The sequence below is a fragment of the Adiantum capillus-veneris genome, chromosome 14 (assembly GCF_014529385.1).
Source record: "Adiantum capillus-veneris isolate H3 chromosome 14, ASM1452938v2, whole genome shotgun sequence".
NCBI lineage: Eukaryota > Viridiplantae > Streptophyta > Polypodiopsida > Polypodiales > Pteridaceae > Adiantum > Adiantum capillus-veneris.
The window spans coordinates 130,871,823-130,943,911 of record NC_140944.1 but is presented as its reverse complement, the minus strand read 5'-3'; the positions used below and the strand labels follow the sequence as shown (position 1 = coordinate 130,943,911).

The following is a 72,089-nucleotide window of genomic DNA, read 5'->3' as shown; positions in this document are numbered from 1 at the left end:
AAACAACTTTGCCATAAGAGACCCAATCATTATAGTCCGGTAGTTGCTTACATTCTTTACATCCCCTCCTTTATGCAAAGGCTTAACCCAATTAGTACTCCAATCATAAGGCATACCATGTTGAAGTGCAAGGTTGAACATATCACACATCCACTCATGGGTAAAATCTCCCGTCCATTTGATCATCTCCGGCTTGATACCTTGAAGATCTCCCACTTTGCGAGTGGCCAACTTTTCAAGCCCACCGCATACATCCTCAATAGTAAAAAAAGACGGCATACATGGGAGTGAACCATAAAATGGCATTTTTTCAGTATTTGCTTGCTCATATAATTGCCTACAATGTGTGTACATATCCACTAGACTCAAGTTACCAAAATTCTCAACCCGCTTGCCTCTCAAGTTTCTCCAAAATCTTCCATATGCATGTGCCTTTTCTTGGACTTGAAATTCTTGTAGCTTTACTTCCCATCTTCTTCTCTTCTTTTGAATCAATGCCTTATATGTATGCAAATGACTTTGATAGTTGTCTTTGTCCATAGTTGTATCAAGCTTTATCAAGGACTTTCGAGCATCTTGACATTCTTTATCAAACCACCTTTTGCGTGATCTATCTTTGTTGATACCATGGAGATGCTTTATGGCAAAGCATTCTTCCGCACAAGAACAAATAGCTTTCTTGAAAGCTTCCCATTTAGTTTCCAATGGTGCATCACATTGAAGCTTTGTCATCCATAATTTTTGCTCAACCATTTCAATGTACATTGGTGCCCGTTTGAAATCCATACATAGTGATAACTTCTCTTTCCTTTGGCTGAGATTATCATGCTTAGTTGCTTCTCCACATGAAAGGTCAATACATAAGGTGCGATGGTCGGATTCCGGGGTCCATTGACCAAACATAAAACTCTTTATGCGATACATGATGGCTTCAGAGGGTAGCATATAGTCAATCACACTATCCCCATTATGTCTCCTACATGTAAATCCATTGGTTCCACTCCACAAAGATACACCATTGGCAATGAGCATACCCGTGCTATTACACATGTGTAAAAGTAACTTTCCATAGTGATCCGGCTCTTTCTCATCCATTGAAGTACGATCATACAAGTGAACTTCCTCCAACTCCCTTGAAATGTATGGCATATCAAATTGTTGAGTATCATGTTGCAATGCTTTTGTGCGAGCATTCATATCCCCAAATACAATAACATCACCTTCACCTTTGAAATAAGCAATGTCCTCTTCCAAATCAGAAAATGGTTGATCTCTATCCATGCAAGCATAAAAGGGAGAATCATGATGAGGAATGTAGAAACCGGCTACAAAAATGGGTGCTCTTTTTGGTGTCATAATTTTCAGCCATACATAACGTTTGTACTTGTCATCTTTCACAATTGATACAAAATCTTCCAATCCTTTCTTAACCATACATGCTAACCCTCCTTGTCCTCTTCGTTGCTTGAGATTCTTTGACCACATCAATGAATGTACATTGTAATCCTCCAAGCCGTTAATCCTTTGTGTATCATGCTCCCAAGTTTCAACAAGAAGTACAACATCGGCTTTGCTTGTTAGTTCATCAATGCCAACCCCCGCATTCCATGGGTATCCATTACAATTCCAAAAGCATATTTTCAATTGTAACTCAGTCTCATAGGTCACGCATCCCTATTTGCTTGAGAGACTTGCCTCCTCCTTGGGCACATTTTCTTCATGAGAGATCTCCTTGTTTTTATTATTCTTTTCCTCATATGCCTTGCGACGCATATTTTGTTGCTTAATAGTGCGGTCTTCACATACAAAACATTTTGTATCCCTCGAATAGATCCAACTATTATTAAGGATAATCTTTCGCTTGGTCTCATCCGGCATGGTGCATACAATTGGCCATTCTCCCGAGCGAGGAGCTCCTTGCTTCCCCACTCTATGTGCTCCATAGACCATAACTCCGGACATGCCAAAGTGGGTTTTGAAGAAATCTTCAATAACAATGGCAAGAGAAGGAGGTGTCTCTAACTTCTCTTCGGGAATTCCACGAATAACAATGTTCTTGGAACGTCGCTCCCGTTCCTTCAACTCCTCCACATCCACATTCTCAACATTCTTTGTTTGAACCATAGCTTGCATGAGTGAGGAATTAGAAACCACATTGCTACCACATAAATCAGCCCAAGACTTGTTTGTGCATACATTTTTCATGTCGCATACATCCCGGCTCATAGTGTCAAATTTCTCCTCTTTCAATACATGGTCATGCTCTACTTTGCTCATCCGCTCCTTCAAAGCATTCAAGTCCACAAGAGAGCGTTTACATTCCTTGACTTCCTCTTCGAGTTGCATCAAACGTGTTGTTTGCATCTCAAGTGTCCTCTTGAGATTCTCATTCTCAACCACAAGTACCCTTAGTGTGCCATTCTCCATTGCAAGTGCTCGTAAGTCTTCGCCTTGTTTGTTTACGGTCTCTTGCAATGATACCAAGTACGCCATGATCATGGTTTCCAATGTCGTTGGTTGGGTGGTTGTGTTGCTATCTCCACACTTAGGAGATTTTGGATCATTTTCCACAATGGTTGTGGAACTTGTTGAAGAAGAAGAACCCTTGCGAGTGCCGGAAAACATTGTATGTAAAATAGGAGATGAGAATCAATTTTGTTGAACCTGTTCACTTCGGAAATGCTGCTACAAAAACACCTTCCATAATTCTGAAAATTTCTGTCTTTACATCAATGCGTAGAGGACTTCGTGCTCTTTGATTGAGACTATAGATCACCCAAATCGGAGTTCGGATGAAGAAGTTATGATCAAAAGAGTGGACTGCTGTCTACTAGGTCAAAAAACGGCTGCGTTTTTTGAGAGAGAGAGAGAGAGAGAGAGAGAGAGAGAGAGAGAGAGAGAGAGAGAGGTGAGTGCAGATAATTTGAATTCAGTGGATTGATACAGATGGATGGAAGAGAGCAAAGCCAGGTGTTTGATCGAGGAGGTCAGACTATGTAGGGTGTGGGGCAGCTGACTTGAGGATTGGCGACAATAAGCAGGAATAAGGGTTTGTACATACCCATAGCATTTTTTTGGTTTGCTCACAATGTTCTCTAGTTTTGCAGTTTCTAGGCGAATAAAGATGTTTCTTGGTTGAATATGAATGTTCAACAAGGGGGTTGGGCAATGATGGTGCAATCAAAGTTGCTTGATACTACAAAGAGTGCAAAGCAGGGTTGTGTGGGCTCTCAAGGGCATGCTACTGGAAAGATCAAGAGCAGGCAAAGGGCAGCGGATATGTATGATATATGTGGTTTTCAAGGTTTGCTATGTTCTTGTCAGAGGTGGATGGTTAAGGTGTGCAAAGTATAGAAATGGGAGTGCCAAAGGTGGCCCTCAATAAAGTCTATAGGCTGGTCCAAACAGTTCCTCAAACAAAGCTACGAAAGTGGAAATTATGGCAACTTGAAGGTCAAAGTGGTTTGTAGATTTGTACTAGATTGGACAACTGTAGATGATGGAAGATAGTTCAGAAGGAACTGCATAAGTGGGACACCAAGCTTCAGACAACATTATGGGAATATCAAACTGCCTACAACGTCACTACTAGCATGACACCTTCCAGAATGGTGTATGGCACAGAGGTAGTAGTACCAATGGCATTTGCTATTCCCAATTTGAGAATGGCAGTAGAATATGGAATGGCCTTTAATCAATGCTTTCCTCCTATTCAGGGACCAGTGATCTGGAAGTTTTCCCAGTTGAAGAAAATCATAAATATCCTACCATTATGGGTCTAGATTTTCTCCAGCTGTAGTTTGGAATAATTCAGCATCTACTGACTCATCTCTTTTGTGCTTCTGGAAAAGAAGTCTGCTCCATATTGTGTTTTTCCGGGCTTATGAAAAATCTTCAATTTGAACTCCATTAAAAACATCATCCACTTGATGAGCCTTTTTTGTATTATAGCTTTGTTGATTAGAAACAATAGGGCTTGATGATCTACATAGAATGGAACAACTTGCCCAGTAGATAATGTATGAATTTTGTAGCACTGAATACCATCCCCAATACTTCTCTTTTAGTAATTGAATACCCCTATTCAGTTGTACTGAACATGTGACTAGAAAAGTAGATCAGATAGTCCATCTTCCCATTAGGCTGGGCTAATATAGCTCCCATTGCCATGCCAAAAGCATCTACATGTACATGGAAGTACTGGCTTCTTGCTGATCGCATCCTTTAAGCACTAGAACTCCGTTCACATTCTTCACTCCAAATAAATTTGCTCCCTTTCAGTTCATATAAAGGTAATGGCTTAGCTACAAACACATGAACAAATCTTGTGTAGAAGTTTATGTATCCCAAAAATGAACTTAACTCAGACATAGTGGTTGGCGCTCTAGCTTCTTGAATGAACTTAATCTTATTGCCATTTCAATTCCATTTCTAAACACTATATGTCCTAGAATTTGTCCCTTCCAGACCATGAATACTAACTTGAAGGGGTTGAGGCATATCCTCTTTTCTTTGAACCTTTCAATAACCATTTCAAGAAACAATAAGTGCATCCCTTCAGTGGAGAAGACCATAAATTCATTCACAAAGATGACCAAAAACTTATGTAAACATTTGCTGAAAATTTCCATCATACATTGCTGAAAAGTGCATAGCCCAAATGGCATCACCAAATACATGATGCTCCCCATTCAATGATAAATGTTGTTTTGGCCCGATCCTCATGTGCTATCTTTAATTGATTGTAGCCACTATAGACATCCATAAAGCTATACAGTTCATGGCCTGCAATCTCATCTAGCATCATATCTGTAAATGGTAATGAAAAAGCATCCTTGATGGTCTAGGAATCAGCTTCTTGTAGTCTACACACACTCTCAATTTTCCATTCTTCTTAGAGACTATCACTATAGGAAACAACCAGTTACTACTTGCTACCTCTATGATGAACCCTGCTTTGAGAAGATTATCAATCTCCTCCTTGACCTTCGTAGCATAGTTAAGTTTCATTCTGTACCTTTGCAACCTAACTGGTTTGGCATCTGACTTTCGATGTTGGCACACTTCTGGATCTACGAATACATCCTTGTACTTCTAGATAGTGACTTTGCCTTTTCTTTGATCTCCGGCTTCAGATTATTGTTGATCTTGATCATTCTAGGATTTTATTCTAAGCCGAGTTTCCACTTCTCCACCTCTTGATCATCTGGGAGTAACCAGTTTGTCCTTCCTCCATTTTGTTTGGCCATTGACTTTGCTTCCTTCTCAGTTCAAATGCCAGCAACATAATCATTGAAAAGATTAATTACTTCTAGTAGATCATTCTGAATTTTTGGTGCCAGTGCTACTGGATAGTTCATCAGTGTTTTCTAAACTGGTTTCCCTTTTTGGCATGAAATCAAACTTATATGATGTTGGATGTTCTAGAAAACGCCCATCTAGATGAATTGGTCGAACTCTAGAGTTCAGCTCAGTGAACTACTCGGGATCTTGTTGCTTCTGTCTTTTAATTTGCTCTTTATCCATAAGCACATAACTTATATCAATTTCTATCAAGGGAAAGACATTCATAGAGGCAAGCATCCTTTCGATTTTATTTGTCCCATACTTCTTGCATAAGTCTTTAGGCCTCAGAGCCTTTTTCTAGCTTCTGGTATTATTCATCTTGATCTGAATTCTTCTGCTAGAGCCCTAAATAGTAAAATTCTCGTTTGATAATCATGAATAGCACCAGAAATCCTAAGCCAAGGCCTTCCTAACAGCATTCCATAAGCTCCTTGCACATCCAATACTGAAAAACTAGTTTTGAACTTCTCCTTTCCTACCCTGATTTGCATATTCTTAATGAGTCCAACAACTTGGACTACTCTGTGGTTAGCCATTCTCAGTCTGAATGGGACTGGTTTCATTTCACTTATCCCCAAATTCTGCCTCAGATGCTCCCCGAGGATGTTTACTCCAGCTCCCCCATCCAGGGTCACTCCAAATAGTGGTTCTCATTGCTTCCTAAGTTTGTAGTCTATCTGAATTACTGAAACCTCATCATCCCGAATGGCGACCACATCCACTGTTTTGGCTTCAGCTTCAGCTTTTCTCTTCTATTTGATAAACTTTGCAACTGCTGAAAATGTTTGTCTGATATCATCTAACTCGACTGTTAACTTCTATATCCCTTCACAGACTAATGTAAATCTCATCTTGCTCATTACTTGAAGTGTTGTCTGAACTGGAATATTTTTCCTCATTATCTTCACAATTCCATTTTGCTTCTTGAGTGGCCACTGGCTGAACTTGAGATGAACCCTATGGTTGACCCTCCTTCATATTAATTGACCCAGCTTTAGAAAATTCTGCCCTGACTTGCTGTACCTCATTGGCCAGGCTTTGCACTGTAGCTATCATAGACTCGTCTAGTCCAAATATTGCCTTCTCTTTTTGGACCTCTAAAAATTGGGGTGATAGTTTGTGAATCGTCCGAGCTTCAAAACAATCTGACTATTCTGGAAACTTCTTAGCCAAGTTTTTGGTGATTTTTGCTGCAGCTGCCTTTGCTCCTGCCATTCATCCACTACCTTCTCCTTGCACTTAGCCTTCTAGACTGACTGCTCTTTGTTGCTCCTACTTCTTGGTCTTAGCAATCTGTTTGTCCTCCTTTTCATCCTGGGATCTCTTCAATGACTATCCCTTTACTTCTGGTTACCACCTTGACTAGCACTGGTTTTGGTGCATTTTGGTTAGTAGTTTCTGGCTTCAAACCTTTAGGGCACTGGGCAACAAAGTATCCATACTTGCTGCAATCATAAAAATTTAGGTTTTGTTTTTCATAATTTCCTCGTCCTTTGCCCCTACCAGTGTCTCCCTAATATCTGCCTCTGCCAATACCAGTACTTGTACTGGCTTCCATTATCCTTGGACCCACTGGTCCCATCTGCCTTGGGTGCTTCAAGGTTGGTTAGTGCCATCATTGATAAGTACTTACCTTTCTTGAAGTGATGAATTGTTACTCCGTAGTTATGCCATACGTTACCATAGGTTTTGAAGTAAGTGCAATAGGAACATTCATCAGTTCTACGATCCTTGGATCTGCAATTCGAGCACCAAATTTTTGTCTTCTTGACTGAAGGTCTTGTCTTTGCGATTTCAACAATTTGCTTTCACAATTCCTCCAGTCTCCAGGTCCATGACCCTTTCTTATTTCCCTCCCCCTTAGTGTTTGATTTACTTTCTAATGAGGTTGAGATGGAGCTTGAACTAGAAGCCTCTTCTGTAGAAGACTCACCCTCACTAGCGTGCCTTCTCTTATGCCAATTTTCTTCCTTCGCTTGCTACTCCAGTTTCAAAGTTCTTTGCACCAAATCGTTGAACTTCTTTGTTGGTGTTGGTGCTTCCTACTCCCTTAATTTCTTGCTTCTGAAGCCGTTAGGAACCAGGCTTTCATCTTTTCTCAGAAGGGGGTTCCTGTAACTGTCTAGTTAGTTTGTTAATTTTTTCAATGTAGCTTTTAATATACAACTTCCCTTGCTTGATTTTATCAAGCTCACACACAATATCCTCATCTCCCCTATTGTGTGAGTATTCTAGCTAAAAGCCTTAATAAGCTTGCTATAAGATCTAAGTTGGAAAGCTGGATAATGGAAATACCATTTTCATGTTGCCTTCTTTAATGTTTGTGGAAAATACTCCCCCCATTCATCTTCATCAATATCTTTAAGTTCTGCATATTGTTCAAAGGCGTGAATATGCACATCGTAATCATCTTTTTTTCCACCTTTAAACACTAGGAAGGAAATCTTCATATTAATGGAGTGTTCAACAACTTGACTGGTTTTGACTTTATGTGATGGATTTCTATTCTGGGTTTTCTCTTACTGTAATGATCAGTGTCAACATTTGAGTCCTTATCTGTTTTTGTTTTCGATACAGTGTCCTCAACTTTCTTCTTGGTTGGCTTATGTGTTGAATTGTGACTTCATTTTCCATTTGCACTTTCCTCAGTATTGAAGTGTGAGAGTGAGAGCATGTGAGAAGAGAGGAGAAGAGGAGACCTTGTGTTTGTAGGGGCTAAAACTCGCTCTCTACATGTGAGCCCCCTTATTCTATTATGTACATAATGAATAAGTATAGTGGGCGGGCACCTGGCCTAACCGGCCACATGGGGCTTTATCCCAACAACCTCCATGTAAAGGCCAATGTGGCAGTGAGAGAGAAAAGAAAACCATACAAAACCTATACAAGGCCATGACAAGTATGACCTCAGCCAACGCCCATTGGCTCACTGAATCTGTGTGCATCCAACTCTAATCGTAGGGAAAGTATATAGCGATCGACACCATACTCCTCACCAAAGCCGCCCACATCTTGCAGGTATCTCACCATACGCTGCAAAGTGACCCTATGCTCAAGGACAACATCAATCATTACACGACTAACTGCTCCCACTACAAATGCACCTACCACAAATGCAATCTCGGGTCTCGAGATGAGTATCTCGTACATGAGACTCCCGAATACTGATGCAATCCTAGAAAATCTGCCAATTTGACCATCTCAGTCAAAATTGGCTCAGAACTCCACTCATGAAAATCACCCTGACACCCAAACTCCGATCCCTAGAATCCATCCTCGTGTCCATCGCATGTCACATGCGCACCAAGAGCATCTGTCTGTCTTGAACCCTGTGTGGTAAGAGCAATGCCTAGCTCTAACTCACACACATCAACCTCTGTCCTAAGCATATCCATGAATGACTGAATCACGGTTGAATCCTCAACACTCAAGTCATCCATATCCGTCATCATATCCATGAATGACATGCCCTATGGCACAACTGTCTACACAACTGGCTCAACATGCTCACAAATTGGAACATCATACAGCCTATCCGCAAAGGAGACATGCCTCATCTCTTTGCATGGTTGCGTACTCACAAAGACTGTGCCGTCTTGTACGTGACGTACTCACATCGCATGAATTGTGCCAACACTAGCACCTCTCACCATGACTAGCTGTCCACGATGCAATCTGAAACTATGCTCATCCAATACTACCTAGCATCCGCTGTCTCGTAATAACTGACTCAAAGAGATCAAGCTCTACGTCAAACCTAGCACATGGCGTACATCTTGCAACACATATGATGCACCACTCAGCAACAATAGTCTGACATCTCCTGCACCAACTATATCATGCACTGAATCATCAGCTAGACACACACGTCCAAGCATACCACTAGCATATGTGCTAAACCACTCACGACTCGGCATGACATGAAATTTAGCACTCAAATCTAGTATCCAATGCGAAGGTAATGTGTCGTCAAAAACCGACATAAGAAAGCGAAGAGTAAACATGGAAGAAAAGGCGACATCTCTGTCATGTGTAGCCACATACACTACATCTACTCCCACATCATCCAAAGTGATAGCATCCCTCTTGTGTTGTCTCCTGCGCTGTCTCATCCTCCAAGAACAACGCCTACGTACATGTCTTGTATGACCACAATGCCAACACACAACATCTCTATGTCTGCGAGACTGTCCTTTAATTGTAGGCATCTCTCTAGACTCATTTGTGCCAAAAGCATTGCACAATCTTTGCATAACTCTCTAGTTGTACATGCATCAAAACCAATGTGATAGACAGAATCACCAAGGTGTAACATGATCATCGAGCGTGCAATCTTATCCAAGTCCTCCCACTCATCGTCAGTCTCTGGCCTAGCATCCATGCCCTGTAGTGGCAACACTTGGCCCAATTGAGTCAATGCATCATGCATACATGCCAAATTCCTGACAATGATGTACATGCCAAATCCATGGCGATAACCTGTGACAAGACCAAGCACAACTCGATCAACTGACAATAGCCAAATCCTGGCTAACTCATACACCAAGTACTGTCAAAATACAACATAAGCTGGCATAAGCTTTCTAAGAGAAGTATCAGCAAATATGGCGATCAATGTAACAACAAAATGAGCAAAATCGCTCAAATGATTCCAAAAAAACCCGCTCTAATCCAAGAGCACTATGTGGTAATCGATGAAACTATCATCAACAATCTCCCTCCTGAAGAGATTATCACATGTATGTCAAATGACGGTGAGCAAACACTCTCACAATGTGATGCCAAAACACTATGGCAAATCAACCAATGAGTGCCAAATGAAATCAAAACACGATTGCAAACCATGCGCATAAACAAATAAACTGGCAAGAAAATCCTGCAGAGTTTCGACAGTATTTGGCTATCTAACCATAATAACCATACATGCCATAAACATGCTCAAAACCAGGAGCAAATCATACGCAAAATCTGTACTCGAGTATACATGAGCTGCCCCCAAAGTCTCAACTCTTTAAACTTTGAAAACAATCCTGTAATCCGAAACACAAAGTGTATCAACCGACTCTACAAGCGAGGCATATACTAGCATAAACTTGGATGCAAACCAACCAAAATATGGCATAAATTGATGCTCAAAACAGCTGAAAATCTACCCACATATGCCATTGCAAGGCAAAGAATACCATATGTCGAAAAGCACACATCATGTGCATCCACATGGCAATATAAACGAGCATCAAGCATGTACCAAATGTGTAGCGAATGAGCATCCAAATCAGCTGAAAATTCAGCTCACAATCATGCTAGAAATGCTTGCAAAACTCTCTGAAAATATGTGCACCACACTTTCCAAAATCTGCTCAATCGCATAAGTTAATGCACATAACCTGTGATGAATCCACTCTCGAACCTGAGAGTCCACAAGAATGCATACATCCACGAAGTGTTCTCAATGTGTGCGCATAAATTTGTTGAAAATCTCAGCCCACACTCTCTTCATTGAGAGAAAAATAGGAATGCGCAAAACAAGAGAATGACAAAGCTCAATCCGAGCTCTCCGAATGTAGTAAATCACCAGAATAGGCATACATAATCTTCAACTTTTCGAATACCCTGCAGCCAGTCAGCCCATATCTCCCAAACCGTTCAGAATTTGCAGAAACTTTCTTTTGCAAATTTGTAGACCATGCGAAAACATTTGAGAATGGCGGGAATGGACCTAAAATGTGTTGTTTTATAGGTCAAAACAAATTTGTAAAAATCTGCAGCTGTGTACCCTAGACGTGCAGGCAGTCTGAGTGACGTATCTCAAAATTGGTAAAGATTTTGAGAAAACTTTCTTCTGCAAAGTTGAAGAGGACAAAAAAGCATGTAGAAACAGTGGGAATCGGCTTGAATGAAGACGTTTTGGTAGGCCACAACAGATCTGCAAAAATATACTGCAGTTTTTGCTACTTCTCTGTTTGCCTCCTTGCTGAACTCCAATGGTGCTCCCAATCCCTGAGCTCTGATACCAGTTGAAGTGCGAGAGCGAGAGCGAGAGCGTGTATGAGTGTGTGCAACAATGTAGAAGAGAGGAGAAGAGGAGACCTTGCGTTTGCAGGGGCTAAAACTCACTCTCTACATGTGAGCCCCATTATTCTATTATGTACATAATGAATAAGTATAGTGGGCAGGCACCTGGCCTAACCGGCCACATGGGGCTTTACCCCAACAAGTATGTCTTCGACTCCTGTGAGATCCATGGAATCATCTCCTTCTTTCAACTCGCTCAGTTTGTCTTCACTTGGAATGAGTAGAGTGATGAGAATCCCTTGATTCATGAGCTGCGCTTGGTCCTGGGGCCACATCCGTTTCATTTCCAGGTTACTGTTCAATGTCAAAGCCTCGCTCTCACTCTTCCCGGATTGGACTAATGCGGTTTGGATCCTCCATGAATCTGGTAGCTGCCCTTGACCTCTTCTGGGTGGCATGTTGATATTTACTGGCTCGAACACCATTGGGAGGTAGTTCGCTTGTCTAGAGAAACTTTAGCTCAAGCCATCGTGATCACCAAAATGGAATGAGTTGAATGCATTCAGATAGCTATTCTAGGTTGGCAGTTAGAGTTAGTGAAACTAAAGACTTCATATCAAACTTCAATACACTAAAGACAAAATTGAAACTGGAAATATGAAGACATTGGAAATGACAACTGGAACTTTAATTGTATTATTTATATTGAAAAAGTATACAACTAGAGTCAGCACTGAATGAGCTTCCAGCTTAATGAAAGTACAAAGTATTGGATCAAGATACAAAGTATTTGGCTTAGGTTTAGGGACTCAAGGATTGGATCTAGACTATAGGCTCTCGGATATTGGGTACCCAAAATGAAGTAATGGGTCCTATTTATAGTCTTTGGACTGACAATTACCAGCACAAGATCGCGAGACACACACCATGGTCATCACACTACCACTCTGAGAGAGAGACATCACCAAAACACATCACATGCATTTTGTGCAACAATTATGCAGTAAGGAAGTAGGCAAGCACTTGACAGCACCATGAGCACTCTAGGGAAACGATCAACAACTCCATTCTACTCTTGGGCATTCCTAGCACTTGTCATCTCTCAGGATGTTGCCGATGTTTCTATCCTCATGATGTTTAATATACTAATCTTATCGCTAATCCACTAACCTTCTAACTATGGAGATTTCCATGTACCATATGGCGGTCCGTACTCCTTTGCGCATGCTCTACATCTCTCTCTCTCTCTCTCTCTCTCTCTCTCTCTCTCTCTCTCTCTCTCTCTCTCTCTCTCTCTCTCTCTCTCTCTCTCTCTCTCTCTCTCTCTCTCTCTCTCTCTCTCTCTCTCTCTCTCTCCCCCCCGACTGACTATGTACTATGTCAATTATCGTGGTAACTGTCTCTATGTTATCGCTTTTGGAAGCCTCGAGTGCAGTTATCCGCTAGCCTAGGGGTTATTCTCGCCATCTACAACATGATAGAATTTTCCTTTCTTGCATGCATTTTGGACTCCCAGTCAAAAAATGTTGTTGAAAGTTTACCATTGTCGATGAATTTCATGAGCATGAATTTTAAATTTCAAATATGTTTTGTAATCATGAAATTTTTTATAGTTTGACCTCAAATGTTATGATTGCTATCACGACATGGTCGACCAGAGGTTTGCATGGCTTCCCCAAGATTTGATTTTGCCATGAGCACCTACAATGGCTAATGCACTTGGGGTGCTTTTTTCTGGTTTTTGACATACACAAGTCAACAATACATGCTAGGAGCTTATGGATGGGCACATTAGAGTGCATTCCTTGAGCGAACACCCTAGAAGACCACTTGTGTTCAAATTCGGATATAAGCAAGCTGCTATAAGATTCTCAAAGTTCGAGGAGTTGATGTTTAGATGGATTTATATTGTAAAGAAAGCACCCTTTTTAGGTTTCTCGGTGATCATACAGCAACTTGCCCTCCTCTCTAAAGCTTTACAAATTACAAAAGATAGGAAAAATCTTCCTAGAAATGGAGATTTTGATGCCTATTCTAGGTGCAATTCTCCAATTTCAGATGCAAGAATTGCATGGCATCGATCTTCTGCGTAGAATCATTACCAAGAAGCTCAGGGTCTAGGGGCCATTTCAAAGAAGTTAGCCGTAAGGTAGCAACAACTGCGTGGATGTCCACCATGTTGGGGTCATTTGTGAGGAGGCGCTGAGCTTGCTGACAATATGGTGGCAGACCCCATCCTTTTTTTGGACGAACTGGGGCGGGAAACCATCGCATGTGCGAACCCTAGGACATAAAAGGAGAAAGCACATTTACAAAAATAACAAAAATTACAATACAATTGTACCTCTAAAAAAACCGAGGTGAAAATTCACTATAGCCTACATAAAAGAATTTCATAGTAAGAGGCTTCTGTGTGAGAGAGAAAACAAGGTGAAGACTTCACGATGGCCTCAAGAAGGCAACAATTTTTTCTGTAATAAATTGAGCGATTATTAGAAAACGTTTGACGTGTTAATGGAGAGAGACTATAGAGAGAGAGAGATGCACATGATTGCCAGCACATTTGTAAGGTTCTCTCTCTCTCTCTCTCACTCACTCACACACACACATAGCCTTATTCTTCATAGTTTATTAAGCAAGCCATGACGTGAACAATCAACTTTTAAAATTATATGGTGTGATTTTTTAAAAAAAATGTCTTGAAATGTCAACACTCAAAGTTACTGTGATGGTGACCAAACACTCAAAGTTATTGTGATGGTGACCATTGGATGGTGAGAGGTGCAAAGAGGAATTGCATGTTTTCTCTACCACTCCCCTATGGTCTTCTTAGCAAAAAACAAAGTGACACTAGTATTTTAAAACAAGTGGTATCACAATAACATATTATGTTTTTTTGAAAAAAAGAGTAACAATAAACTATTTAGATTACAATATATTCCAAAAGCATGAAAATAATGTTTTACAGAGTACTCAATGCCTTTCTTTAAAGAAAGAGGTATACAAATGTCAACACCCTCTCACAAGAACCTAAAAGATATTTTAAAAAATTTTACTATCATTAACTTGCCATGTGGCACTAATCCCCAAGCTTTATCCAATGGTCTAGAGATGCACCCAAAATCCAACCCTTTACTAAGGACTACTTATCTAGTCCAAAAAAATAACAAATATTATGCATGCCATGTGACACTAATCCGTAAGCTTTATCCAATGCTCTGGAGATGCACCCAAAATCCAACCCTTTACTAAGGACTACTTATCTAGTCCAAAAAATAACAAATATTATACATACACTCCACAAAAACACAAACCTAGTCAAAGAGTGCTAGCTCAGTTGGTAGAGCAAGAGCCCTTTGTGTCCAAACCCCTTTGACAACTCATGTGGCATGAAGCCCTTAGGGGATATTCCCCTAGTCCATATGATGGGTTGGCCAACCTTATTCAGTCGGGAAGACTCACAAAAAAAAACTATAATTTCAAAGTGACACGTAAATCTCCAAAAAAAAACTAGTTTTCCTTGATTGCTTCACTATGTATATGGTAAGATGTAAAATAGTGAGCATGGCATAGCTCATGATGATGGCTCCATAGCATCTTTCCCTGAAGCTTTCGCTAAAAGCTATATGACCTCACGTCACAAATGAGATTTTGCATGAAAAGATGTATGAATGTAAACATTTCCACATTATAATAACGGGATGCATTTTGTGCATTTGCGATGCTTGTGCCCGTAAAAAGAAAAAAGAAAAAACCATATATATGTATGGTGTGGAGCTGGCACCGTTCTCCATATTTATAAAGATACCGTAGGGAAAGTGCCCTTCCCCGCCACTTTTATCCCCTCCAGTGTTGAAGGGGGACTTATGCTTCTCTTCCAGTGTTGGAGGGATATTTTATTGTAGAAATATTATAATTGTACAAGGAAGAACTCATTACCGATGTTTTATAGAGACATGTATCATTCCACGTTGCCATGGCTTGGTGTATTGTCCGTGAACATGTCCACTGTCACATTTACTTTTTCTATCATGCCTACCATTACCTGCATTGGTAGGTTAAATCTGTCGAATTGTCCGTCCGTAAGCTCACACACATACACATACACATACACAAACTGCCCCATCATGCATACATATCGATCAAAGCACGTTCAAGCCCGACATCTTTCTCTAAGAGACCCAAGCAAGGTATATTTCTCCAAGAGCCCTCGATTCACATCTGCTAAAAACAGCCTACAGGTTTCTAGCATTGCCCTTGTGGAGAAAATCCTGTAATCAAGAGAGAGGCCATCGTTTCGCATCTGCTGAAAACTGCCCCAATGGGGCAAATCCTGCAATCAGTGCATTCTAGCTCCGGATAGGAAGCTTTTCAAGAAGTTTTGGTGCTCTCTAAATTGCACCACAGTTAGCAAACATTTCAATCAAGGCATTGCCAAGCACATCTTTTCAACAACCCTTGAATAACAATATCAACGTGAATTTTTATGCCCATACCAACATGTTGCATAGAGCCACATGCTTTCAAGATGCATGTGTACATGATTTCATCAGGAGAGAAGAAAATCCTCAAGCACTTTCTGTGCTCCCTAAAGTACACCAAATTTAGCCTACATATCGACCAAGGCATTACGAAGCACGTTATTTTTTTGCAATGACCCGAGACTAACCATATCAGAGTGAATTTTGAAGCCCATATCGGCATCTTGATAGAGCCACATGCCTTCAAGATGCACGTGTAGGTGATTCCATCTGGATAGAGGCCCTCACTTTGCATCGGCTAAAAACAGCCTAGAGCTTTTTGGCCTTGCTCTTGTTGTGCATATCCCGCAACCAGTGTTTGGCATAGATATAGACCGAGGTAGAGCGAAGTACAACATCTTTCTAATAGTCTTTAAATAACAATACAATTGTGAATTTTTGTGCCCACATCAGCATCTTGCATAGAGCCGCATGCTTTCAAGATGCATACATAGGTGGTTGCATCTGGAGAGGGGCCCTCGCTTTGCATCTACTGAAAATAGATTGGAGCTTTTTGGCGCTACCCCTGTGTGGCAAATCCTTCAATTAGTGCATTCGAAGAGTCCACACTTCAGACAGAAAGCTCCTCGAGAACTTTTTGTGCTCTCTTAAGGGCACCATATTTAGCAAACATGTCAACCAAGGCATTGTCAAGCATGATACCCTTTTTCAACAACCCCTGACTAACAATATCAACACGAATTTTTATGCCCATATAAATATCTTGCATAGAGCCACATGCCTTCAAGATGCACACGTATATGATTGCACCTGGAGAGAAGTCCTCGCTTTGCATCCGTCGGTAAAATCATCCTGGAGCTCTTTGGCCCTGGTTCTGTTGTGCATATCCCGCAACCAATGCACTCCAAGAGACGACATTCTGGAAAGAAGTTCCTCAAGAAATTTTTGTGATTTACAAAGCGCGCCACATTTGGCATACATATCGACCGAGGCATTGCCAAGCACACCAATCTTTTGCAATATCCCCTCACTAATAATATCATAGTAAGTTTTTAAGCCCATATCAACATCTTGCATAGAGTCACACGCCTTCAAGATGCATATGGACAGAGGCCCTCTCTTCGCATCAGTTTCTTGCATAGAGCCATATGAATTCATACGCAGGTGATTGCATCTGGAGAGAGGCCCTAGCTTCACATCTGCTGAAAACAGATTGGCACGACATCTCTTTTCAACAGCTGAAAACATCCCATAGCTTCCTAGCCATCTCTGGGCATATCCTACAATTGATGCATTCCACAAGATGACATCCCACATAGTAACCTTGTAAAAGACTTGATAAGTGCACCGCACTTGACATACTTACTAACCAACATTTCCTCCAAGTATGCATTCTTTTCAAGTAACCCACTATCACAAATATCAGCATGAATGCTACTACCTGGGTACAAAACCTTCTCCTTAGCACACTCTTTGAGTGAGCTCACAAAAGAAAGACTCATTCTTTTGCTCTCCATTTTTGCTTGTCTAGCCTTTATTGATACTTGCTTGCGAGAGAAAATGGATGTGTGTGGAGCAAGGCATTGCCAAGCACGACAATTTTTGCAACAGCCCTTGGCTAACAATATCAGAGCAAATATTTAAGCCCACATTAACATCTTGGGTAGAGCCACATGCCTTCAAGATGCATGCATAGGTGATTGCATCTCTGCTAAGAATATCCTGCAATCAGTGCATTCCACAAGACGACGTCCCATACAGTAAGCTCGTCGAAGACTTGTGGTGTAGTGACAACACTTGACAAACATACTAACCAACATTTTTCCAAGTATGCATTCTTTTCAAGTTACCCACTATCGCGAATATTAGCATGAATCATAGTGCCTTGGTACAAAAGGTCAAGATGCATGCATATGTGATTGCATCTAGAGAGAGGCCCTTGCTTTGCATCCACTAAAAATAGCCTTGAGCTTTTTGGCTTGCTCCTATTGCACGCATCCCGAAATCAATGCACTCCAAGAGAAAACATTCCAGATAAAAAGCTCCTCAAGCACTTTTTGTGCTTTTTGAAGTGTACCACATTTGGCATACATATCAACCAAGGCATAGTAAATCATGAAAGTTTTTTGAAACATCATTGCATTCCAAGAGACGTTGTTCAAATAGCAATGCATTCCAAGAGACGATGTTCCGAACAAAAAGCTCCTCAAGCACTATTTGTGCTTTCTCAAGTGCACTACATTTCTCTTCTGGGCATATCCTGCAAACAATCGGTGTGTTCCACAAGATGACATCCCGCACAGTAAGCTCTTTGAAGACTTGCTACACACTAAGAGGTGCACCGCACTTGACATACATACTAACCAACATTTTTCCAAGTATGCATTCTTTTCAAGTTACCCACTATCAACATCAATCCATATTACCATTGTACAAAACCTTCTCCTTAGCAGAGTCTTTAAGTGAGCTCACAAAAGAAAGACTCATTCTCTTTCTTGGCTGTGGACCCGTGTGTGCGTCATTTCCTTCTGTGTGTGTGTGTGTGTGTGTGTGTGTGTGTGTGCAGGCGCAGGCGACGGGGTGCGTTATATACTTTGCCACGTTAGATTTAGGCCGATGCTCTCATTGCGACAAATTTAGGCGGATACTTTCATGCGCTTTTTATTAACCATTTCTTTTCCCACTTTTTGTGTACACCAACGATTTTCCTAGTGTCTCTGTCCAATCAAGGGAAGCCAACTGGCACTGCTATCCTTCCAAATCGATCTTACAGAATCAAGGTTAAACAAGTGATAAAGTCACAAGGCCTGCCTATGATACATTGTATTGAAACAAAGACGATTGATTGGTCATGTAAACTTTTGAAGAAAAGGTGATAGATTTTTTAATTGCTTACTTATCATTCTCTAACAATTGAGAAGATTGGAGCAATAGAATAAGAATAAACTTTGGTAAATAGTGAAGGGGTAAATAAGACTTGATAGAACCTCAACTAAGAAAACAATAATAATCATCCTCTCAAAAAGACGTTTGGAGGGAAGTAGTGCACTTGGACAATCAATCCCTAACAATGCCAACAATGTCATAATAATCAATATCTAATTCTCCTAAATGATTTTCTCATATTAAACTGATCATTTAATGTGGGGAAGGCCAGGGGAGAAAAAGTTAGAATATTGGTTAAGCTAGCAAACCGGCCACAGTAGGGATCCAAAGGAGGGAAAATAGGGATCCAAAGGGGGGTCCATCTGCAAAAGAGCCATGTGCATTCTTTTCAAGTTACCCACTATCAGCATGAATCCTATTGCCATTGTACAAAACCTTTTCCTTAGCAGAGTCTTTAAGTGAGCTCACAAAAGAAAGACTCATTCTCTTTCTTGTCTGTGGACCCGTGTGTGCGTCAATTCCTTCTCTCTCTCTCTCTCTCTCTCTCTCTCTCTCTCTCTCTCTCTCTCTGTGTGTGTGTGTGTGTGTGTGTGTGTGTGTGTGTGTGTGTGTGTGTGCAGGCGACGGGGTGCGTTATATACTTTGCCACGTTAGATTTAGGCCGATGCTCTCATTGCGACAGATTTAGGCGGATACTTTCATGCGCTTTTTATTAACCATTTCTTTTCCCACTTTTTGTGTACACCAACGATTTTCCTAGTGTCTCTGTCCAATCAAGGGAAGCCAACTGGCACTGCTATCCTTCCAAATCGATCTTACAGAATCAAGGTTAAACAAGTGATAAAATCACAAGGCCTACCTATGATACATTGTATTGAAACAAAGACGATTGATTGGTCATGTAAACTTTTGAAGAAAAGGTGATAGATTTTTTAATTGCTTACTTATCATTCTCTAACAATTGAGAAGATTGGAGCAATAGAATAAGAATAAACTTTGGTAAATAGTGAAGGGGTAAATAAGACTTGATAGAACCTCAACTAAGAAAAATATAATAATCATCCTCTCAAAAAGACGTTTGGAGGGATGTAGTGCACTTGGACAATCAATCCCTAACAATGCCAACAATGTCATAATAATCAATATCTAATTCTCCTAAATGATTTTCTCATATTAAACTGATTATTTAATGTGGGGAAGGCCAGGGGAGAAAAAGCTAGAATATTGGTTAAGCTAGCAGACCGGCCACAGTAGGGATCCAAAGGAGGGAAAATAGGGATCCAAAAGGGGGGCCATCTGCAAAAGATCCATGTGCACCAATGGGCTAAAAAGACCCTAAGGTTCAGCCCATTAAGACTTCCAAAATGCTAAGGTTCCAAAATTCAAAGGTTGTGTCCAAAGTTCAACCCTAGGGAAAATTGGATGCTTTGTGTGTGCCCTAAAAGTCTTTGCACATCCCTACATGGGAGGGGGCGAGCCCTAAAGGTAGGGGATGAGAGAGAAAGCCACACACACACACACACAGGCTCCCTTTACACAAAGGGAATGAGGGACACATGTCAGCTCCCTAGGCCAGATGCCCACAAGGTGTGCCCAATTTCTATTGGATGACCCTTGAAGTGGACCAATGAAAATTAAGCTAGAGTAAATCTAGTTTAATTAATTTAAAAGCATTTAATAAAAGAAATCAATGAGAATTAAGTCTCCTAGAAGACTATTGGGCAGTCTCCCAAGGGGTTCAATGAGCATTCAAGAGCCCCATGGCTTGCCTGATTCCTATTGGCCAGGAGGCAAAGGGGTCCAATGAGAGTTTAGTTTAATTATTTAATTACCTAAAGCTCTCACAAAAGGGGAAAGGGGGACACATGTCAGAAGGCTATCACTTATGCTGCTTAATTGTAATTGGCTTGACTTGGGGAGGGCCAATGAGGCTTTAGGAAGAGCATTTAGCAAGAGGGCTCGCCCAAGAGAGAGAGGGGGCTGATTTTTGCAAGGCATTATCACACACACACACTCACACAAGCTCATGTGTGAAGAAAGAGAAGACTATCTCTTCCCAAGCTTTAATGGAGAACTCATCACCTACTCCAATCTTGTGAGATAGAAGCCTACATCAACACTCTCTTGGCATGTGGATGCAAATCCAACAAAGAGCCAAGCTTCAATGCATGCTCATATCCTCTACCAAGCTAATTACTAAGCTAAGCTATGCTACATATGAGTGATTATGTGAGGAGATGTACATCTTTCTCGTAAGATACTCCTTCTTCCTCTCAATCTACTCTCATACCCTGCTAGCTCTCACCATCTTCGAAGGTGTGTGAGGTCTTGGGTCTGAGAATGGGGATAATTCAAGTTGTGTTTGTTAAGTGTTTTGCTTAGTGCATGAAGTTTCCATCTTCATTGCACTAGCTAGTCTTAAAGGAACACAAAGAATTGTATTGTACAATGTCTCTCTTGATGGGAGAAACCATAATACAAAGCCTTTTGGAGGGAGGACCGGCTCCATGAAAATCCGGTCCTCAACTGTTGTCAATAGCTTAATTGCTCTCTCTTTTGAAAGTATTGTCGATGCTATCTAGCTAAGTGTTATGCTTTTTGTTGCTCTCTCCACCCAAGCACTCTTGTAATTCTCATTAGGAATCTACTCTAATGAAATGCCCACTATGTTCATGCTAATTTCCGCTACACATAAGTTATTAGGCCATTAAATGTTACATTGGTATCAGAGCTCAAGGTTTCTCTTTTCTTGCTCAAGAAGGGAGGTCCTCAAGCTAGCTACAAATGCTTGGCATTATTAATTGCTTGTGAGTAAGTAGAATAGGGATTTTTCAGCCTTGCAGTGCGCCTGCCTTTGTGCAGTTAACGGGGCATCACCATCGAGAGCTATGGTCTTAATAGTGGAGTCCTACGGGGCTTCCCTACGGCTTAACCACTATTGAGCTATTAGAAGCTTGACAGGAGCCGGTGCTGTTTTGGTGTCGAAAGACCCTCTCTTCTATTCCTTGCAATTAATGGTATTCGAGCCGCGGGTAAAGTAGCTTGAGTGCTTTTTCTAAAGGGGTAAAGAGGAGTAGCAACTAGGGCTTGAAGTGCCAAAGTACACCTAAAAAGTTTACACCTAAAAGTTATTAGAATGGCTGACAATAGTAAAGAGAGTGAAATTAATGTTGATAACTTTGATTTTGCTCATGAGCAAGCTACTAATGATGCTTCAATGCTTGTTAACTATCTTGTTACTAGGCTTCAACAAGTCATGGGCAATCCATCTCTCCAAAGTGAAGTGCAACGGCAGCTTCGTGCTCATGGGATTCTCCAAGCTCATCACCATGATGAGAGAACACCTCGGAAGCCTCCTTGTGAGACTACCAAAAGAGGTCTCTCTCCAATTCGGGAAGAAGAAGAGAATCCATATGAAGACCGGCCACAGTAGGGATCCAAAGGAGGGAAAATAGGGATCAAAAGGGGGGGGCATATGCAAAAGAGCCATGTGCAACAATGGGCTAAAAAGACCCTAAGGTTCAGCCCATTAAGACTTCCAAAATGCTAAGGTTCCAAAATTCAAAGGTTATGTCCAAAGGTCAACCCTAGGGAAAATTGGATGCTTAGTGTGTGTACAAAAGTCTTCTTCAAAGCCTACAAAGGAGGGGGCGAGCCCATTTAGTAGGGGATGAGAGAGAAAGCCACACACACACACACACACACACACACACACACACACACACACACACACACACACACACACACACACACACAGGCTCCCTTTACACAAAGGGAATTAGGGACACATGTCAGCTCCCTAGGCCAGATGCCCACAAGGTGTGCCCAATTCCTATTGGAAGACCCTTGAAGTGGACCAATGAGAATTAAGCTAGAGTAAATCTAGTTTAATTAATTTAAAAACATTTAATAAAAGAAACCAATGAGAATTAAGTCTCCTAGAAGACTATTGGGCAGTCTCCCGAGGGGTCCAATGAGCATTCAGAAGCCCAATGGCTTGCCTGAATCCTAGTGGCCAGGAGGCAAAGGGGTCCAATGAGAGTTTAGTTTAATTATTTAATTACCTAAAGCTCTCACAAAAGGGGAAAGGGGGACACATGTCAGAAGGCTATCACTTATGCTACTTAACACCCATTGGCTTGACTTGGGGAGGTCCAATGAGGCAAAAGCTAGACCAATTTAGCAGGAAGGGCTCGCCCAAGAGAGAGAGGGGGCTGATTTTTGCTTGGCATTGACACACACACACTCACACTTGACCATGTGTGAAGAAAGAATACTCTATCTCCTCCCAAGCTTTAATGGAGAACTCATCACCTACTCCAAGCTTGTGAGATAGAAGCCTACATCAACACTCTCTTGGCATGTGGATGCAAATCCAACCAAGAGCCAAGCTTCAATGCATGCTCATCTCCTCTACCAAGCTAATTACTAAGCTAAGCTATGCTAATATGAGTGATTATGTGAGGAGATGTACATCTTTCTCGTAAGATACTCCTTCTTCCTCTCAATCTACTCTCATACCCTGCTAGCTCTCACCATCTTCGAAGGTGTGTGAGGTCTTGGGTCTGAGAACGGGGATAATTCAAGTTGTGTTTGATTAAGTGTTTTGCTTAGTGCATGAAGCTTCCATCTTCATTGCACTAGCTAGTCTTGAAGGAACACAAAGAATTGTATTGTACAATGTCTCTCTTGATGGGAGAAACCATAATACAAAGCCTTTTGGAGGGGGGATCGGCTCCATGCAAATCCGGTCGTCAACTGTTGTCAATAGCTTAATTTCTCTCTCTTTTGAAAGTATTGTCGATGCTATCTAACTAGGTGTTATGCTTTTTGCTGCTCTCTCCACCCAAGCACTCTTGTAATTCTCATTAGGAATCTATTCTAATGAAATGCCCACTATGTTCATGCTAATTTCCACTACACATAAGTTATTAGGCCATTAAATGTTACATTGGTATCAGAGCACAAGGTTTCTCTTTTCTTGCTCAAGAAGGGAGGTCCTCAAGCTAGCTACAAATGGTTGGTATTATTAATTGCCTGTGAGTAAGTAGAATAGGGATTTTTCAGCCTTGCAGTGCGCCTTCCTTTGTGCAGTTAACGGGGCATCACCATCGAGAGCTATGGTCTTAATAGTGGAGTCCTACGGGGCTTGCCTACGGCTTAACCACTATTGAGCTATTAGAAGCTTGACAGGAGCCGGTGCTGTTTTGGTGTCGAAAGACCCTCTCTTCTATTCCTTGCAATTAATGGTATTCGAGCCGCGGGTAAAGTAGCTTGAGTGCTTTTTCTAAAGGGGTAAAGAGGAGTAGCAACTAGGGCTTGAAGTGCCAAAGTACACCTAAAAAGTTTACACCTAAAAGTTATTAGAATGGCTGACAATAGTAAAGAGAGTGAAATTAATGTTGATAACTTTGATTTTGCTCAGAGCAAGCTACTAATGATGCTTCAATGCTTGCTAACTATCTTGTTACTAGGCTTCAACAAGCCATGGGCAATCCATCTCTCCAAAGTGAAGTGCAACGGCAGCTTCGTGCTCATGGGATTCTCCAAGCTCATCACCATGACGAGAGAACACCTAGGAAGCCTCCTTGTGAGACTACCAAAAGAGGTCTCTCTCCGATTCGGGAAGAAGAAGAGAATCCATATGAAGGGCTCAAGAATTTACTTCTTGACGATGCATCTCCTTCCCAAAGGAGAACTCAAGAGCCTCCACCGAAGGAACGAGAAAGAAGCGAGTCTCCCGTCACCTCGGCAGAGATGGCTCCACGAAGACGGCGGGCTAAACGCTCTCCATCACCACCAAAGCGGAGAAGACCATCACACTCTTCTCCACGCCATAATTCAAAGAGGGATGATAAAAAGCAAGAGAAGAAAAAGGCGCGAAAGAGGACACCCTCTTCTCCATCTTCTTCATCCTCTTCCTCTTATGAAAGCTATGGTGAAGACGACAAAGATCAAGACAAGAAAAAGGCGAGAAAGAGGTCACCCTCTTCTCCACCTTCTTCAAATTTTTCACCTTCTGAAGAAAGTGATGGTGCAACCTTTGAACCATCAAAAAGAAGAGGTCATAGGAAATCCTATGCCGCATGGAAGAGGTCGTCCAAGTTGAAGAAATTCAAAGAGGGAGGGAAGAGCATCTCTTTCCTTACCTATGATGGTACCTTTGGTGCTAGGGACAAAGTCTTGGCCTTTATCCAACAATTCGATGCGGCGTTTGGAGATGAGGGCTTCACGGAGTCCTCTAAGATACGCCATGTAGCTATGCACTTTCAAAAGTCCGCCAGACAATGGTGGTCTAGCCTACGAGCCAACGGTGAAGCTCCACGAACATGGAAAGCTTTAAGAGCTTCCATTATGAAGCAGTTTTTGGCCACCGATGCCAAAGACAAAGTACTCACGGAATGGCGAAGCTTAAAGCTCTCTCCCAATGAATCTATCCACAAATATGTAGACAAGTTTTGGGACCTACAACTCAAAGCCACTGTCTTCAAAAAGTTGGATTTTGGAGAGCAAAAGCAACAATTTTGTGCGGGCTTAACCGAAGAAATGGCAGAGTATGTCAACTCCCAAAGACCACGTACCATATCGGCGGTAATACACCACACTATGGTCGCCTCTCGAATCAATTTCCAAACGGGGACAAAAAGAAATAATAAGCCCCGGGAAAATAAGGGTTCCAATGAGCCTACGGGGAAGGACAATGTCCAAAAGTCTCCTAAGGGCAACTCCAACAAAGCTAAAGAGAAGGGAGTTTACAAAGGTAAGAATAAACTCTCTCCTGAAGAGCTTGAGCGTTATTGTAAGGATAACCGGTATTTCAAGTGCGGCGAACAAGGGCATGCGTACCGCGCTTGCCCCCAAAAGAACAAAATCCAAGAGGAGGAGACTCACCAAACTCACCACAAAGGATCTCCTCTATGCCATGCTTGGGGATAGGTAAGAGAACATGATGCTTTTATTCTCTTTGACCCTGGTTCTACTCACAATTTTATATCTATAGAGTTGGCCACCAAGCTAGGAATACAATCCTACGAGATGGGAGATGTCCTACCCGCAGACAATGCCTTCAAGGGGCAAAAAGCTTCAGTCACTCCCTTAATTGGGAAATTGAGGCTTCATGTCCAAGGCTATGTGGACAAAGAGGACTTCTTTATCTCTCCTCTCAAGCATGAGGATGTAATCCTAGCGGCACCATGGTTTGACCGCCTGGCTGCCGATGTTAAATTTCCTGAAAGGAGAATCTCCTTTAAGTTCAGGGAAAAAGACATGTATATAGATGCTAAGGAAATGGGTAACACCATCCCCATTGTACATACACCAGCTTTCAACAAGTCAATAAAGAGCTCTATTTCCGTTTACATGATTTTTGTTAAAGACTCTCAAAATGAACCTAATGCTTTAGCAAAATAAAATAAAAGCAACCAAAAGGAATTAGAGTTATCCAATTTTCTCAAGGGGTTTCAAGATGTTTTTATTGACGACATCCCTTGTGAGCTACCTCCTAAACGAGGTAATGATGACCATGCAATTGAACTTCTTCCAGGAAGTTCACCGCCTAATAAACCTCCTTATAGAGTTTCTCAAGCTCAACAAGAGGAGATTATGCGGCAAGTGCATGAGTTAGTTGAGAAGGGTATGGTTAGGCCAAGCTCATCTCCATTTTTCTCACCTGTGCTATTAGTGCAAAAGAAAGACGGCACATATCGTATGTGTGTCGACTATAGAGCAATAAATAGGATCACTATTAAGAATAGGTTTCCCGTTCCACGGGTAGAAGACCTATTTGATAAGCTACAAGGATCGACCTACTTCAGTAGGGTTGACCTAAAAAGTGGCTATCATCAAATAAGGATAGTTGATCAAGACATTGTAAAGACCGCATTTCGTACTACATTTGGTCTTTACGAATACATTGTCATGCCTTTTGGCTTGACCAATGCACCAGCCACATTCAACCGCTTGATGGAGAAGCTATTCAGCCCTCATCGAACCTTCACTGGATTGTTCTTTGATGATATTATCATCTACTCTAATTCATTGGAGGAACACAAGCAACACCTCCAGGTAATATTTCAAGTTTTAAGAGAGAATAAACTTTATGTTAATCGAAAGAAAAGTGAATTTTTCTTGCAAGAGATTCAGTATTTAGGTCACATTATCTCTCAAGATGGCATCCAAATGGATCCATCCAAGTTAGAGGTAATAAAAGGATGGCCTAAACCAAGGAATCTGCATGAACTAAGAAGCTTCATAGGTATGAGTGCATACTATAGACGCTTCATAGAAAACTTCTCACAAATTGCGGGACCATTACATGACCTAACAAAGAAAAGCGTTAGGTATACATGGTCTGCTAAGGAGAACAATGCTTTCGAAAAGCTTAAAGAAAAGCTTATCTCTCAACCTGTGCTTACACTACCGGATCTCTCAAAACCATTTGAGGTCCAATGCGATGCTTGTGGTGATTGCCTTGGAGCTGTTGTGCTCCAAGAAGGGCACGCCATAGGCTATGAGAGTCGAAGGCTCGACCCTGTTGAGCAAGCTCTAGGCATATACGAAAAAGAACTCCTTGCAGTTCTACATGCCTTAGACTCATGGAAGCACTATTTATTGGGGACTCCTTTCATTCTGCGAACGGATCACCAAAGTCTTAAGTACTTCATGACACAGACCAAGCTCTTTGACAAAAAAATGAGGTGGACAAATTTCCTTTCGCAATTTCATTTTCATATTGCTCACATTGCTGGCAAGCATAATCAAGTAGCTGATGCACTCTCAAGACGGCCGAGAGTGAATGCGGTTTCCATAGCAACTCACAATGATCTATCTTCAATGATAGATGAGTATGCTATTGATCCCGATTTTAGAGATGTGATTTCAGCCCTTGCATTAGGGAAGAAAGAAGAACCATTTACTTTACAAGATGGTTATCTTCTCTATGGCAATAGACTATGCGTTACTAACTCACTACGTGAGAAAGTAATGTATGAATCTCATGCTCCACCTTATGCGGGGCATAGAGGGATTCAGTCTACCTTAAAGGGAATTGAAACATATTTCTATTGGCCTACCATGAAAGTGAGCATACAAGAGTATGTTTCCAAATGTGTGGTATGCCAAAAGACAAAATTTGATAGAGGGAAACAACTTGGATTGCTTCAACCCTTGCCAATCCCTAATTCACCATGGGAGAGCATATCCATGGATTTTATCTTTGGATTGCCTGAGTCTATCCATGGGAATACAGGAATATGGACGATAGTAGATAGGTTTAGTAAAGAAGCTTATTTTATACCTGTCAAAAAGACTATCAAAGCCCATCAAATGGCAACCCTCTTTATTTGACAAATTTTCAAGTACCATGGCTTGCCCATGTCCATAGTGTCGGATAGAGATCCTAGAATGACCAGTAATTTCTGGAAGGGTCTCTTTGAGAATTTAGGAACAAGGCTAAACTTCTCTTCGGCCTATCATCCACAAACTGATGGCCAAAGTGAAACCTAACCATTCTCGATCTACTAAAAGCCTATGTAACGGAAGTAGATCAAAGATCCCAATGGGAGAAGTACTTACCCTTAATGGAGTATGCTTACAATAACACTGTACATACTTCCACAGGAAAAGCACCTTTCGAGGTAATTGAGGGAAGATCAAAAAGTCCCTTGCTACTTAAGGTACATGGGAAGATCTTCACTGCAGATGAGTATAGCCGAGACCTACAAGAATCTTTCCAAAAGATTAAGGATGCTATCTCTATCTCACAGCAAAGGCAAAAGGCTGATGCTGACAAGCACAGAAGAGCCCAAGCCTTTAAAGAAAACGATTGGGTCTTGTTAAAGTTTCCCAAGGCTCGATTAAGGCACACAACGGGCAAGAATCCTACGGGTCACCAAAAGTACTATGCTAAACTAGCAAAAAGGTACTATGGTCCCTTTCAGATTCTTAGGCCAATCAATGAGATGGCCTATCAACTCAAGTTGCCCAATCACTGGCTCATACACAATGCTTTTCATGTGAGCCTATTAAAGCCTTACAAAGGAGAGCCACCTCAAGAACCAACTATTGAAGACCCACCGGAGATCGAGGACCAAAAAGAGGTGCTGCAGCCCGAGTCCATTCTCCAACATGAAGACAAGGTACTAAGAGGCGGTAAGACTATCTGACGATATCTTATTAAGTTTAAGAATTATCCTTTTGAAGATGCTAGATGGATGCAAGGCATAAAATTAAAGGATAACCTAAACCTTGTCAATGCTTACAATGCTTCCCAAGAGTAAGCAAATGTACAAAATGTTAAAAATGAACAAAATTTTTGTTTTATAAGACTCTTTTTCTTTATTTGTGCACAAAAATGAAGTAGTATGCATGCTTAGATCAAGTTTGCGGAGACGACGTCTCCCAAACACCAAGTAGAGCTTGTCACTCTACTATGGAAGATTGATAGGACTAATGTGCAGACATGCTTGCGGCAGCCTCAAGCTCTCAAGCGCCAAATAGACTAGTCATCCATTGTGGAATGATGTCGTAGGGTAACATAGGGATCCTCTACCCGCTAAGAAAAGGACTCATGAACATGCTTTATCTTCTCTACACCATAGTCGAGGACGACTATGATTTCAAGAGAGAGGTAATGTCATAATAATCAATATCTAATTCTCCTAAATGATTTTCTCATATTAAACTGATCATTTAATGTGGGGAAGGCCAGGGGAGAAAAAGCTAGAATATTGGTTAAGCTAGCAGACCGGCCACAGTAGGGATCCAAAGGAGGGAAAATAGGGATCCAAAGGGGGGGCCATCTGCAAAAGAGCCATGTGCAACAATGGGCTAAAAAGACCCTAAGGTTCAGCCCATTAAGACTTCCAAAATGCTAAGGTTCCAAAATTCAAAGGTTGTGTCCAAAGGTCAACCCTAGGGAAAATTGTATGCTTTGTGTGTGCCCTAAAAGTCTTTGCACATCCCTACATGGGAGGGGGCGAGCCCTAAAGGTAGGGGATGAGAGAGAAAGCCACACACACACACACACACAGGCTCCCTTTACACAAAGGGAATGAGGGACACATGTCAGCTCCCTAAGCCAGATGCCCACAAAGTGTGCCCAATTTCTATTGGATGACCCTTGAAGTGGACCAATGAAAATTAAACTAGAGTAAATCTAATTTAATTAATTTAAAAGCATTTAATAAAAGAAATCAATGAGAATTAAGTCTCCTAAAAGACTATTGGGCAGTCTCCCAAGGGGTCCAATGAGCATTCAAGAGCCCCATGGCTTGCCTGATTCCTATTGGCCAGGAGGCAAAGGGGTCCAATGAGAGTTTAGTTTAATTATTTAATTACCTAAAGCTCTCACAAAAAGGGAAAGGGGGACACATGTCAGAAGGCTATCACTTATGCTGCTTAATTGTAATTGGCTTGACTTGGGGAGGGCCAATGAGGCTTTAGGAAGAGCATTTAGCAAGAGGGCTCGCCCAAGAGAGAGAGGGGGCTGATTTTTGCAAGGCATTATCACACATACACACTCACACAAGCTCATGTGTGAAGAAAGAGAAGACTATCTCTTCCCAAGCTTTAATGGAGAACTCATCACCTACTCCAAGCTTGTGAGATAGAAGCCTACATCAACACTCTCTTGGCATGTGGATGCAAATCCAACCAAGAGCCAAGCTTCAATGCATGCTCATATCCTCTACCAAGCTAATTACTAAGCTAAGCTATGCTACATATGAGTGATTATGTGAAGAGATGTACATCTTTCTCGTAAGATACTCCTTCCTCTCAATCTACTCTCATACCTTGCTAGCTCTCACCATCTTCGAAGGTGTGTGAGGTCTTGGGTCTGAGAACGAAGATAATTCAAGTGTTTTGCTTAGTGCATGAAGTTTCCATCTTCATTGCACTAGCTAGTCTTGAAGGAACACAAAGAATTGTATTGTACACTGTCTCTCTTGATGGAAGAAACCATAATACAAAGCCTTTTGGAGGGGGGACCGGCTCCATGAAAATCCGGTCCTCAACTGTTGTCAATAGCTTAATTGCTCTCTCTTTTGAAAGTATTGTCGATGCTATCTAACTAGGTGTTATGCTTTTTGTTGCTCTCTCCACCCAAGCACTCTTGTAATTCTCATTAGGAATCTACTCTAATGAAATGCCCACTATGTTCATGCTAATTTTCGCTACACATAAGTTATTAGACCATTAAATGTTACACCAACAACCATATTAATGTCGTGTTAAAAAGGGAGAGTGGAGTTTTTGTATGTAGCTACTCACATACACACACTACAGACATACATGCATAGATTTAATTCTAACCATATCTCACAACAAAGATGTTCCGTAATATCTATTATTGTGAATTGCCATGGTGCACAATAATACATGACACAAAGTCATGTGCATTCATCATCACAGTGGCTCAATTGACAAAGAGATAGCAACACTGATAAGTTATCGAGAGACATAAAAAACAAATTGAAGCAATTAACATTCAAGTAAGGCTGCTTCAAAGCTCATAAGAATGTAATAGGTTACTTCATTTGGGTTCATCGAAATGTTGTAGACATGCACATAGGTTTACACAACTTCTCTACACGGGTGTGTTAATGTTTCTTTGAGCGATACAAAGAGATCGTTGGTTACACGATCGATTGCCAATCAAGTGAGGATAGTCAATGACAGCACAACAAAGACGTCACGCTACAAAGATAAGTACAACAAAGGAGTCAAACTACAAAGATTAACAGAGAGCATTATGTTGAGCATCCTCTCCCTAAGCTCATAATGCTTCAATGAAGGAACTCTTGACAATTTGCAAGATCCCTTAAAGTTGGAAGGCAAAACAGTTTGTTAAACATGCATATGCTAAGCGAAACAGGGCAACATTCAAGTACCTATATGTAAGACAATGCAATACGCTAATTAGCATTGTCCTAGCTTGATGTACTTGGAACCATTTGATTTGTGTGAAGCATTCAAATTTCCTCCCTCGCAATGCATCATTCTTGGAACTGTGGAAACTCTATTGAGATGAGTAATATTTAGCATAACATAGTGAAAGAGCAGTTAATCAACCAGCTTAGTATGGGCCGTCACACCAAGAAATTAAGAGCAGCATACAAGCCCTTCAGCAAATAGATGATAAACTTACTCCGCTAATTTATGTGATGTGCCACAAAATCTACTCATTTACACTTCTAGACAATTAACAGTAGAAACTTCAGATTAGCACAACATGTCTGTTATAACGGCAATATTACTTACACCTTTAATGATGGGTGCCGAGAGTGGCAAGTACAGTCGGAGCCAGAAAAGAAATCCAAGGAGCGAGCACTCCCATGGATTAAAGCTAGAGTGGACTTGACAAAAAGGAGGAAGAGAACGAGAGCTTGGAGAGATAATGAAAAGAGGGGAGATAGCTAAAACTCTTGAAGGTTGTCTTCAAGCAGGAATGCACGAGGAGAGCTCCAGAAACAAGACTTACAGGAACCCCGCATGGAGGTGGAGCCCTGAAAGCTTGCATCGATTCAGGAGGTACTCCATCTAGACCACGAGTGTGTCGGTCTGTATCTTGATGGTCAGCTGGTTGGAGCGGAAGACATGTTATCTGCAGCAGCTGCAGAAGTGGCATCACAAGCCGCTGTAGAATACCGTTTGCAATAGAAGCCAGAAAATCCTGCAAGAGCTTCAGCCACACCCTCCATACTCGCCATGATGGTGCATCATGTGGTAATAGTGATGTGAAAAGGAGCGAGGGTAATTGAAGTGCAGCAATTGGCCGCGGAAAGGAATCAGCAAATGAGAGAAGAAGATGAGCAGCAACATCAATAAGACTTATGCGACGTCTATGTCACCATTGACAGCTGTTGCAAATGAGGGCGTGCTGAGCAGTATGAACAGATCAGTGGGGCTTGGCTATGGGATTTCCATTGCAGTGGGCATGTTGGCATTGATGTTGTGCCCGCAGCGTGAAGCAGCCACACGATGTGAAGCTGGAGCAAGTTGATCGGCACCCTCCCCCCTCCTAGCTTTGCATTGGTTGAGGATAAATAACAAGCTGCTCTAGGACCCCAGCTTGGTGCCTCCAATTAGCTGATGAGTAGTGCGCCTGGAGGCCGGGAGGGCCCGCCCCCTTGGAACCTCGAAATGCAACTCCACCTTAGACCCAACATGATCACAGACGAAAACAGAGACCGACATAAGATGAACCTCTACCTAGCTCCCTTTGCCTCCCAAAGAGGAGGTGCGAGGGAGAGCCTCTCCCTTTGCCAAAAAGAAGGGGTCACTGCTCCTGCACAGACCCGCAAAGAGGAGACCCATCTCGGAGCAAACCTCTACACGTCGCCTCCAAGATCCAAAACCGCTAGAGAGTGAGAGAGCTTCCTGCCGCATAAGACTTCCATGAACACGTCGGCCCCAAGCCCCTCGCAGGCGAAACTTCGCAGACCATGGCGGCAACACACACACACACACACACAGAGAGAGAGAGAGAGAGAGAGAGAGCGAGCAACCCTGAACAACAATTAATTTTGAATAATGCATCATTTTAAGGAATGCCTTGAATGCGCACTACTTCTACAGGCCATTTCCATTTTTAAAAGTTTCAATTTTAAAATTCAACCAACGCCAGCCGTAAGACACTCATTTCAAAGATGGACACTCAAAAATGACCCAGGTTCCAACTCTTTTTCATCAGCAATAAATCTCAAAACATGTATATCTATCATTAGATTTGCACACTGTTCATTTAAACGAGTGTCCGCTATCTTATTTTAACCAATCAACATTTTTAACCTATCAAAAAATGGTTGAAAATATAACTTAGTCATTTTTTACCTTGATTATCTAAGATCGATTTAAAAAAATGAGCAAGGAGAGCAGTGCCACTTGGCTTCCCTTGATTGGACAAAGACTTCAAAGTGAAAAAAGCAATGGTTTAAAAAAATCGCATGAAAAGGCCCGTTCATCGGTCTAAATCTAGCACAGCAAAGCATATAGCGCACCCCGTCCCCATCGAATGCGCATAGGTAGTTTTTAAGAGAGAGAGAGAGAGAGAGAGAGAGAGAGAGAGAGAGAGAGAGAGAGAGATATCAAATAAGGAATTGACGCACACACGGCTCCGCAGACAGGCTTTCCTCCAGATGATTGAGAGCACTGTATTGCAGAGGTAAATAAATTGAGTGTGTGTGTGTGTGTGTGTGTGTGTGTGTGTGTGTGTGAGAGAGAGAGAGAGAGAGAGAGAGAGAGAGAGAGAGACGGGCGCGCACACGGCTCCGCAGACAGGCTTTCCTCCAGACGATTGAGAGTGTTGTATTGCAGAGGTAAATGGATTGAGTGTGTGTGTGTGTGTGTGTGTGTGTGTGTGTGTGTGTGTGTGTGAGAGAGAGAGAGAGAGAGAGAGAGAGAGAGAGAGAGGAGGCAAAGAGGAGAAGGTTGAAAAGGAGAAGGCCGAGACCTACATAGAAGGAGCACTATAAAAGACCCGTTCATCGGCCTAAATCTAACGTAGCAAAGCATATAGCGCACCACGTCCTCGTTGACTGCGCAGAGATAGTTTGAGAGAGAGAGAGAGAGAGAGAGAGAGAGAGAGAGAGAGATCAAAGAAGAAATTGGTGCACACACGGCTCCGCAGACATGATTTCCTCCAGACGATTGAGAGCGATGTATTGCAGAGGTGAATGAATTGAGTGTGTGTGTGTGTGTGTGTGTGTGTGTGTGTGTGTGTGTGAGAGAGAGAGAGAGAGAGAGAGAGAGACGGGCGCACACACGGCTCCGCAGGACAGGCTTTCCTCCAGACGATTGAGAGCGCTATATTGCAGAGGTAAATGAATTGTGTGTGTGTGTGTGTGTGTGAGTGAGAGAGAGAGAGAGAGAGAGAGAGAGAGAGAGAGAGAGAGAGAGGAGAAGGTTGAAAAAGAGAAGGCCGTGACCTACATAGAAGGAGTGCTATAAAAATTTTCCTATAATCTGATCAACTCCATCGTCCGTCAAGGGCTCACGACACTGAGATTGTGCATAATTTTTCTTGTAATCTGATCAACTCTATCGGTCATCAAGGGCTCATGACATTGACTTAGGCTGAGACCTACATAGAAGGAGCGCTGTAAAAGTTTTCCTATAGTCTGGTCAAGTCCATTGTCCGTCAAGGGCTCACGACATTGAGTTTGTGCGTAATTTTTCTTGTAATCTGATCAACTCCATCGTCCATCAAGGACTCACAACATTGAGTTTGTGCATATGTTCAGTTTTTCTTGTGCTTATATGTGTTGGTCTTCTTCCCCAAAAGAGAGAGAGAGAGAGAGAGAGAGAGAGAGAGAGAGAGACCGTAGAGGTCGTATAGAGGTAAGCTCTATATGTGTGTGTGTATACAATAGGCAAAGCAATTCAATAACCTTGCGCAACAAAAGAGGCAAGTAGTGTTAATTTCTAACGCAAGCATGGCTAGGCAAGAAAGTGTTGAGGCTTGAAATCTTAATGCAAAGAGAAAAAGAGGCAGGGATATGTCCAACAGGGAAGGGCTTGGAAGCTCTGGGTTGTTTTCAGCAGATGCGAAGATAGGGCCTAGAGCTCCGCATGCAATGACTACACGTGCAGCTTGAAGGTTCAAGGCATTTGGCATCATGCAAGATGTTGGTGTATGGGAAAAAGAGTTGAGGATGATATTGTTAGTCAGGGGTTGTTGAAAAGTGCTTGACGAGCTTCCTCTCCGGAATGGCGTCTCTTGGATGCTTTGATCACGAGATATTGCCCAATAGTGACACGGCCAGGAAACTTTGGGCTATTTTCAGCACATGCAAAGAGAAGGAAGCTCTCCAAATGCATTCAACTAGGCTTGTATCTTGAAGGCATGTGGCGTTATGCAAGATGTTGATTTGGGCTTCCTCTCCAGAATGTCATCTTTTGGAATGCTTTGATCGTGGGATATGCTCAATAGTGGTAGGGCCAGCAAGCTCTGGACTGTTTTCACAAAAAGTGCTTGACAAGCGTCCTCTCTACAATGTCGTCTCTTGGAATGCTTTGATCACGGGATATTGCCCAATAGCAGCAGGGCCAGGAAACTTTGGGTTGTCTTCAGCACATGCAAAGAGAAAGAAGCTCTCCAAATGCATTCAGCTACGCTTGTATCTTGAAGGCATGTGTCATTATACAAGATGCTGATATGGGGCAAAAGAATTGACACTGTTGGAAAAAATAGTGTCCTTGGCACTGCCTTGGCATGTATGCATAAATCACAAAAAGTGCTTGAGGAGCTTATTGTTCGGAGTGGCGTCTCTTGGAATGCACTCATTTGCAGGATACCCACAATAGGAGTACGGCTAGAAAGCTTTAGGCTGTTTAACAGTTGCAAAGTGATGGGGTTGCCTATGGTGAATGACGCCTTTGGGGTGCCTGGCTGCAGCAAGAAGGTGCAGAAGAACGAGATGGAGAAGAGAGAAAGAGAGTCGACACAACAAGTAGACCACACTCTTTGATTGATAGTTCTTTTGTGTAAATAACCTTACATATATGTAACCAAACTTGCCACGCAACACTTGACTTTCCGCTGAACCTGCACTGCATGCTATAAGGGACTATGCCCACAGAATAAGACACCATTACCGGCTTGCATACCCAACAACCCCCCCTCAAGCCCAAACCATTGACAATGGACTCGAGACATACAGACCATGGCAGAGTTCATTCACCTGAAACCATGAGTAGAAGTCCCACCCTTGACTATAACATAGGTGTGTGTATGTACTTCCCTCAAACAACCATCAGTGTGAGACATACCCTAACCCGACCAAACAACAAAGGGTGGTCTTACCACTTTTTGATGTGGCAGTGTCTATAACCCGTACAATTTTTTACGTGATGACAACTGTCAAGCATGACAATAACTGACAACCAAGCATGACAATAACTGACAACAAGGCTTTAACTAAAAAGAGTATGATTGTTTTGACAATAGACTAAAGCTGAAAAATCTAAAAAACTGGAGAGGTAACAACAATTTTGAAGTATTTTACCACGTTTTTGAAGAAAATCTACGTGTTCTTCATCACTTTGCCTCATTGCTAGCTGTATTTCAACCAATGAACGGACGGATTTGGCATACATGTCTTTTTGATGTTGTTGGGAATCATTCCTGGATTTCCTAAGATCCTCCAGCCTTTTGACAAGTTCAATGATCACATCGGCTCTAAGATCCTCCATCTGCTCATTACCCAATAAACCTGTTGATGACTCCCTTCGTATTTGTTGGACCCTTTTCACCAAATCAATAGGCTTTTGCCTTATTCCAAATACCCATTGAATTTGTGATTGTGTGTATTTCACTAAGACCGGCGCATGAAAGGAGCTTCGGAAGAGAGTAAGGGTTGAGCTAGAGGACGCCGAGAAGAAGTAGCTAGGGCTACCATTATGTTGCATATGCACACCAATACCGTGACCGTCTTGAAGGAGCATCGAGCTCGGTGCCAGGGCTTGGGTGCGAGGTGTGATTGGTCGAAGAGATCAAGACTCAAAAGAAGTTGGCCACTTTAAACAAGTGTGAAAATCAACACAAAAAAACTTCTATAACACAGCAATGGCGCAAGCGACAGGTCCGAGCAACAGATACGCTTAGGGCGGGCTGTATAGGCCGAACTGGAGGGTCTTGCAATGTCGATATGTTATCAGCATCCCTGGGAGACCATATTGATGCTGGTTATGCACAGCTTGATGCAGCTCGTGATGGTCGTGTCCCTCTCTACAAGTGGCCGGTCCTGCGAAACTTCTCGAGCTGCATCAAGTGGGCGACCATATTGATGCTGGTTATGCATGGCTTGATGCAACTCGTGATGGTCGTGTCCCCCTCTGCAAGCGGCTGGTCCTACAAAACTTCGCGAGCACAAGCCCTCAAGGCTCTTATATCATATGTTGGGGTTGCCTATGGTGGATGCCGGCTTTGGGTTGCCATGGCTGCAACGAGAAGGTGCAAAAGAACGAGATGGAGAAGAGAGAAAGAGAGTCGACACAGCAAGTAAACCACACGCTTTGATTGATAGTTCTTTTGTGTAAATAACCTTACATATATCTAACCAAACTTGCCATGCAACACTTGACTTTCCATTGAACCTACATTGCATGCTATAAGGGACTGCTTCCATAGGCTAAGACACCATTACCGGGCTTGCATACCCAACACAAAGTGAGGGCTTATGTCCATATGCAATCACCTATGCATGCATCTTAAAGGCATGTGGCTCTACGCAAGATGTTGATATGGGCTTAAATATTTGCTCTGATATTGTTAGCCAAGGGTTGTTGCAAAAATTGTTGTGCTTGGCAATGCCTTGCTCCACATACATCCGTTTTCTCTTGAAACATCACCAAGCAAGCAACAATAAAGGCTACACAAGCAGAAATAAAGAGTAACAAGATGAATCTTTCTTTTGTGAGCTCACTCAAAGACTGTGCTAAGGAGAAGGTTTTGAACCAAGGCAGTAGCATTCATGTTGATATTTGCAATAGTGGGTTACTTGAAAAGAATGCATGTTAAGGCGGTTACGCCGCTAGAGGAAGCTAAATAGTGTGAACTCAACCAACAACAGAATTTGTCAGACGAGGACGAAGCTTGACCTGCAGGCGCATGGAAACAACTAGGTGGGTGTCAAATCACCTACTCGACCTTCTAATGACAATCACTACTAAGGAAATCAAATCTAAGTTCTAAAATACGCAAGTGACTGAAATCCTTACTACGAACGAATGCTATACGAAACAGGATCTAGAATCATTGAATCGATCTCAAACTCAAGGGGAAGTCTATACACTAGGTAAGAACAACACCCTAAAGACTTGAACTGCAAAATCAACCTATAACCACTCCGTGCGGTAAACGCGTATGAAGACAGGCCGAAAAATACAGGTGACCGAAACTTGACCCCGATGGTACTAATGTGTAGCTCTACTCGTTGTGGTTCTATAGATATGCTGCACGCTCCATTCCAACACACGAGTTGGAAGAAAACTCACACCGAAGCTCGTAGGAACTTACCACACATAGAAGCCGATAGCGCGCACTCTTGGTATCTGTGCGTAGCTCTCGCCGTTGCTAACACAATGGCGGTGTCGCTTCTCCAATGGCGGCTCCGTAGCTCGCGTAGCATGTAGATAAGACTCTCTCTCTCTCTCACTCTCTCTCAGACACAGTCACGGCGCTCATAAACTCACTTTGATTAATAAAACTGAATCCCCTAGGTTACAAAAACTTTGGCTTATATACCTCAGCCTTGGAGGTGAGAACATCTCTAACTAATTACATCAGCAAGTGAAATTACTTCGGGATTACAAGCTGGAAACTCAATGGAGTCCCGTTACTTAATGAATGGCTCAATTCAAAATCAATGTCGGAAAGACATTTATTACAATCAATGGTTACAAAAATGATGAGTGTGAGCAAAAATGTGGGTGTGATCCTCTGCTGGCTCAACACTCCCGCCCCTCCGCGTTCATGTCGTCCCTGACATGACTTTTATGCTTGGTCAATAAAGTCCTGTCGTCTTGATCATGTGCAAATGTGATTCGTATCGTAGGTTGCCGATGGTCAAGGTTGGGCCGAATATTTTACTTTCGTGGGTGAAAAAGCCGGTGTAGAAAGCTTCTTCGAATGTTTGCATGTGGAAGCTGGGCAAAAACATAATCCTCTGGTATAGGAGGTGCAACACTTTTGGAGAAGGCTGCAATGAAAGATCATACATCATATCAGTCACTGTGTCGGCCGTCGATAGTAGACTCGAGGTCGTGGCTTTATCTGGCGCGAACACTTCAATGCAAGCTAAGAGAGTCTTGTAAATTTTCTTGAGCATCTGACACGAAAGGTCAGCAGAGCCAGTAAAGAGCTTGATGGTGCCCGTTAGGGTTTTCACCATGTAGGCTTTACCTATTCTCTCTCCTGCCTTTGGTCCTGGCATCCTGGGGTAATTAAGCCAATTTGGCTTCTTTTCTGCAATCCTGCCATGCTCTTTCCAGCTTCTGACTCTTGGCACCGGGCAGAAGGTTGCATCCTCCCGAATCTCCTTTGGTGCCTCTACCAAGTAGATGAGGTAGGCTGGGTATTTGTTCAGCCAACCTTTCCTCCATCTAGGCTGCGAATCTACAATCTTCTTTGATTGTTCCTCTTTTGTGATGTCGCCTTCGTAAAGAGCGACATACTGCTCCTCCTCTATTCTCTTTTTCGTTTTTATCACTTCAAACTTCATCAAAGGGAAAGGCAGGCTGGGTTGCATCCACTCTTCATGGAGCACTTTTGTGTCTAGTCCCTGAAGTCTAATGGAGATTAGGAGTCTCCTCTCCCATTCCATTTCCGCCTTGGCACTCTCCTCTGCTGACTTTTCTATTTGGTCATGGAGCCTTTGTTCTTCTTCTTCAGAGATTCCTGAAGTCGCGGCCACCTCGTGAACTGGGGCTGGATCTCCAATTGTGGTTGCCTCTCCAGTTTCTGGTAGCTCTATGGCTGCTCTACCTGATTTTTCTTGTGGTGTCTCTGTCTCTCTTCTTTGTTGCTCTTGTAGATCTTGGAGCTGTTTGCGGAGGGTCTCATTCTCTGTTCTTAGTGTTTGATTTTCTAAAGTGAGCCTCTCCTCTGCTGCCAATGATCCCTCCGCAATGTGCAACCTTTGCACTTGCTCTAATCTTAGCTCTCTTTGTAAGCTTCGGACCTGGTCTTCCAGAGCTGGTACAAGAGCTCCCTCTTGTTCGGTTCCTGCTCTGCTAGCTCTAGGGGTAGTCCTGAGTCTAGTGATTGTTCTTTCTTGGAGCTCGACTCTTTCCCTTAGCTCAATGAGCTCATCTTTAGCCGCCTCCAAGTCGTCTTCCATCCGCTCCCTTGCTTCCTGTGCACTTGTTACTTCTCTTGAAGCCTCGGCTAGCTGGAGTATCAAGCCATCTCTCTCGTTTTCCGCATCGTAGAGTGATGCTTTATGACTTTCAGATTCAGTCATAGCATCCTCTAATTTCCTCTGCAACTCGGCTTCCCTTTGTTTGGCTGTCTCAATCTCCACTTCCTTTGCCTTGGATCTTTCTTTGATCTTGTTGAGCAGTTCATGCACCATGTGCATGTCTTTTTCATCTTCATCTGTCAACTCTAAAGCTTTTTTGTCCACCAACTCCACTGGCTTCGGCTCTTCTAGTACGTTCTGCTCGTCCAGTTTCTCATCACTTTCTTTTGTACTCTTTGTATTTTCCTCTGTCCGTCTCCGATCATCTCGTTTTTGTAGGGTGATCCCATAAACCGCCTCAAGGGCCTCTTCTTCAGTGTACCCTATCGCTACCAGATCCTCATAATCGTTTTTCTTTTGCTGAATTGGATCTATCTCCTTTTCCTTGGTCCCGGCCTCCGGCTTTTCCATACCAGCCGTGTCCATCTCTACTGTGGTCTCTTCCACAATGATTTTCGTCTTCTTCGGGCTTGGTACATCAGTAAAGGAGGGCTGATTGTTCTCAGTCATCTTGGCTTTCCCTTTGTTTGCTTGCCCGTCTTTCTCTCGAGGTTCAGTAGACTCATCTACTTTCTTCTTCCCCTTGTCGTCCTTTTTCAGCTCAGCTTTTAAAAGTTGTACTTCCTCTTCAGTGTATGGCTCGACAGGTTGCTGCTCCAGTATAGCCTCTGACTCCTCATAAGCTCTAATATATTGATCATATTGATCAACATGTGGCCTGGCTGAGCTAGTTCCGACTTTAGTGGGGTCTGGCACCCACTTTTCTTCAAAGTCCCCCTTTAGAGCTCTTTCCGCTCTAAGCTGCTCCACCAGTCTTTCCATTCTTGCCGCTTTCTGACTTTTGGTTTGCTTGGGAGCAACCTTCTTCTTTGCTTTCTTCATAAGCGGCTCATCCACATTCTCTTCGGGTTCTGAAACTATTTCTAGTTTCCTGCGTGCTCTTGTGGACGCCCTCTTGGATACTTCAAGCTGTTCTTCCTCCTCATCGGCTTCTCTAAGCCACTCATTCTGGGAGGGAACCTTTGGCCATTGATCTCTGGCTCCAATAGCTTCATAAGCTATTCTTGTCAGAACTTCAGCTCCTCCTATATACTTTGGCTTCTCGTTGTGCATGGCAATTACTTGCTCGTGGATGTGTTGAGCGTAATTCACCTCTTTTGGCATATTGCTCTTCAATGCCCATGTGATGGTAGTTGCAATGGCATGGGGCGGTGTCGTATACTTTTGCGTTCTTTTACTATAAATATGGATAAATTGGTTGTACAGTCGGCAAAGGGTTGCCGCTCTTTGGTCTGCCATATCTCCATAAGTTGCATTATGTTTCTTGGACCCATAAACCTCTATAGCCTCCCTTCTTTCCCTGACAGAGCTCCCTTTGTTATGCAGCTTCAATGCATCTGCAATGAGCTGTGGAGTGATCTGTACCTCTACTTTCTCTCCATCTATTGCTGTTAATGTGGCTTTCCCATCCTTCTGAATGGAGGTTGCCAACTCATACACTCTTCTTGTATCTACACCTGATGGTCTCGAGGTGAAGAATCTGTGCAAGTCTGCCCTTTCCAGGTACCTGTTGATGTTCTCTGACCTGCTATAATCCACCAATTCTTGTGGGATCATCGGTATATCCACCGCTTGCCCTTGAGGATCTCGGAAAGTCCCCTGGTAGATCTTTATTCCCTCTTGTTCCAGTACTGCTTCCTCCACCCAAGTTTTGGTTGGCTTGAGGGTTTCTGCTGGAATGTCAAAGTGTTCCGCTTCTGCAAGAGCATCTTTGATTGTCGGTCTTTTTCTCTTCGTTGCCGATAACTTGGCGGAATCCATGGATCCTGTAACTCCAATTTCAGAAGTTAGCGTCTTTTTAGTACTGAAAGCCGAAATGAAGCTTTTAACTATTCAAATGACTTGAAAATTGAAACATGAGCTATTCAGGGCCTAAGGATGCAGGGTAGGTGAAAAAATATGCAAACTGGGCTCAAAATCATGCTAGAGACATCATACGTGTATGATGTCTTTTGTGTCAAAATGACTTCATATTGGTTGTGCTTGTAGCTGATAGTGTATACATGAGTATCATATGCTTGGATTTGAGTTTGGATCCCATTTGGTCAAGTTTTGGCCAGTTTAGTCCAGTTCAGGCTCTTGGCAAAATTTTGAAAGGGAATTGGATTTTATGATCCAAATTGGATAAAACTTGGTGGTTCACCTTCAAATGGCATGTAGATCACTTCTGTTTGGTGGTTGAAGCCCTGAGGTGCCAAAATCTCATAGTGAGACATCATACGCGTATGATGTCTTTTAGTGTATTTTTGGACCAAATTTCTCTATAAGCTTGGATATGGCTTTAGATAGGCTTATTCAGTGGATTTATGAATTTTGGATAGATTTTGGGCTAAAAATGGCTCTGGAGACATCATACGCGTATGATGTCTTTTTCATCAATTTTTCATGGGATTGGTTCTGTGGACTCCCCATGTACTAGTGAAGGACTGTCCCTACTCAAATCTTGGTTTGGACTTGAGTATGTTGGATTTGGGCTAAAATAGGCTTTGGATGAAGGATTTTCCCTCAATTGGGCTAATGGGGTGATCCACTTGACCAAATGGTTCCAAACTTCATATGTAGCATGTATTAGATATATATAATGGATGTATGATGACAAATGAGCAGTTTTGGCTCTGTACGTGCAAATAGACATCATACGCGTATGATGTCTTTTGTGTCAAAGTGGTGCTTTTTAGTTCCAGATAGCTTATAGATGTGTTAATCAACAATCCTACAAAGTTTCAATGAGTTTGGAGTTATTTTGACAAAATTAGGACCAAAATCAATTTTATGGCCTACTTTGCGTCTTTTTGGTTTTCCTTGGGTTTTCTAACTCCAATTCTCATGATACTTGGTTCATAGGATGTGATTAACATGTGGAGTGAGGCTATGCACTCAAATGTTGAAATGGATGTGAAAATCATGCTGTGAGACATCATACGCGTATGATGTCTTTTCTTGAAATGTTGGTCTTTTTGGTGCAAAGAATGCTTTGTGCTAGTGCCCTAAGCCCTGCTAACTAGTTTTCAACTTAAAAAGTCATCACTTTAGCTAAAAAGCCCCCTTATAGGCATTTCAGTCTCCGAAGTCGTCTTTTTTGCCTTAGAGTTGAATTTCTTCAACTTTTCTTCTCGAGAGTTGCATTTCCAGCTCATTGGATATGTTGTGAAGCCACCTATTTGGTTGAACTTGACTTTGGCTCCCCGCTCTCCATCTTTCTCCATTTGGTTGCCCGAAAGCGTCTTTTTCACCATCGGTAAGTGAATCAGCTTTCTTTTGGGTTTTGCTTGCAAACATAAGTCATCCATGTATATTTGAAGCTGCTTGTGAAGTTTCATGTCATTTGGTCGTCAATTTTAGTTGTTATGCCAAAATGACGCTTTGTGTGTCCGCAGCCGAATCGGTTGTTCCGATCTACTTTTGGTGATCCAAACCCGGAGATACTCCATGGTTGCATTGCCCTCGATGTTGTTAAGCTTCCTGAGAAGTTTTGTGTCGTTTCGACAACTTTTTCCTGTTTGCCTCGTGCAGGCTCTGTTGACTTAGGGTTTTTCAAGTCGTTCTTTCTCGAGCTTTGAGTGTTAGAAACCCATCTTCTATGTTAGGGTAACCCACCTCTAAGTTTTTGCAAGGTTTGGTTAGGCGGTTGTGCCCCTACCTAGCGTTCCTCCCCATTCCCCGTCTGCTCTTGTTTCTTGGTTTTGGCAAGTTTTCGCGACAAAAGTTAACGATAAGCATCAAAAGCTTATGGCAACGAGTCTACCTCTCATGTCTGGTGTCCTCTGAGCTCTCGTAGCAGTCGTAGAAGGCGGTAGAAGGTCGGATGCTCCTGTGTGCTCTTTGCTCTCTCCAAGAAGGTAATAGTGGAAATGAGCTTGAAAGTGATGTGAAAAATACTTAACTTCGGACTTCCCGGATCACTTGTTACCAAATTTGACATGTGCTCCTATTTCGTCGTGAAATGCACTTTAGGATTTGAAATTTCTCAATTTGGACTCCGTTTGACCTGTTTCTGAGAAATCTGTCCACTTTGCCAAAATTCTGTCATTTCAGGCTTTCCGTAACTTTTTCAGAATTTTACCCAATTTTTACCATGGGTTGCCCTTGTCATTAGGACCATCACCGTCTATTCTTTTCTTTTTTCCGATCTCATTTCACCTGCTTTTTTATTTTTCTTTTACTTTTATAAAAAAAAATCATAAAAAATAAAGGAAAATAGCAAATTGAAGCCAAAAAATTCCAAACATACACGATAAATAGCTAGTAACTCTGTGTATATGAATATACAATTATTTGTGATTTCTGGACTTGGATTACCACTTTTTTCCACTTTTTAGCTCCAAAAACACTCTTATTTAGTGATATTTACACGTCTAGAGACCCAAATTCATCATTTGATCTCTTCTTGTTGCAAAACAAGGTATATAAGGGCATAAATATTATCAATATTCGCAATCAAACATAAAAATTGCAAAATCATGTAGGACACTGCCCTTGTAATATAATTTTTGTTTTTCTTTGTTTTTGGCGCTTGTAGCTGCTTTGTAACTCCTGTATACCTGTATACCTCCCCCCCTCCTAGTCTGAGTCCTCCCGGACGACTATGAAGTGTCTGTGGGCGAAGCATTGTAGTTGTTTTGGTCATAAGTTCCAAATGCAATTGCAGAGCGATGATACAACAGTCTTTCCAGTAAAGCTGCTCTTTGTTTGATTGAAGGATTGGTGGTCGGGTTTTGGGTTGGTGATACTTCGGTAGTAGAATCAGTAGATGGATTCATCTTTACCTTGTTGTTCTTTTGCACAATCCAAATCTGCTTCCGCTTCGCTTGTGCTTGCCACAAACTCTTTGCGACCCAAACCTGCTTTGTCCTTTGTGGTGATTTCCTCGCCTTGAAATACCTAGGAGTTTCCGTTGATTGTACTGAAGGGAGTTCCTGTTTATAAATCTTTGGGATCCAAATTTGCTTGCTATAGCTTTGTGCCGTCATGAACTTCTTTGGAATCCAGATCTGTTTCACTGTCCTTGATTGTCTGGAATCACTCTGTTGTCTGGTATTGAAGACTCTGTTTTCCACCTTTGTGTTCTGTGGCACAACCTTTTTTGGTCTCCATACCAACTTTGACTCCGTTTTTTCCCAAGGTTGAGCTGTTATATTATTGCTTGTCTTCCTTATCCACTGTTGAGAATTCCTCGTCGAAGAGTAATCCGGTTGTATAGAAACTTTTGGTTGCCATTGCTTCTTCTTTTTCTCTGGTTGTTGTTTACCTTTGTGCTTGGATTCTTCCTTTGGAATTGGCTCTGTTTCTTTGGTGAACTTAACTGATTGGCTTTCACCTTCGTATTTGATAAGCACTGATTTAGAACTCCAGTCAATCATTGCATTGTATTGTTTCTGCCATGGTTGTCGTAGCAATAATGGTTGTTGTGTAGCTTGGTCTTCAACCACGTAAAACATATGAGGATACACATATTGGTTAATCTATATATGTAAAACTGTGCATCCGACAGTTTTGATTGAATTCTCAGAGTAACTCTTTAACTCTTGAATGGCAGTTTGTAGTTTAGTGTCATTTGTCAATTGTCTATACAAACTGAGTGAAAGTAGGTTAGCTTGAGCTCCTGAATCCAATAGTGCTCTGGCTTTGATTTGGTTGGTTCCTACTTTGTATTCAATGATGGGTTCTTCTTTGTCATTATCCATTTCTGTTATACTGACTGCGTTTATTCGTTTTGCTCCTTCATTGCGCTGTTTCTGACGCAGTAGTCTTCTTTTCTCCATTTTTTCCTTCGCCTCGGCTTGCGCTTCCTCCACAATCATTTTCTTTTTCTGGACACGCAACTTTTCTTGATGTATTTTGAGAAGCATGTCTCGGGTTAGCGGCAAAAGATACTTTTTCACTCTGCATCCACTAATCCAATTGGGCATTTCTTCTCCGTCTAATGTAGCAAGCTTGACGGCTCCACTTGGTGATAGATCTTTAATCACCAGAGGTCCCATCCCTCGCTTTTTAAGCTTCTTAGCATGCTGTTTCAGAGTGTAAACTAGGACATAGTCCCCAACCTTAAACTCTTTAGTCCGCACATGCTTATCAAAAAATTCTTTTTGTCACCTTTTTTGAGCGTAGATAGAAGCTACTGCTTTTAGGCGAAGCTCGTCTAGCTTTTCCAGGTCATCTATTCTATCAGAAAGCTTGTCCTTAACACAATCTTCCGCTTTTACTAGCATTAGGAATTGATTTTTTCCTCTTATTCTAGGCATCGGATTGGTTCTAACCCCCTTTGTTTTTCTCTTTGCTCTATAGCGTTTCTGGTGTTGTTTAGTTTGGTTCGGAAAATCATAAAATCGGACATCCGTTATAGTTTCTTCGTTTCCGCTTGAATTGTCCGTTGACTCGTTGTCTGCTTCATTTCCCCACTCTGGATGATCGGGAATGTCGTGAAACACCTCTTCTTCATCTTCCTTTTCCAGTGTATCGTTCTTTTCAGTTTCTTTTTCGAGTCTCGTTCTCAACATGAAGTACGGAACCACGTCGTACCCGTCCTTGTCGCAAAATTTTGTTGTTGGACCATCCGGAATTGCACAAACATTTAGGGTTGCTAGAATGTGTGTCCATTCTAATGGTTCAAGCGTGTCCTCTGGAAAGGGTTCTCCTATATAAGTTTCGTCTTCGATAGCCCTTTCTAAAACACATTCTTCTCGTTTCAGACTTCCACATTTGGAAGCTCCACACATCCATAACTCCTTGGGTTTACCTAACCAAGCTAGAAATTCGGATCCCGCCAAAGTAGCTGAATCAAACTCCTCCACCGGTGTTCGGTTCACATCTTTGTAGCTATGGTCTTTCAGGTTCACACGTGTAGTGGTTTCTATATTTCTCAGGTATATGTGATTGTAGCCCCAATCCTGGACCATTTTCAACTGTCTCATGAATGGTCTTCCCAGTATGATATCATAGTTATTCTCCTTGCCAAAATCGACAATAGCAAAAGTATGTTCGTATTCAATGCCGCAAGAAGTCACTACAACTTTCTCTAATAACCCCATAGGTTTCTCCATGTGTCCATCTGCTAATTGGAGTTTCAACCTAGTCTTCCTTATTGCTGGTTTCCCCCATTTTTTCCAGATTTCTTTTGTAGCAATGGCTACCCCAGCTCCGATGTCTAGTATTGCCATCGTGTTCACTCCTTGGAATTCAACTGGTAAGGTTGTATTCCCCTCTTCACCTTCGCAATACTCTCCGACCTTGTTTAAGGGTACAGGCTTAGAGTTCTTTTGTGGTTTACTCAGCTCTTGTATACCCTCTTGCAGTCTCGATGTTGGGTCTTTTACCCCAAATTTCTCCAAGCATTTTCCTACAGTGGTCCACATATGTGGTCTTAGCCTCAAAAGCTCAGCTAGAGTGATAGTGCATGCCACTGGTGTTGACAAGATCTCTATCAATCCTTGCGAGTCCATGACTTTTTCTGATGAGATTCTTCGTGAGGGAAGTGCTCTAATCTCGGATTTTGCTTCATACTCTCCTAAGTATGAAGGTAAGGTATTTAGTGAGTGAGGTTTGCTCTCCATTGTTCTAACAGAGCCCCCATCTCCCCAGTAAGATTGCACATCCAAGTCCACTTGAGATCTTGCCTCAAATTCCACTATGGGAGGATTCCTAATGTCCTTTTCCCAATTTGTCTGATTAGCTTGGCAACTTAGCTCGTTTGCAAAGTTTGCCTCTCTCGCTTGTTTCCAAAATTCATTGTAATCCTCATCTCCTTCGTAAGACCTCTGTATGACTGGATGAAAACTCTCTATCTCCTGATCGGTTGTGTTCAATACTATGCGGTCATCCTTGTGTGTATTTTCAGGCTTTTGTGCACTGGGAGTCTTTTCAGCTACCCGTGAAACGATAGTCTCTTGCTGAATTGGGTTTTCCGTTCCACAATTCATTGTTTCTTTTGGTGGTTCTAATAAGGCTTGTGCAGTCTCGATCATTCTCTGGCACATTTCAAGTCTCTGCTTTTCCAATTCCGCATTTGGGTATGTCATCCACCTCTGTTCTTGTGTTTGGTTGTTCTTTAACCTAGCTTCGTAAGCTCTCATCAGTGCGTCCAATGGTTCGTGTACTTTGTCAACTAGCACTGATCCCCCTGAGCTTAAGCTCGTTGTTTCTGTGATACTCTTTTGTTTCGTTCTTTCCGGGCTCATCTCTCGTTTCCCGTTTTGACTCTCAAGTTTTTCTAATCTATCTTTAGTTCGCTTTAGTTCCTCAGCTAGAATAGCGTCTTCACGTTCTTTTCTCAACTTCATGCGTGCTTTTCTAGATTTCCATGTGTTTTTCTGACTCCGCGGTCCTTGACTAACCACTTCAGCCGCTAACTTTCCATTCTCAGGTTCTCTAGTGGTTTTCTTAGCTTGAGCTCTAGTAACAACTTGCGTTGGTATCAGAGTTTCATTTTCAGACCCACTGCTGGTAGGAATAGTTTCTAGCATATTCAATGTCGTCTTTTGCACTTTGTTTGGATTCTTTGAACAATCCTCAATGAAGTGAGTAACCCCACACTCAGTGCAATAAGCGTTAATTCTAATGATTTCCGTATGTGGACAAACATTCATCAGATGGTCACCTCCACACTTGTAACAGGGTCCTAGTGCTGGTCTTGGTCCCATTTGATTCGTCCTTTGTGGATAGGATGGTCTTTGTCCTGTTAACCCTCCATGAGCTATGAACATCAATGTTCTTGCGTCCAAATTGTATCTCTCTTCATCAGAAGCACTTATAACTGTTGGTATTCCAACATTCCCAATCATGCCCCATGGTTCTGGTTGTTTGGGTTCTTCTGGTGGGTAATACACAGTTGGAGACATGTGTGCACCAAATTCTTCATAACAGGCTTGAACAGGCACTAAGGCTTGTTCTTCTTGATTCTCTAAGGTTGGTGCATATCTAATGCCCACTGGTCTTGATCATGGTACAGGTGGTTGTTGTCCCAATACCGGTTGCGGTCTTTCTATCCCCATAGGTCCTGGTACATTTCCCATTGGGTATCGAGGTACTGGATGTACTTGAGGTGGTGCTAATTGAGCAGGAGGTGCGTACTGACGCTCCCTTACATACCCTTTGTTGTAATAGCACTCCTCTATTGGATGGTTTGTCCATTTTTGTTCAATCGCTCCATTTTAGTGGTTTTGGCAATGGTTTTTGGTATGGTGCCATCATTTTTAGAGCATCTTCTATCATTTGCTCTACATTTGGCATGGTTGTTGTTTGAACATTCTTTTTAGTGGTAGTCTCGCTCGCTACGGAGGAGAAGCTACTGGATGCGAAATCTGTATCCGCTGACACCTCTCCATAAACCGTACAGTTATCCACTAAGTACACTGCTTCTCTCGTCACTTGCTCGAAACTTGTACAAGCTTTCAAGTGCAAGTCCTTCTTGAGAGTGTCGTTTCTCAATCCCTCAATAAAGAGAACAGATAGTCTGTCATCTTGTGGTCGTTCACGTACTGGACATCTCTCAATGTATTGTTTGAAGCGAAGTGAAGCTTCCTTCACTTTTTGGTGTTCTCTCTGTTTAAAAGCATATATTTGTGAGACCGTATTGTGCTTAATCCCTCGTTTTGAGAATTCCTCAGCAAACTCTCTTAGCAAATGGTCAATGTCCTGGAATCCCCCTATGTTCAGTGGTTGAAACCATGTCAATGCCGTACCTTCTAGAGTAAGACCAAATCCCTCGTATTGTGTATGGAAATCTGTTATCTGCTCAGCTCTTAAGACTTGCTTAAAGAGTGACACATGGGCATACGGATCTCCTGAACCACCATACTTCTTTGGCATACACTTCGCTACTTGAGATGGTCTCATACGTCTATGGTCTGCTACCAATCTCATTGCTCCTGTGTCCCGGCTAAAGCTTTCTCTAGCATCATGGACTTCATGGGTTACCCTTGTCGGTTCTCCTGCCCTGAATCTAGTACTAGGAGGTAAATGTGATGGTTCCGCTTCGAACCTTGGACCTTGAGTGGTATATGTGGGGATTGGAACTGCACTACCTCGATTCGTATCCATTGACTCTCTGGAATGTAATGATCCCATTGGTCCAAGCTTCGAGTACGGAGGTTGGCTGAAAGAGTCAGCAACCTGAGTTCTTTGTCCTCCTGTTGTCATTGGGTTTTGCACTCCATTTGTTGGTGCTGGTCTTTGTGAGCTAGAAGTAACATAATACTGATGTAGTGGTCCCCCAAAGTATGTATATCCTTCTAATTCTTTCTTGCCCATTGTTGAGTATTGCCTCCCATACTTGTCGTAAGCAGCAATTTTCACTTCCGATCCCTCTATGTAGGTAAAGACATAAAGTCTTTTTTGGTCTGTCAACTCTCCGGTGTAGGGTTCTTCACATCTATAATAGAGATCTTGCTCCCCATTATTATATTTGTATAGCCCCACGTAGATGTTATCAGTGTTGATCCTTGTAGTTTCATTCTCTCTTCTCAACCTCGCATCAGGGAAGTTCATTATTGGTGCCTTCTCCTCAAGTTCTTCATCTACTTTGGCTTTGGTGCCCATCAATCCCCACTTGTCCACAATGTTAGGGTTTAGGACTACCAAGTACATGGTACCCTCGTCATCTAGATATCTATCTCCGCTATAGCTCACAGGCACTAAGTCCTTGAACTCACTAGGTATATCTTCTATCTTCACACAATAGCGGTCCATTCCATCTTTGTAGATCTTGGCACCTTGCTCATTGTCGTACTGGTATTTTATGAACAATAGCTTCATTGTGGCGGAAGGGTTTGATGATCCTGCTGCCATATTTTCTCTGTTGTTCAGGTTCAAGTGTTCCAAGTGTTCGGTGAAAATCTCGTAAGATCTCTCCGAAGAAGTATCAGAGACACTTCCTTCAAAAATCGGCTCTAATGGTTGCACCCAACTTTGGTTTACACTTCTCTCGGTTGATATGACACTTGCATGTTCCCCTTGTTTTGGTTGGTTATTCTGGAGATTCCTGCCCGATCTCAAATTCATCAATTCCCCTAAAGGACTTTAACTTCTCCGTCTCGGCAATTTGTGTTCCCAAGTTTTTGTGGTCAGAATTGATCCAAACTGATTGATACTTGGTCAATTGTTTAATCTTGTCAGTTGGACAACTTCTGTTTCATCAAGTGAGAATTTTGTTGCAGTTATGCTGAAAAAGACATTATACGCGTATGATGTCTTTTTTCACAGATTTAGACTATTTTGGTTATGCTCACTCTCAGTAGGCCCCTTATGCTCTTTCCACTCACAAAATTCAGTTTGAACTCTGTTTGAGCAAGTTCTGGCTAATTTAGGCTTTTCTTGGCAATTTTCCGCTTTTGACTTGTTTTGGGTCAATTGTGATCCAAATGGGATGAAACTTGAAATATAACCTCTAGACAGCTATTACAATGGATCTGTGTTGGCAAAGTATCAAAATATGTCCAAAATTAGGTCAAAGACATCATACGCGTATGATGTCTTTTTCATCAGTTTGGGTCAAGACTTGATATTTATGCTTTCTACAGTGTTTGTAACAGTCTTGTCAGGTCAGATATAAAAAATAAGCAGTGGATGTGCTAAAAGACATTATACGCGTATGATGTCTTTTTTCACAGATTTGGACTATTCTTGGTTTTAAGCCTTCTCCAACGTTTATAATTGAGTTTCAAGTGTTTTTGTCAAGTTTGAATGTAAAAACAAGATCTGAATCCAAAATTTTCTGTTCTTTGCGTTTCTTGGGCTCCGACTTGTCTTTTTGGGTTTCTTTGAGTGTTAATGCTCTTGTTTTAAGTTGAAATTAGGGTATAACTCCCCTTTTGAACGCTCTGGTAAAGTCAAAATTTCTGTTTTGGTCTCTGTTTGGTCATTTAGACATCATACGCGTATGATGTCTAAAGTTGCAGATTTCCAGTTTTTTGGCACAGAATCCTTCCTAAAGCTTTCTCTAGTGCTCAGCAACTCACAGATACACAAAAAATTTCTCTGAATTTTGTTTATTGCAAGTTTCACTACTAATTCGACGGTTTAGTGATCTAACATGCAATCAATTATATCAAGCAAATACTCCAATGATTACTAGCTCTAGATCAGGATTAAATGAAGTCCTACCTAAGCTATTCCTAATCATAAAATGGGTTTGGTAATTGTGATTTTAAAGAGATCCACTGCCACTCACGGACTAGCAAATTCTTCTTCTATCAACAACTACTCAACACCAACAAAACAACAAACAAATCTAAGCTAAACTAAAAATACTGTCAACACGGAAGACCCAGGAATACCCCACTTCCTAGTATCTCTCGAGATCTTCGGAGTCCACCACTCCTAGATCTTTTCTAACTAAAGTATACAAAGTAGTTTATACGACTCACCTCGTAGGATTAGTCTAAGGTCACCTACTTAGGGCTCTCGTCCCCGGCAGCAGCGCCAAATGTTAAGGCGGTTACGCCGCTAGCGGAAGCTAAATAGCGAGAACTCAACCAACAACAGAATTTGTCAGACGAGGACAAAGCTTGACCCGCAGGTGCATGGAAACAACTAGGTGGGTGTCAAATCACCTACTCGACCTTCTAATGACAATCACTACTAAGGAAATCAAATCTAAGTTCTAAAATACGCAAGTGACTGAAATCCTTACTACGAACGAATGCTATACGAAACAGGATCTAGAATCATTGAATCGATCTCAAACTCAAGGGGAAGTCTATACACTAGGTAAGAACAACACCCTAAAGACTTGAACTGCAAAATCAACCTATAACCACTCCGTGCGGTAAACGCGTATGAAGACAGGCCGAAAAATACAGGTGACCAAAACTTGACCCCGATGGTACTAATGTGTAGCTCTACTCGTTGTGGTTCTATAGATATGCTGCACGCTCCATTCCGACACACGAGTTGGAAGAAAACTCACACCGAAGCTCGTAGGAACTTACCACACATAGAAGCCGATAGCGCGCACTCTTGGTATCTGTGCGTAGCTCTCGCCGTTGCTAACACAATGGCGGTGTCGCTTCTCCAATGGCGGCTCCGTAGCTCGCGTAGCATGTAGATAAGACTCTCTCTCTCTCACTCTCTCTCAGACACAGTCACGGCGCTCAAAAACTCACTTTGATTAATAAAACTGAATCCCCTAGGTTACAAAAACTTTGGCTTATATACCTCAGCCTTGGAGGTGAGAACATCTCTAACTAATTACATCAGCAAGTGAAATTACTTCGGGATTACAAGCTGGAAACTCAATGGAGTCCCGTTACTTAATGAATGGCTCAATTCAAAATCAATGTCGGAAAGACATTTATTACAATCAATGGTTACAAAAATGATGAGTGTGAGCAAAAATGTGGGTGTGATCCTCTGCTGGCTCAACAATGCATACTTGGGAAAAATGTTGGTCAGTATGTATGTCAAGTGCGGTGCATCGCACAAAAAATCTTTGACGAAGTTACTGTGCGAGATGTCGTCTTGTGGAACACACTGATTGCAGGACATGCCCAACCGAGATAGGGCTAGGAAGTTGTGGGCTGTTTTCACCTGATGCATAGTGAGGGCCTGTCTCCAGACGCAATCACCTACACATGCATTTGAAAGGCATGCGCATTGTGTCTCTACACAAGATGCTGATATGGACACAAAAATTCACGATGATATTGCTAGTCTGAGGCTATTGAAAAGAGATGTCGTGCTTGAAACTGCCTTGGTCAATTTGTATGCCAAGTGTGGTGCACTTGAGAAAGCACAAATAATGCTTGAGGAGCTTTTTGTTTGAAACAACGTCTCTTGGAATGCACTGATGTTTCAAAAAACTTTCATGATTTGGTATGCCTTGCTTGATATGTATGCCAAATGTGGTACACATCAAAAAGCACAAAAAGTGCTTGAGGAGCTTTTTATCCGGAATGTTTTCTCTTGGAGTGCATTGATTGAGGGATGCGTGTAACAAGAGCAGGCCAAAAATCTCAACGCTATTTTCAATGGATGCAAAGCAAGGGATTCTCTCTAGATGCAATCACATACGCATGCATCTTGACCTTCTGTATCAAGGCACTAGGATTCATGTTGATAGTCGCGATAGTGGGTAACTTGAAAAGAATGCATACTTGGAAAAATGTTGGTCAGTATGTATGTCAAGTGTTGTTAGTGTGCAACAAGTCTTTGAGGAGCTTACTGTATGGGACGTAGTCTTGTGGAACGCATTGATTGCAGGATATGCTCAACACAGATGCGATCACCTATGCATGGAGGAATGTTGCTCTACCCAAGATGTTGATATGGGCATAAATATTTTCTGTGATATTGGTAGCTAAGGGTTCTTGCAAAAATTGTTGTGCTTGGCAATGCTTTTCTCCACACACATTCATTTTCTCTCGCAACACCCCCAAGCAAGTAGCAATAAAGGCTACACAAGCAAAAATGGAGAGCAAGAGAATGAGTATTTCTTTTGTTAGCTCACCTAAAGATTGTGCTAAGGAGAAGGTTTTGTACCAAGGTAATAGCATTCATGCTGATATTTGAGATAGTGGGTTACTTGAAAAAAATGCATACTTGGGGAAAATGCTGGTCAGTAAGTATGGCAAGTGTGGTGCACCTATCAAGTCTTTGACAATGTTACTGTTCAAGATTTCATCTTGTGGAATGCACTAATTGCAGGATACGCCCAGATAGGGCTAGGAAACTGTGGGCTATTTTCAGCTGGTGGATAGCAAGGGCCTATCTCTAGACGCATCACCTACACATGCATGTTAAAGGCATGTGCATTGTGGCTCTACGCAAGATGCTGATATAGACACAAAAATTCACAATGATATTGTTAGTCTAAGGCTGCTGAAAAGAGATGTGCCGATCTGTTTTCAGCAGATGCGAAGCGAGGGCCTCTCTCCAGATGCAATCACCTACGTATGAATTAATGTGGCTCTATGCATGATAATGCGCGGCGAGGGCCTCTGTCCATATGAAATCACCTACACATGCGTCTTGAAGGCATGTGACTCTATGCAAGATGTTGATATGGGTTTAAACATCTACTCTGATACTATTAGTAAGGGGCTGTTTCAAAAGATTGTTGTGCTTGGCAATGCCTTGGTCAATATGTATGCCAAATGTGGTGCATTTTGTAAAGCACGCAAAGCTCTTGAGGACCTTCTGTCCATAATTTCGTCTCTTGGAGTACATTAATTGCGAGATATGCACAATAGAAGTAGGGCCAGAGAGCTCCAGACTGATTCCAGCGGCCGATGCAAAGCGAGGACTTCTCTTCAGGTGAAATCATATACGTGTGCATCTAGAAGGCATATGGCTCTATGCAAGATACTGATATGGACGTAGAAATTCTTGCTCATATTGTTAGTCAAGGGCTATTGAAAAAGGGTATCATGCTTGACAATGCCTTGGTTGACATGTTTGCTAAATGTGGTGCCCTTAAGAGAGCACATAGTGCCCAAGGAGCTTTTTGTACGGAATTTTGACTCTTCGGATGCACTGATTGAAGGATTTTCCACACAGGGTAGGGCCAAAAATCTCCACTCTGTTTTCAACAGATGCGAAGCGAGGGCCTCTCTCCATATGCAATCAGCTACATATGCATCTTGAAAGCATGTGGCTCTACGCAAGATGCTGATGTGGGCACAAAAATTCACAATTGTATTGTTAGTTAAAGGCTATTAAAAAAAGATGTTTTACTTTGCACTACCTTGGTCGATATGTATGCCAAGCACTGATTGCGGGATATGCACAACAAGATCAGGGCTAGAAAGCTCTAGGCTATTTTTAGTGGATGCAAAGTGAGGGACTTTGTCCATATGAAATCACCTACGTGTGCATCTTGAAGGCATGTGGCTCTATGCAGGATGCCGATATGGACTTCAAAATTCACTCCGATATGGTTAGTCTCGGGTTATTGCAAAAAACTGTCGTGCTTCGCAATGCCTTGGTCGATATGTAGGCCAAATCTGGAGTACTTTAGGGAGCATAGAAAGTGCTTGAGGACATTTCTGTCTGGAATGTCGTCTTCTGGAGTGCATTGATTACAGGATATGTGCAACATGAGTAGGACCAAAAATCTCTAGGTTGTTTTTAGCGGATGCAAAGTGATGGTCTCTCTCCTGATGCACTCACATACGCGTGCATCTTGAAGGCATGTGGCTCTACACAAGATGTTGATATGTGCATAAAAATTCACACTGATATTGTTAGTCAGGGAATGTTGAAAAAGATGTCATTCTTGGGAATGCCTAGGTTGAGATGTTTGCTAAATGCGGTGCACTTTAAAAATTCACTTCTAATATTGTTAGTCCGAGGTTTCTTGCAAAACTTGTCATGCTTGGCAATGCCTTGGTCGATATGTATGCCAAATGTGGTGCACTTCAGAAAGCATAGAAAGTGTTTGAGGAGCTTCCTATCCGGAACATCATCTCTTGGAGTGTATTGATTGCGGGATATGCACAAGAGGAGCAGGGCAAAAATCTTTAGGTTGTTTTTAGCCGATGCAAATCGAGAGCCTCTCTCCTGGTGCAATCACATACGCGTGCATCTTGAAAGCATGTGGCTCTATGCAAGATGTTGGTATGGGCATAAAAATTCACGCTGATATTATTAGTCAGGGGTTGTTGAATAAGATGTCGTGCTTGATTGACATGTTTGCTAAATGTGGTGCAGCTTAGAGAGCACCAAAACTTCTCAAAAAGCTTCCCAACCGGAGCTAGAATGCACCGATTGCAAGATTTGCCCCATAGGGGCAGTTTTTGGTAGATTGGAAACGATGGCCTCTCTCCTGATTGCATGATTTTATCCACAAGGGCAACGCCAGAAACCTCTAGGCTGTTTTTAGAAAATGTGAATTGAGGACTCGAGGCTCTTGGAGAAAGATGTCGTGCTTGGCCGTGCTTTAATCAATATGTATGCCAGATGAGTCGCCCCAAAGACTGCGAGTTTGTGTATCTGTATGTGTGTGAGCTTACAGACGGACCATCCGGAAGATTCAACCTACCCTAAGACCGTGGACATCAAAAGTAATGTAGGTTATGGTATGCATGATAGAAAAAGTGAATGTGACGGTCAACATGTTGGCAAAAGTCAAGCAACACATAATGGTGGGAAGGTGATGCAATAATGCAAGGGAGGTTTGGCCGCCGATCCATCCAACATTGTGCTTCATGCAGACGATAAATAGCAAAGGTATAGTTATATTTTGTGTTTTGATTTCCTTTATGTGATCTCAAAAGTTCTTAGATTACATCATGTATACAATAAAGCAATGAATTTATATCATTTTTATTGAAAAGATTTCAGATGAAGGTGACAAGGACTTGTTATGCCCAACAAAGGGACACACAGACAATACACCAAGACATGGCAATGTGGAATGATACATGTCTTTATAAAACATTGGTAATGAGCTCTTCCTTGTACAATTATGATATTTTTGCAATAAAAAATCCCTCCAACACCGGAGGAGAAGCATAAGTCCCCCTTCAACACTCGAGGGGATACAAGTGGTGGGGGAAGGACACATTCCTTACGGTATCTTTATAAATGTGGAGAACGGTGCCAGCTCCACACCATACATACGTATGTTTTTTTTTTTTTTTGACAGAAGCATCGCAAATGCACAAAATGCATCTTGCTCCATTTTTATTATAATGTGGAAATTTTTACATCCATACATCTTTTAATGCAAAATCTCATTTGTGATGTGAGGTCATACAGCTTTTGGCGAAATCTTCGAGGAAAGATGATATGGAACTTTCATCAAAAGCTATGCCATGCGGTAAAATCCACACCATTATCACTTTTTGGCCTGCCCAAGGGGCAAAGGCTATAGCAATGCAATGTCTTTTGCTGACTAAAATAGAAAAAATAATTGAGTTGTATTTTTAAGAATTTTTTGCTAAGCCAAAAATGTTGATTGGTTGAATTAAGATAGTGGGTACTCATTTCAATGAACAGTGTGTAACTCTAATGATGACATGTCTTGAGTTTTGAAATGTTAAAGATTTTGAGCTGCCTCTAATGCAAAATACAATAGACAATTTCAGTTTCCAATGAAAGGTGCAATCAGGAGTGAAGGCACAGTTGTGCAATGATGGGAGGGAAAGGGGACATGTAGCCATGGAGCTGGTGAGCAATAGGTCCATGGGCGGTAGCTCTCTGTGTATTTGTTTGTATCCGATGTCAGCCAAAAGTATTTATGCGCATTAAGGATGAGAAGACACTATAATCGGTCAGTTCAGCTAGGGAACGAAGGGGGAGACCTGCTGACTGGTTGCATATTGTCTCTCCCTCTCTCTCTCTCTCTCTCTCTCTCTCTCTCACACACACACACACACACACACACACACACACACACACACACACACACACACACACACACACACACACACACACACAATTGAACGCATGTAAGGATGGGGAGGCGGCGTGGGGGAGAGATGGTGCAAGAAGACATTTTCGAGTGGGTTGCACGCGTGCAATGGGGCAGGGGATAATGTCTATGCCCCCCCCCCCCCCCCCCCCTCTCTCTCTCTCTCTTTCTGTGTGTGTGTGTGTGTGTGTGTGTGTGTGTGTGTGTGTGTGTGTGCAGCCTACCGGGCGGACTCAATGGCGATGAGAACAAGAGGGGGTAAGGAGGACGCTGATACTAGAACACAGTGGAACATGGCCGTTGCTAGAACAAGGAAGCAAGGGACGCCTTCTCTGAGCACAGACTGATAGAGAGGTTCCGAGTTGTTTGTTAGTCAATGGAGCTGATCGGGTTAGGAGCTGCAGGTTGGTTGCATGCTAGTGCAACACGGAAGTAAACCGAAGTGGGGGGCCTTCATCGTGATCATCTGCGGGGCCTTGGTAAGGAGGGGTGTGTGCATCCGAGGCGGCTATGTGTATGCGCAGGAACTGGTGCACATGAACATAATATCTTGCCGAGCGCAGTGGTGTATTCCCTGTGCGAGTTGCCCACGGCGGCTGGTCTGGGTTGCAGCCACAAGCATTACGGAAAGGGGACTTGGAGAGGCTCCATCGCCTTTGCTCACTCCTCTGCAATGCAATTGGGCACATGTGATTCAGGGAGACCTTGAAAGCAGGGTTCCACAGAGGAGGAAAGCACCCACTTGGAGGCGACCACAAAGAGCATAAAATCAAGCAACAGCAGGGCTGCAAGCAGCCAATAGAAGTAGTCCAGGTGCCCTTCATTCAAGTCTTTGGGGATCCAAAAGGGTGAAGGATGTCACAAGGAAGGAGCTGAGGTAGTTGCCCAAGGCAAATCCTGAGAGAGACATTGCAGTTGCAAGGTTGCGCATGCCCTGTGGTGCATACATATAGTTGAATTCCATGTGCCCGCATGTGTAAAGTACAGTGGTCAAGCCCTTTTCATGTGATTTTCAGGGATTTCCCGTAGCGCAGCCCTGAATCATCGCTTCGGGTCTACATTTCAAGCTTTTTTTCTGCTCTGATGTAGCTAGCAGTTTCGTGTAGCATACTGTTTTGCTGCTAGCTGAGTTAAGAGTAGCAAGTTCTCATTTTTGGGCGCTCTTCTATGCCCTGCTCTGTCATCAGCATTCCCATGTCTATTCTCGTCATCTGCACCGGTGTTCGGTGAAGCTAAGAGCCATGAAGCATTTTGCTAGGGTTTCAGACACTGCAATTTTGTTCCTTCCTTTGGGGTGCGACCCACTTCAAGTTTTTTTCTGTTGTGTTACCCCATTTATCTTATCGGATTAACATATGCAGTTTATTTATGCTCGCATCCGGCTAATTAGCACTCTGATGTTTAATATCATGTGTGCAGTTGTGCTCAGAGGTCTCCGATAGTCGTTGGGTTTGTATGTGGCCCCGACTTAGGTGGGATTGGGTGGTGCATGTATCACAACGAGAGTGAAGAGTATATAACTTTGGCTGTGGTGATCCCATAATCATCTTGCTTGCATGTCTTTGTCAGATTGATGTTTTCGTGCTGGAACTTTCATATATGTTAAGAATGAGCAGCAATATGCCTCCGTTGTCGCATTTTTTTGTTGATGTCGGATAGGGTTTGTGGTTGGATATAGTCTGATAGTTGTGTGCCATGTTCCTCGCTTGTGTGCATAGACGATTTTTGTTATGCTTGTTAAGGCAATTAAAAAATTAAATGTTTCTGGTATGCTGTTTACTTAGACAGAAGGGGGGTTTGTGATGATGTCTACTGCATTTCTTGAACATCCTTGGATGACTAAAGATGAAAAGTGTATAGACTGAGAAAGATTTAGATATTGGTACAATTTGGAATTTCGGATAAGCTGTGATGAAGAGCAAATGCCCTATTATGGATTCATGTCCATTATTGGGTTTTATTCTCTGAGCTGATAAGTTCGGTTTTTCTTTTGGGGAGTAGACCCTTCCCTTCCACTCTGTGCTGCCATGCGCAATCATAATGGAGTAAAGTCGTCTCTGCAAAATCATCGGCAATCAATTTTTGTCAAAGAACTACCAGTATCAGGTGAATTACATATCTGTTTGCATGCAAAGCAGCAGCTGTGTGCTACAACAAGGTATCATAATGAATCCTGTTTTGACTATCTCTTCAATGGCTTCCATGTCGACAAGAGAGCCCACAATATGATCTTCTTTCAAGCCTTTAAATAAATCATTGTGTGAAACATGTACATCAACTGAATCATGGGATGACACGGCTTGATTATGGGCTTTGCAGATGTCTAGACAAAGCCGTACCCTCAAAGAAACATCGTGAATGTACAGTGGAGCAGGTTAAGGCAGTGACGAGTATTGTTCACCTACTCCCGTTTTGGGTGTGTGGCATCTTAGTAGCATCAGTGGTGGTACAGAAAGGCACTCTGTTTGTCCTCCAAGGGGATACAATGGACAAACATGTGTGGGGAAACATGATGTTCCCACCTGCATCAATGGGCTTATTCAGTTTGTCTATGGTAGTCGTGGGTGCCCTTGTATATACAATGCTGGTAGAGCCGTGTACTAAAAGGCACAACAGAGAGATTTTATCAAAAGGAATAATGGGAGCAGGCCTTGTGGTGGCCATAGCAATGTTCTCCATAACAGCCATTGTAGAGGCACGAAGACTACGCATTGTGCATGCTGCAAAGGCAGATGATGGGATGGCAGTGCCCATGACCATATTTTGGCTTGCACCTCAGTATATGTTAGAGGGCTTGACCACTGTACTTTACACATGCGGGCACATGGAATTCAACTATATGTATGCACCACAGGGCATGCGCAGCCTTGCAACTGCAATGTCTCTCTCAGGCTTTGCCTTGGGCAACTACCTTAGCTCCTTCCTTGTGACATCCTTCACCTTTTGGATCCCCAAAGACTTGAATGAAGGGCACTTTCCTCCTCCGTGGAACCCTGCTTTCAAGGTCTCCCTGAATCACATGTGCCCAATTGCGTTGCAGAGGAGTGAGCAAAGGCGATGGAGCCTCCCCTCTCCAAGTCCCCTTTCCGTAATGCTTGTGGCTCAAATAGCCTCGGATCAAGGAGTGCGCGAAACCTGAGGAGGGAGGGAGGGAGAGAGAGAGAGAGAGAGAGAGAGAGAGAGAGAGAGAGAGAGAGAGAGAGAGAGAGAGAGAGAGAGAGAGAGAGAGAGAGGTCATTCTGCACTCCTCTCATACCTCTCCTACATCCTGCGTTTTCTACTCAGATTTATACAGACGACCTTTCGGTCTTGAAAAGACGGTCCTGTAAAGTTTCTTCATACATAGGGCATTTGCTGCTCAAAATTTTGCACATATGCTTAGGTAATGACACCCAAATTGTGATTGAAATGAAATTAATGGAGTTTCAATAAAATGCTAAAGCTCAAATGTAAATTCATGGAGTTTCCATGATATATTCTAGTGGAAAACACTTCTATCTTTGAAAACCCATTTTTTAGGCATTCTATTGCTACTAGTAAAATGTCATCGCCTTCGGCGACAGAATGGCCCCTCTTACTTTCAAGCCTCGTGTAGAACAACCCGTACTGTTGCATGACGTCCACCATGCCAACCCTTGTGGGCGTGTACGTTTAGAGAACGCAAGCACAGGTATAGGTGGCACCACAACAACGTGACATAGAGAACATCTGCAGAGACACACCCGCCTTTAATGTGTGCTACCAAGAGCACCTACAACTCTCTCCTAGCCATGGTGGTTAGAACCTTAGCCTCGTCGGGTTCTGCACTGCCCGTCATCCATGCAACAGGGCCGCCTCCATGGGATCTGAGAACTTTGGAAGGCATTTATAACCTACAGAGCAGACCAATTGCGGTGCAACACATTTCCTTGTCTTAATGATCATAAAGAGTTCTTAAAAAACGTGTTGTCTCAAGATACGCTTTAATAAGTGACTATCTTTCTACCCAATTTATAATAACATGTAGCCTTATCATTTTACTCTATTTGTCCTCATGGATAGCAACTTTCCTCTTAAAATTTCTCGTATTAAAATTCAATTTGCTAAAAAAATCTGCAAACTTAGATTTAAGTTTTAACAGCTAGTGTTGCCGGCCAAATTATATCTTCAAGATTGAGAGGTTTTTGTTATTTTGAAAGGAATTGTCGTTGATTTTGTTCTTAGATTCTCCCTGTTAGTGCATCTGATTGAGCAAATTTTGGTGGATGTAAATCTTATAATTCGTAACTGATTCTAATCACTCCTCTCTCTCCCCACTATGAATCAATATGATTTCCATCCTTGTAGTTTTCATTTTTATGTTCATATTCTTCACTTGTTTCATGTATAGGCGGGCCTTGTGATTTTATCACTTGTTTACTTCTTACCATATACATAGTGAAGCAATCGAGTTCTATTTTAGTCTGCAAAAAGAGAAGGCATCACTTTAGTTGGGCAGGCAAAAAAAAAAAAACGCAAACCCCTCACACGCTAATTTTTAATTCGAATGAGCAATGGAGAGGGGAGAGAGAGAGAGAGAGCGCGAAGAAGACACAGCCTTCGTTGAGAGTGGCGTCTGCTAGCGGCATGCAAATGCAGTAATGGATGCGTTTAGAGAAGCTCCACTCTCTTGGTGCAGCTGGAGGCTCTTGTATGCGCCAAAGAGCTTACTCCCGTGTCGGAAACTCCACTGTTCTGCTTGATCCCAAAGTCTCGCCCTCCTTACATGGCGCCTTACCTTCAACTTCCGTGCGTAAGTATTCTCTTTCTGCCGTTTCTTTTCCGAGACACTGGTTGAGCACTCCGCCGTTGGCAAGGTCTCTGCCAAACCCAGCAGGTAATCGATCAATTCAAAGTCTGAATTGGCTGCCAATTGCTTCTTTTCATGGCCTTGCCTGTCAAGAAAATCAAGATGGAGTTCCTTCTTATTCTACATTGCTGCAGTCATGTGCAAGCCCATCTGCTCTTGCTTATGGCATGCGCCTTCACCATAACATTGTCCGAGATGCTCTCGAGCTCCATCCTTTTATCCAAAACCTTGTACTTCACATGTATTGCAAGTGTGGAGCTCTCAGAGAGGCCCGCCATCTCTTCACGCTGCACCCAGAGCGGGATTTATTTTCCTGGGATTTTTTCATCAGTGCATGTATACTTCATGGATCCACGGAAGAAGCTCTCAAACTTTTCGAGCGTATGCAGCAGGAAGCCATTTTACCAGACAAGGTATTATTCTCCAGTGCTCTTTCCGCATGTAGCACTACATCAAATAGCCTGGATTCAGGCCAAAGGCTGCATGCTTGTATACGGGAAAGTCCCTTTATATCAGACATCGTTTTGAGGACTGCTCTTGTAAGTTTGTACAGTAAGTGTGGTGCTGTAGATCAAGCACAGCAGTTGTTTAATGAAAGCCAAGAATTCGATAAGATTTCCTACAATGCTATGATTGAGACTTATGTGGAGCATGGACATGGAGAAGAAGCTATTTATGTGTTTGACAGAATGCAATGGCAGGGTTTAATGCCAAACATCAGTACTTTTGTTAGTCTACTTTCAGTATGCACGAATGCAGAGAAGCGAACTGTGGGCAAGGCTATTCATGTAAAAGTTCTTGCGAGTAGGGTAGACTCGGACATACATGTCGCAACTGCGCTCATAAGCATGTATGGTAGGTGTGGAGATCTTGAGCTAGCAAAGCTGCTATTTGGCATCTCAAATGATAGGGATGTTGTAATGTGGAATGCTTTGCTTGCAGCATATGCGCAAAATGGGCGCACGCAAGATGCTTTTACAGTGTTCGAACAAATGCAGCAGGAGAGTTTCCTGTCAAATAAAGTAACATTCATTAGTATCCTTCAGGCATGTTCTACGGAGGCCATGTTTTTCCAAGGCCAGCAAGTGCACACCTGCATCACATGTGAAGGCCATGATTTAGATGTTACTGTAGGGAATAGCTTAGTTACCATGTACGGTAGTTGTGGGAAACTTGGGAATGCCCAAGATGTTTTTGAAAAATTACCTGAAAAGAACATAATTTCCTGGACTGCAATGATCACAGCATGTGCCCAGCATGGTCATGCTGAAGGAGCATGCTACTTTCTATACAGGATGCATCAAGAGGGTTTATCACCCAATGAGGTTACTCTGGTCAGTGTCATCTCTGCTCACACAAACTTACCCGATCCAATAGCATGTAAACAACTCCACACATGGCTCATCATGGAGGACTTCACATGTGTTGGAAATGCCGGTAATGCCCTTATTAGTCTATATGCAAAATGCGGTTGTGTGAGGGATGCACAGGTTTTGCTCAGCCAGTTAGCTGAGAAAGACGAGGTTTCCTGGAACGCCCTTATCTCAGGGTGTTCCCAGACTGCCTATGGTGAGGATGCCTTATGCATCTACGAACAGATGCAGCTAGAGGGCGTGCTACCCAATAGTGCGTCTTTTGCTAGTGTCCTTGCTGCATGTGCTGAGCAGGCAGACTTGCTCAAGGGACGACAGATTCACGTTCAGATCTTGAACATTGAACTGACTCTGGATGATTGTGTTTGGAATTCCATGCTTAATATGTATAATAAATGCGGTGTGATGATGGAGGCATACACCATGTTTAATGAGATGGCCTTCCGGAACTTAGTATCATGGAATTCCATGATCACAGGGTTCGCACAACATGGAGAGGGAGAGCATGCACTACACCTTCTCACAAAGATGGTAGAGGATAGAGTGGAACCAGACAGCAAAACGTTTATGAGCGTCATGGCAGCATGTATCCACTCTGGTTTGGTGGATGAAAGCTTGTCTGTGATTATAATGGTAGCGTGCATTGACAGAGTAGCGACTTTGGATCATTTGAACTGTTTGATCGATGCTGTTGGGCGTCTAGGCCGAATAGCTGAATCATGGCAATTACTGGCTGAAATGCCATTCTTGCCTAACCGGGCGTCTTATCTAGGCATGTTAAATTCGTGCAGGCATCATGGTGATGTGATGTTGGGACAAACAGCAATGAAGTGTGCATTGGAACTGGTTCCGGACGACACAACATTTCCTGTTTTAATGTCGAACCTGTATGGCATGGTTGGTGCCGAGGAGTTTTACTGACTTGGAGAAAGCCCTTTGGTATGCCACATTCGTTCTTTGTCACTCAACAAATTTTGAGTTTAGATTTGACCTTTTACCTTGTTGCCTTGGAACTGATTTTTCATGGCAAATTCAGAGAAGATGAAGAGTTGTGGTCCGGATTTCAAATGCCTCTGGTCTAACCAAATTCAGCAAATAAAGCATGAATTTTTTATGTGTTGCTGGATATTGTTTTTTCTGATTGCAAACTCTGTGAAAACCCCTAATGATTGATTGTCTTTTGTTGTTTAACCTAGATGAGAGGAAGATGGTACACATGTCACAACATGCTTTGTTGTAAAATCAATCTCTCTCTCTCTCTCTCTCTCTCTCTCTCTCTCTCTCTCCTTGTCAAGAGACGGAAGCGTGTTCTTACAACTTTAAATCTTATTTACTATTTTTCATAGGACTTCGCATGACACAAAGTTGAGAAAACAATGCAGAAAATCAATACAGCACTAGGGAAGCATGTTCTTACAACTTTAAATCTTATTTACTATTTTTCATAGGACTTCGCATGACACAAAGTTGAGAAAACAATGCAGAAAATCGATACAGCACTAGGGACTAGAAGATGGACTAGTCTGTCCCACCCCCTTTAGAAGGAGATTTTCATTAATTTTCTAAACTGTTACAAGCGAAACAAAAACTTATTTCTGAGAAAAAGATCTTTCTATTAGTTAATGAAACTGCCCATAGGGCTACAACCACCTCTAATGGGAGACTCTCCCAATGAAAAAACAACATATGTACAATGAGGCTAAATCAGCAGATGGGAGGAGGGAAGAGCCACATTGGTGGATGGTAGTGCCATTTGAGCACACCTTGGACCATGTTGAAGAAAAGCCCAGGGTGCCAGAGTCGAAGGAAAGCCTCTCTACGCTCCCGCATGCGGTCGGAGCTGCCCTGGAGTCTCTCGAACTATCTCCTAAGAGTATGGATCAGCTCTGTTGGAATTAGGGTTGCAGAGAAACGCACACAGCTTGGAGAAGACGAAGGAAGCTCAAGGCACACAATAGAGAGTGTATAACTTAGTGTGCAATGGAAAGATAGATAGCCCTAGAGTGATGGGCGTATATACAATGCACGGGGGAAAAAATCTCCTAAAGAGGGAAAAAAATGCCCCGGCGGTCCTAGTGTCTTCACACACATCACTACCACATGTATCTAGTAACAAAACCCCCTTGGAGTGATCTGGTGAACGAGAGCTGGCACATGAGTAAAGGGAAGTGCCATGCCCTAAGAACATGATCAGTCCACAAAGGAAGCTTTGCGGAAAGCTTCAAACTTCTCATGAGACAATGCCTTTGTGAAAAGATCTGCAAGGTTGTCTTGTGTTGGCACATAAGCCAAGCTGATCTCTCCCGCTGAGAGCCTCTCCTTGACATAGTGGTAATGCACCTCAATGTGCTTTGTGAGAGCATGAAAACTGGGTTCCTCGCAACTGTCAATGCGCTCTGACTGTCAGTGTAGATAGTGTTGGTAGTGTCCTGTCCAACACCCAAATCAACCAAATGGCGTCTGAGCCATATACACTCAACCGTAGCTGTGAAGACTGCCCTGTACTCAGCCTCACAACTCGAAGTGGCCACAGTAGGTTGCTTCTTGCTCAACCATGATATACATGAACTGCCAAGCATGAAACAAAAATCACTTGTGGACACTCGTGTGTCAAAACAACCAGCCCAATCTGAGTCCGAAAAAGCATGCAAGTCTGGCGGCAATGATCCCCCCTTGGGATAAAACAAGCCAAGGTGTAAAGTGCCACTAAGGTAGCGAAAAATCCTCTTGACAACCTGCCAATTCTTAGACCCTGGGCTATGCATGAATCTGCTGACCTGTGAGACTGCAAATTGAATATCTGGCCTCGTGTTGCATACATAAATGAGGCAGCCAACAACAGTTTGGTAAAAAGTGACATCAGCAGGATCACCAGCATCATGTAGACTCAACTTCAAACCTGTTTCCATGGGAGTGGCAATAGGTTTGCAATCCTCAAGTCCAAACTTACATAGCAATGTCTCTATGTAACTTTTTTAACACAAGGCAATACCACCATCACACTGCTTAAACTGTATACCCAAGTAATGATGCAACAGCCCCAAATCTTTTATCTTGAAAGTAGCATTCAAATCAGCCTTAAATTTAGCAATATGTCTCTCATTTGGTCCAGTGATCAGCAAATCATCAACATAAAGAACCACAATGAGAAGTACATCACCCTCACGCTTTACATACAATGTGCTTTCTCTTGGACTATTATGAAAACCTCGTTTAACCAAATGAGTGTCAACTTTCTCATACCAAGCACGAGGAGATTGCTTCAACCCATACAAAGCCTTCTTACATTTGCACACTTTGTACTCTTGTCCTTTTATGACAAAACCGCGAGGCTGCGTTACATAAACTTCCTCAAATATGTCACCATTCAAGAAAGCAGTAACAATGTCTGATTGATGTACATCCCAACCAAAATGAGATGTCAATGCACATAGAAAACGCACAGTAGTCATACGACAAGTGGGAGCAAAAGTCTCTTCATAATCTATACCTTTTTGCTGTACATAACCCTTTGCAACAAGTCGATCCTTATGGCGATCAATCTCACCATCCGGCTTGCGTTTCAACTTGTAAACCCACTTCGTACCAATGGCCTTTTTGCCAGGAGGCAAATCACATAAAGTCCATGTGTCATTTTCTATAAGTGCATCATATTTTGATTGCATGGCAGCCGTCCAATTTTCTGAATTCTGTGCTTCATCAAAAGACAGAGGCTCCTCAACGTCATGTAAACTAGACACAGCCAAAGCATAACAATCTGATGCATAAGATGCATTGCGAGAGCTTGAACGAGTACGACTAGACAAAGGTGCATCCAATTTACTGTCACGCAAAGTGTGCACCAGCCATTTTGGCATACCTCTAGCCTGCTCATTTTTAGCCCTTTCCTCATGAAGTACATCATGTACATCTGCATCAGTAATAGGCTGATCTAAAACATTTTCAGAAACCCCCATAGGTTGTACATTTGCCTCATTGGAACTTACATTCGTATTTCCACCATCGAAAAGAGGCAACAAAGTGTCATAAATGTCCTGTGAGCTTACATTACTGTCTCTAGTACATGACAGCAAGGGCTGAACAGAATCTTCCACAAATACATCCCGAGAAACCAGAATACGTTTTGTTTGCGGATGATACAACCTGTAACCTTTGCTTTCAGCACTATAACCAACAAAAATACATTTGACAAGCCTTATCATCCAATTTTCTGCACTACACTGCACTTGTGGCACCAAAGCATATGCCAAACAGCAAAAAACAAGCATGTGCTCAATAGAAGGCTTTCTATCATGCCATGCTTCATATGGAGTAATAGACTGCAAAGCTTTCGTAGGACACCTATTAAGTACATAAGTGGCACACATGATGGCCTCAAGCCAAAAAGAATGCGGCAAAGCTTAACTTTTGACCATACATCGTGCCATTTCTGTAAGTGACCTGTTTTTCCTCTCAGCAACACCATTTTGCTGAGGTGTATAAGACACTGTACATTGGTGTTTTATCCCACGACTAGCCAGAAATGCATTAAATTCATGAGACATATACTCCCCCCCTCGATCGGAACGGAGGGTGCCATAGTACATTTCGAGACATTTTCAGCCATAGCCAGAAATTGTTTGAAGCACATAAAAACTTTGGACTTCACTTTAAGCGGAAATACCCATGCATGCCTGGAGTAATCATCAATGAAAGTCACGAAGTACAGGTAATTGCCCAAGGACGGAGTTTGCATAGGCCCACAAACATCACTATGCACAAGCTGCAACCTGCATGTGGCTCGAACTAAACCATCCTTTGGAAACTTAGAACGCTGCATTTTACCCAAAATACAACCTTCACAAACATGTTTGACAGGTGCTTCAAGAGGCGGCAAAGAAGCAACCATATCAAATTTCTGCAAACGCAGCAAACTGGCAAAATTCAGATGACCAAAACGTGCATGCCAACGTTTTGCATCTGAAATAGCCCTTGAATCTACAACAGCATTTGCAAAATTTTGTCGACACTTGTCATACAAAGTAAGCTTATACAGCCCACGACACAAAAGGCCAGATGCAACAAGTTCATCACCAAAACTGAGATCATGAACTGTACATATGTCATCCACAAATTTGACTACAAGTCCAAGTCTAGCAAGTGCGGATACAGACAAGAGATTCTTCTTGATCCCAGGTACATAAAGTGCATCAACAAGTGTGAAAGAACTGCCTTTGCTGTTAAGTATGGAGCCTGATTTACCCTTGTAATTTTTTGTGGTAAAAGCGCACATTTGTAAGGCCCCCATTATGAGGAGAAGCCATCGTGCGTGAAGGAAAATCACTCACCGGAAACCAAAATTTTAACGGACAAGAATCAGGGGCAACTTTTTTTCGCCGGAATATTATGGCTGGACGGCGGCCGAAAAGTGGTCGGAAAACAACCGGTCGGTTGGCCGGTGGTCGAAAGTCAACGGCCGGTGGCCGCTGGTCGGAAGTCAATGGCCGGTGGCCGAATTCAAAAGCGGACTTGTCTTCTCAAGGGCGGCCACACATGGGCGGATTGGAGGGTCCGATTTGGACTTATTCGCACAAGGGCGGCTACACATGGCTGTCTCTCATAAGAGAGGGCAGCCCTTTTGGCGTATAAAAGGAGGCCATTTCTACACACATTTCATAGTGTGAAGTTGATGCAACAAGGTGAGTGTGAGATGGTGAGAGTGAAGCAAGGCGGGAGCTCCATTAAGGGTATAATCCCTTTGTAAACTACTTCTTGTTTTGAAGTACTAAAGCCATTGAGTGGCTGCTTTCCCGTGGACGTAGCCCACATTGGGTGAACCACGTATATCGTGTGTACTCTCTCTCTCTCTCTCTCTACTCTATAATCTCGTGTATATAAATATGTCTCTCTCCATTAAGTAATCTACTCAATTATCTATTTAGCTACGTCTTATTTCCTAACATTTGCAGCGGTAAGCACAATCTTTTCAACTCCCTGAACTGGATAAGAGACATTGTTGGCATAAGTGACTGAATTCCCATGAGAGACAGACTCGAGAGAGGTAAACAATTCACGATGTGAGGTAATGTGCTTTGTAGCACCACTGTCAAAATACCACACATGTGAATCTGCAGCAACTGACAAGCATGCATCATGGACAGGAGGATTGTAATTGCACTCTGCACTAAAAGCCCATTCCGCATCAACATCAGCAACACAGTCTCCTTTCACAGAAGACTCAACAATGGCTGCATTTGTAGTGGAATGAGCATTTGCAGTGGAACCACCCTCTTTCTTCTTAGCCTCTTTGGCTTTCAACTTAGGACATGACTTGATCAAGTGATCATTAGCTTTGCCCTTATCACCAGAATTGCCAGATGAAGTGCTGCCAGCAGAAGCATTAGGAACAAAATTTTTGCCACTCGCAGCAGAACCATAAGAAGTGGTTGCATTACTGTTACCACCCTTTCTTTGAGAAGCAATAAAATCCTGTTCAACTGCATGTTGCCTAGTCCTGTTTTTTTCTAGAAAGTGACTCTTGCAACAGCAATTTGCATAATGCATCAAACTTGACAACTTCAGGATTTCCTTAGGTCATCAGTCTCCAAGTACTAGCAAAATTCTGGTAGGAATCTGGTAAGGCATCAAGAACAGTCTCCACAAGGGAACTATTTGAAATGACTTCACCTGCAAAAATAAGCTGCTCATTGATATCCTTGACACTAGAAAGGAAAGTGTCCATGTCATCTTCGCCTTGCACAATATTCCAGACGCCCTTTGACACAAGAACGTGTTGCATCATATAAGCCCACATAG

General features: G+C 42.4%; 2 protein-coding genes across 2 annotated transcripts; both read left to right on the top strand.

Moving 5' to 3' along the window:
• The first annotated feature begins 61,120 nt into the window (after window positions 1–61,120).
• Window positions 61,121–62,232, top strand: LOC147443124 (protein NRT1/ PTR FAMILY 8.2-like). Its single transcript, XM_086529479.1, has 2 exons — window positions 61,121–61,251; window positions 61,413–62,232. The coding sequence occupies exons 1-2, from the start codon at window positions 61,121–61,123 to the stop codon at window positions 62,230–62,232; spliced, it is 951 nt and encodes a 316-aa protein (XP_086385605.1).
• A 1,355-nt stretch (window positions 62,233–63,587) lies between these two features.
• LOC147443123 (pentatricopeptide repeat-containing protein At5g39350-like) lies at window positions 63,588–66,420 on the top strand. The gene has a single exon (XM_086529053.1). The coding sequence runs from the start codon at window positions 63,717–63,719 to the stop codon at window positions 66,213–66,215; it is 2,499 nt and encodes an 832-aa protein (XP_086385179.1). The 5' UTR covers window positions 63,588–63,716; the 3' UTR covers window positions 66,216–66,420.
• The last annotated feature ends 5,669 nt before the right edge of the window (window positions 66,421–72,089 follow it).

Bases quoted from the DNA above. Each gene is read 5' to 3' on its own strand.
- LOC147443123 (XM_086529053.1), top strand. From the start codon at position 63,717: ATGCGTTTAGAGAAGCTCCACTCTCTTGGTGCAGCTGGAGGCTCTTGT.
- LOC147443124 (XM_086529479.1), top strand. From the start codon at position 61,121: ATGCGCAATCATAATGGAGTAAAGTCGTCTCTGCAAAATCATCGGCAA. The intron at 61,252-61,412 runs GTATCATAATGA...TGGGCTTTGCAG, and splicing joins CAGCTGTGTGCTACAACAAG to ATGTCTAGACAAAGCCGTAC.